Source organism: Engraulis encrasicolus, chromosome 7 (assembly GCF_034702125.1).
Source record: "Engraulis encrasicolus isolate BLACKSEA-1 chromosome 7, IST_EnEncr_1.0, whole genome shotgun sequence".
In the NCBI taxonomy this organism is placed as follows: domain Eukaryota; kingdom Metazoa; phylum Chordata; class Actinopteri; order Clupeiformes; family Engraulidae; genus Engraulis; species Engraulis encrasicolus.
This window is the reverse complement of record NC_085863.1, coordinates 24,692,233-24,763,791: the sequence shown is the minus strand read 5'-3', so window position 1 is coordinate 24,763,791 and position 71,559 is coordinate 24,692,233. Positions and strand designations below refer to the sequence as shown.

The 71,559-nt window shown below is 41.5% G+C and overlaps 5 protein-coding genes and 2 long non-coding RNA genes across 8 annotated transcripts in view; 1 reads left to right on the top strand and 6 right to left on the bottom strand.

The window, feature by feature from the left end:
- LOC134452647 (uncharacterized) overlaps window positions 1–1,165 on the bottom strand; it is a 2,253-nt gene extending 1,088 nt beyond the window's left edge. The window contains exons 1-2 of the mRNA XM_063203136.1: window positions 1,050–1,165; window positions 1–254 (exon numbers count right to left, since the gene is read on the bottom strand). The exon at window positions 1–254 is cut by the window's left edge and continues 1,088 nt beyond it. Of these exons, the coding sequence (XP_063059206.1) occupies window positions 1–254; window positions 1,050–1,165 (370 nt within the window). The remainder of the gene's footprint in view (window positions 255–1,049) is intronic.
- A 2,432-nt stretch (window positions 1,166–3,597) lies between these two features.
- Window positions 3,598–12,637, bottom strand: LOC134452648 (arrestin-C-like). The gene is made up of 16 exons (XM_063203137.1): window positions 12,605–12,637; window positions 11,392–11,483; window positions 11,228–11,272; window positions 10,613–10,806; window positions 9,935–9,994; window positions 9,240–9,316; window positions 7,976–8,093; window positions 7,351–7,435; window positions 7,166–7,238; window positions 6,579–6,716; window positions 6,157–6,240; window positions 5,818–5,841; window positions 5,619–5,674; window positions 4,920–4,935; window positions 4,755–4,784; window positions 3,598–4,272 (listed from the first exon to the last, which is right to left on the bottom strand). The coding sequence occupies exons 1-13, from the start codon at window positions 12,610–12,612 to the stop codon at window positions 5,623–5,625; spliced, it is 1,050 nt and encodes a 349-aa protein (XP_063059207.1). The 5' UTR covers window positions 12,613–12,637; the 3' UTR covers window positions 3,598–4,272; window positions 4,755–4,784; window positions 4,920–4,935; window positions 5,619–5,622.
- A 15,436-nt stretch (window positions 12,638–28,073) lies between these two features.
- LOC134452649 (arrestin-C-like) lies at window positions 28,074–49,342 on the bottom strand. Its single transcript, XM_063203139.1, has 16 exons — window positions 49,280–49,342; window positions 48,934–48,955; window positions 48,164–48,194; window positions 46,158–46,218; window positions 45,680–45,724; window positions 43,759–43,952; window positions 42,253–42,312; window positions 41,555–41,631; window positions 40,893–41,028; window positions 36,994–37,078; window positions 36,663–36,735; window positions 35,363–35,500; window positions 30,429–30,512; window positions 29,638–29,661; window positions 28,554–28,603; window positions 28,074–28,232 (listed from the first exon to the last, which is right to left on the bottom strand). Exons 2-15 carry the CDS (start codon window positions 48,948–48,950, stop codon window positions 28,555–28,557), a joined length of 1,074 nt encoding a protein of 357 aa, XP_063059209.1. The 5' UTR covers window positions 48,951–48,955; window positions 49,280–49,342; the 3' UTR covers window positions 28,074–28,232; window position 28,554.
- Window positions 49,343–57,414: 8,072 nt separating this feature from the next.
- On the bottom strand, window positions 57,415–68,955 carry rbm41 (RNA binding motif protein 41). The gene is made up of 7 exons (XM_063203119.1): window positions 68,882–68,955; window positions 67,510–67,626; window positions 61,150–61,363; window positions 60,686–60,890; window positions 59,381–59,898; window positions 58,658–58,805; window positions 57,415–57,760 (listed from the first exon to the last, which is right to left on the bottom strand). The coding sequence occupies exons 1-7, from the start codon at window positions 68,887–68,889 to the stop codon at window positions 57,564–57,566; spliced, it is 1,407 nt and encodes a 468-aa protein (XP_063059189.1). The 5' UTR covers window positions 68,890–68,955; the 3' UTR covers window positions 57,415–57,563.
- LOC134452635 (uncharacterized) lies at window positions 62,552–63,526 on the top strand. The gene is made up of 2 exons (XR_010035492.1): window positions 62,552–62,855; window positions 63,321–63,526. It is a non-coding gene; the product is annotated as an uncharacterized LOC134452635 (long non-coding RNA).
- On the bottom strand, window positions 64,342–67,157 carry LOC134452634 (uncharacterized). 2 transcript variants are annotated; one of them, XR_010035491.1, is made up of 5 exons: window positions 66,608–67,157; window positions 65,957–66,009; window positions 65,271–65,451; window positions 64,799–64,894; window positions 64,342–64,463 (listed from the first exon to the last, which is right to left on the bottom strand). It is a non-coding gene; the product is annotated as an uncharacterized LOC134452634 (long non-coding RNA). The 2 variants fall into 2 exon arrangements; XR_010035490.1 differs by lacking the exon at window positions 66,608–67,157 and having other exon boundaries at window positions 65,957–66,518.
- Window positions 68,956–71,301: 2,346 nt separating the features above from the next.
- The window catches only part of LOC134452058 (girdin-like), a 5,620-nt gene continuing 5,362 nt past the window's right edge, over window positions 71,302–71,559 (bottom strand). Inside the window, exon 12 of the mRNA XM_063202429.1 lies at window positions 71,302–71,479. Within this exon, the coding sequence (XP_063058499.1) occupies window positions 71,377–71,479 (103 nt within the window). The 3' untranslated portion in view covers window positions 71,302–71,376. The remainder of the gene's footprint in view (window positions 71,480–71,559) is intronic.

The window sequence follows — 71,559 nt, the reverse complement described above, 5'->3', positions numbered from 1 at the left end:
CTTTGAGCTTTACATTATCAATTTGCAACAATTCAGTTGTACGAACATGATGAACTTCAAGGTGGCATGGACCTGCCTCTGCCTCGTCTTCCTCAGTGACAGGGAGTGCTGTCCTAAGTTGTTTGGCTGGCTGACCAATGGACTGAAAAGCCTTCCCCTCGTTCCAGGCAAATCGTGTTGGTCCTGCTTCCTTTCCATTTGGGAAATGCCACCCGCAGATCCTTGTATTGGTAGTAGGAGTGAATTTGTCACGTCTGAAAACACACACACACACACACACACACACAACCTGTAACTAGTAGCTCGGTGGCAGATGGACACTCCCAACTGAGATCGCTCCCGGACGTGCAGTCCCAGGTGTTTCTATCACTCCCGGACGTGTAGTCCCACCCGATTATATTTCACGTATTATCATACACTGCCACATACAAGCAATTTAGGGTTAGGGTTAGAAACAAAAAACTAACATCTAAAGATAACTAGCTCCGTTATATGGCGGTGGGATCGATAGTCTGGCTAGTGGGAGCGAGCCGACCGGGGAGCGCCCTGCGTTGGGAGCGACAATCAGGGAATCCTAGTAGCTCTATCGCATCACAGGCTCCTCCACCATATCAACTTCGACCGGTAGTGTTACTTTCTCATTTTCATGGCCTATACCATGTTACCATAAAAAGTAAGTTTGTTAAACAATATATAAAATCGGTTTTGCTCAATTAAGTGTCCGAGCTGACCGCTTTCCCAGCTCTACCTGTACACGTGACGCCAGCTGATCTGCCAGCTGTTTCCTGTGGCAGGGAACTAGCCTACTACAATGGATAGCAGGCTCCCTCCATCATAAATTAATACACTTCGACTGGTAATGCGTTACTTCCACATTTTCATGGTAGACATAGACACTAAACGCATTTACAATCAAAAGATGAATTTGTTTGGACGAAAAATAGATCGGGGATGCCCAGCGTCGCAGCTTTCCCACAGCTAACTCGCTAGTCAGCTGATGTAGAACTGCTTACCATTGATGAGCTGTATTTACTATGAATTAAACTTACCGTATCAACTCCAGCCACTTTTTGCTCACTTTGTCGTCGACAGGAAAGCGGTAAAAAGGAAATCCTTTGTCAACGTCATTTCTGTTTTTACACAGCGGGACACAGCACTGCACCATTCCATCAGCTTGCTCGAGTTTGATTGTAGTGCTAGCCTAGCCGCAGAGATCTATGGATGCTAGCGATGGATCCGGACGTGACGTTTTTGGCCTTGATGACGCTAAAGAAGGTTGGTGACGCCCCAAAGTACAGTAACGGCCTGTACCCACACAGAGTAATTCTGCTCCGCTCTCATTGACTTTGAATGGGGGCGATATCGCGCTTGACAGCGCGGAGGTGAAGCGATATCGCAGCGGGACGCGGTTTGATATAGACAAGATCTCTATATCATGCAAATGTGATGGTCCAATGACCAATCAGATGGGCGTATGGGTAGCAAGGGCGGAAGTTACAATTTTTTTTTTTAAAACATGGCGGCGATTTCTGTGATTTCCAACATCACGTTTTTGCTTAATATAAAGACCATAAATGCTTATAAATGTCAAGACTACCACGGATTGATGTAAAAATGCACCACGAACGTATGTAACACAAGTAGGTTACCCCACATTGCCATTTGATCACTCGATGTTTTGAGCTAACCGGGTAAGCTAATGTTAGCATTTTACCAGAACCAGGCAGCTACAAGCTTATACTATTACTTCTATAGCGTTATTAAGGATATAACGGGGCTTAAATGTTATCTAGGACCAAAACACAATCGCATTTAAGCCATGTACACACTGTGTTGTGATATTGGGTGAGTAATGTGTGCAAACGACCGTTCGCCGTTTGTTATCTCGCTCGGTCTACCCGGTGTCAGCTGCGAGACAGGCCGCGCCGCGAGGCTCGAAAGTCGGCTGAGCAGCGCAGTTAGCCCCATGGGAGTATGTGTGACCACACCCCCAGCGCGATATTGCGCGCCGCGGATCCCGCCTGGCAGTTTCCCCAGTCGGTACTGGGCGTGAGGACCTCCTAGAATGTACAGTACCAAGTTCTTCCTGTATGTACAGTATGTTGCTTGGGCCTGGTATGAATAGGCAACCTTGCAACTGCCATTAATTATTTCAGCCAATTTTGTTCACTGCATTAAAACAGTTGAAAAGATTCCATTGACAGTCTGTGTGAGATGGCTTGGTGTTGTACATTTGTGTGTCATCTAGGCCCAAACTGTTATATTAGGTGGCGAAGTGGATAGCTGGAGATTGTGAATAGCAGAGGCAGAGGTGCATCTTGTCACCAGGCTAGGCAGGCAGCCGCATCGGGCCCCCAAGCCCCTAAATGGTGGTGAATAACAGCTCACAATTTGCTACAGTAGTGGCACATTTCATTCAAATGTGCACTCCTTTGATATATTCGCTTGGGGCCCCAGCTGAACCTAGAGTCGCCTCCGAGCAGAGGTTTCAAGGTAGAGCCCTTGGGGAAACCATCTGTGAATAGATAATTTAGGGCAGGGCTATTGGAGGCCACAGGGCCAGATCCGGCCCTTGCATGGCAAGGCTCTGTTCCTCCATGAGGTCTGAACTACATGAAAACATAGGCGCACTTTCAAACATTACGTTCAGCCCTTTTGCTGTGAGGAATTTGATAAACTGGCCCTCAGTGACTTTTAATTGAATACCCATTAGGGGATCTGAAGTCGGCACTGCACATAATGTAAAAGCCCACACCCCTCAGCACGGACAATTTCACATCCTTTTCTGGACAGTAAAGAAAGGCATTTTAACTAAATACAGCCCCTTGATCAAGATAAGTCTTGTAGGCTATGTGTACCAAAACATGAATGGTTTGAATCATTGCGAGTTTAATTAAGCACTGGAAAAATCAAGGTCCCAATCCTAAAATTGTGTTCTGTGCTATGGTCTATGGTAATATAGTACAGCTGTATGTTGTCTATGTGATTATACTGAAATACTGTATATGTAGCTGATAGATAGATCATCTCCACTTGTGTCCAAGCTTGACATGTCATGTCTACCCCTAAAACTCTAATTCAGCAGTTCTTGCGCACCCCCTAAGCAAATATTTTGGTGTGCTGATGGCCACGCAAGTATGATTCACTGTGCATTCACTGCACATTATGCACAGTTGTTTTGGGGAATCTTATTTTCTTATTTCTTATTTTCTTCTTTACTTAAACTACACATCAGACGGACCTTTCCAGCATACAATTCATTATACAATTTAAAAACTACTTATTGTTCATTAATGCTGGATAAAAACTCACATATCCACCACTGCTCTTTTTAGCTCGCACACCCCCTTATGGCAGGCCACGCACCCCCAGGGGTGCACGCACCACAGTTTGGGAAACCCTGTTCTAATTCACTTGTGAAACATAGTGTCCATTTATGATAAATGTTGCATAATGCATTACAAATTACAAGCCATCAGCATCAAAATACGAATTCTGTAGCAAGAAAGAGTACAAACATATTACCTACAGATTGCTGAATATTATGAATGATAGAGGAAAGCAAATCAGCTGGGTTTTGTGAGATTTTTATTTGGCTCAGTCACATATCAATCAAAAACAACATCAAACATGACAAACAGTACTCTGTAATGAAGATTCCTTTAAAATAAACACATCTTTTCTAGATCAAGAGGAATGGTGAGAGCTAGACACGTAAAACACACCCTAAGAACATTACATCCGAAATCACATCCACTTCCTTATCACTTTACATGGAGCGCACATATTTTTTCAAGTTCTGCGTTTACCGGTGACAGATCAAGTTAAGAAGAACTAATATGCTGATACTGTCACATTCTTAGGCAGTCTCAGATATGTCGACTCTGGATGTTTTGCTACTGTACATTGTGTGCTTTCATTTTTGGACTTGGCGGCATGTGGGCCAAGTTCTTTGGAGAAGGCGCCCCCTGCTGTCTCTCTGAGCATGGTGCATGTAGCATATGAGGCACACAGGCACGGACAGGACAGCAGGGATGTTGGAGTTGACGGTCCTATCTGTTGCTGTGATCATTGGGTTTTTTCCTTTTCACTCTGATGTTTCCATGCTTTCAGTGATTCCCTCTTGGACCAATATGCTCGTCTCCTACTCATTGCCATTGGTCTCATCCTTTGCGGTCACGTTTTCCTCTTGTCCTCTTTGATGGTGTTTTCAACGTGGTCCATTCACTGCTGGGGAGGTCTATGTGGGGTGTGTTTCCTATTGAGCTTGTTCTGAAGAGTGAGCGGACAACAGGAAAGACACAACCACAGACATATTGTTACTTGTTGTTACATGTGAGCATGTTTTGCACTGGGGAACAGGAGGCCGAAGCAAATGTTCTGTGAGGTAAATAAAAATACATAGGCCTAGGTTGCGTTCCAATATGCGACCTTGCGTCCTCCACTTGTGCTTGTGGCCTCGTACCAGGAAGTGATACGTCGTGATGACATCACTGACAACAGCATTATATTTCAATATCTCGCAAAAGCTGAATTGTAAAGTCATTTTCTCATTTGCAAACTGGATGGTGGATGAAGAATAGTCCCTCAAAAATTGTTTTGGCTAGGCTGACAGTGGGGAATCTTAATTGTTTTCTCCATGGAGGCGGGGCATTAGCAAAACGTGAGGCCACAAGCACAAGTGGAGGATGCAAGGTCGCATATTGGAATGCACTCCAAGTTAAACAGAAGAAAAACTCCATGAGGAAACTGACCTTTGTGCCGTGTATTCTACACCTTTTGAGCTGAGGGATAAAAAAAAGAAACTTTAAGTAACTGATCTACTTAACCTGTTGACAACAACAGAGTTACAAATGTAGGAATACATTTAAAAAATGTAGGACGTGGTTAATGTTGAGCTGAATGAAGTGGATACTTACACATAATATGTTCATGCTGCACATAGCACAGAAGTGAAGGAAGGGATGGTGATAGTGGTGGTGGCCAGGGACAAACAGAGTTAAAAAAAAAACAATTAGTAATAGTTTGCAAGTCTAGGGACACTATGTGGCCAATCACTAATCTGACTTTCACCAGATGAATGTAGCTAGTATGTGGAACGCCATCTGGAGCTTGGCGGAACCGGTGATAATTGATAAGAAGTGTTCAGGTTTTTTTTCAGACTCAATATAATATAACATAAGGTTCTATCATGCCTCTTCAAGAGACTAGCGAATGAATGGAGTTCAGTGGGAAAGTCAGGACCATTTAGGAGTCCGGACTTGATCCCACTTTGTTGCATTGTTGACACATGCTACGCTCCATCTTAGTTACCGTATTGAAAACCTTGGCTGGAACTAACCATATGGCATTAAAGGCATTAAATGGCTGTATCCTACAAAATACAGCTTTTGGTGGGCCTGCCCTGGGAATCAGCAAAAAGCATCAAACGCACGTGCCAAGGTTAGGTGAAAAGTAGGAAAAGGAAAACGTTTCTAGCTCAAGGCGCTCAATGAAGTTAAAAAAATGTCTTTAAAGTCAAAGAAGGACTTTAAAATATCCAAAATATATATCACAATAAGCAAAACATTGACAAACATTTCAGGAGTTATTTCAGGCTTTGGAGGCCGAATCCTTACCTCTTTATGCAGGCTTGGGGTTCATCAGGATAAGGGGAACCTCCACTGTTGCCTCACTATAGGGTTAAAAAAACAACAGCGACAAAAGGAAACTTAGTCAACAGTGTACCACGTTACATGACATCCATCTTAACACACAAAGACTTTAGCAGCAACTGATGCCACCATAACAGAAGCCTCAGAGATTTTGATCACTTACGTGGATGTCAGACTTCCCAGCATGCTGAAGAGAGAACATAAAATAGTGCATAGTTAGGGCCTATATAATATGTATTATATGCTATAACAATTACTTTTTGTACATTTAATACTATGATTCTTTAACCTTTAAGAGTGTACCGTCACACCGGTGTGACAGGAATGTTCGGGCAGTGAAAGTTCTATAGAATTCTGGGCGCCATTCAATACAATATGTAATTGTAGAATCTTGCATTGTTATAGAACGCATTCTTTTTATAGAATGCTCAAAAACCCACACTCTTAAAGGTGTGGTACCAAGGTATTGTGTTAGTATTGGACTTGGTACAGAATAGCTTACCCTCCACCACCTGATGTCAAGGTGACCTTGACTTTGTAGGTGACCAAGATTCCCAAGACCTCCTTCTCCATTCCAGGCCTCAAACTGAAGGGGTCAGAGAGGAAAGCGACAGATATGGAGGGAGGATATGTATGAAGAACCATATTGTAGCCTACAAATACCAGCTACCACAGAGGCACTAAGCATACAATGGAGTGGAGTCTGAGCCGAGCCAAGCCTACATGTACAGTAGACAATACTATTCTGGACGAATATTGTGATGGCTGGCCAAGATGAAGAACGATACGAATAACAGCTGTCTGTTTACATGTGTATTATTTGTGTGTCTACTGTACTGTTTTCTTTTTGGTATTACATCACATGTTCATGTCAATATAGGACAATATAGACAATATAGGATTGTCTTATCTTATCTTACTCACATTGTGGTTGAGGCCAGATTGGTGTCCTCATCCTTGAGTCTGCCGTCCAGAGCCAGGCCCTTCTGCTCCTTGTTCTCAGACATCAGTGGAGTGACCGTGAAAGTCTTGTCCAGTGTTGCACCGTTATCCAGCGATTCACTGTTGACATGTCATTTTTTTCAATAGTCAATAGCTGTAGCCACTTTATCATCCACGGTTACAAGGGTGGCGACATGACATCACTATTTGGGTAGCAGTTGCTAGTGCTAAACCATTCCGAAGGGCTGTGGGCAACCCTAACCGGACCAAGCAGAGCGGAAATGCTGTGGCGGCATAAAAACCGCTGTAAATGGGATGGTGATAAGGTGGACAAACTGAAGCATCCAAGTAGCACATTGGTCGACAGCTACTGTGTATGAAGCGAAAACTAACATTGTTTACCACATAGCCAACTATGTGTACAGGAAGCAAAAGAGAGTACCTCATGCCCTTTGTAGAGAGCATTTCAGACGAGGCCATTGGCAATCATTTGGCAACTTAAACTGTATGTTTATAACTCTTGGACTGTTGAAACAGAGGAAGGGACTGCGAGAAGGAAAAGAACTTACTCAAACTCCTTGTTTACGACGCTCTTTGTGTATTTGTCAGCAGAGTACAGCACCACATCTGTGGTCTGGTCAACTGAAGAAGAGACGAAACAAGCATTGTATTGTATCACACCATGCAAGCACTTGACGTTATAGTAATAATATGGTAATAAGAGGTGATAACATTTTATTGGTCAGTCACTTACTCTTAATCTGGACTTTCTTCATGACTTTGCCGCTGTTGTTTGTGGCCTTGACTTTGATGGGGATGCCCTCCCCGTGGTAATAGATCTGAAGCCCAAGAAAAAACAAACCCAATGAAGAACAAAGAGATGATTAGATATTAAATTAGCAAAACCGTTAAATTAAAGCAGTTTAGTTGCATGTGCATACAACTGAAGCGCCTGGACCAAGGACTTTTAAATCAACTGAAGTGTCTGGACCAAGTGTCTACATTAGTGGTCAGGGCTCTAAATGAATTTGTTCAATCACCAGCCAAAATGGCTAGTAAATTATAATCTTACTAGCCAAACACACACTCAATAATGGGTCAAAGTGGCTGGCTAGTAAGTTGGTTTTATACCAGCCAAACTGAAATTACACCAGCATTTGGCCAGTTGACAGGTGTTCATTTAAAGTTTAGAGCCCTGTTAATGTTGGTACGGACCTCCTTGTCAAGACTGGCTATGAGGTTGAAAAAGCGTTTTCTGGCCTCAACCAGTAGCAACCAAGGGAGGTGGGTCAACCATGCCGTTTGAGAGTTTAATTGTTATGCTCTAGGTCTCGAAGAGATTTGAAAGTCGATGATAATCAAGCGATGTTGGTACAGACCTCCTTGTCTAGACTGGCTGTGATGTTGATGGAGTTCTTGCTGGCCTCTTGTGAGGGGCCTGATCCAGCCTTGTCAGGGGCAAACTGAATCTTACGAATGATTAGCCGGCATGTGTCCCTATGGAGGCAAGACGACATTTTGTTTTCACAGCACATTTCATACAACATAATAATGGTCCTTATTAACCATTTATTCTATTGATTCGCCTTTCCCAATCCTCTGCTTTACTGCAATATAGTAAATGTACAGTAACTTCACTTGACAACAAAGTCCTTCCATACAAAATGTTTAAGAACAGCCTAAATGGTAAGGAAGCAATGATACATTATGAGAAATACATGTTTTAAAAGTAAAATGAATGGGACTCTAAAAAGGCACATATGATCCCCTGATTGTTCCTATAAATGATATAATGTATCGGTAAGAGAGGGGGTTAGATCATTTAGTGGCATGTGGCATGTGCCAGTGACATGCGGAAGTGCCGCAGTGGCATGTCCATTGATTTTATATTAACCACAGACCTATACTAACTATTATTAATAAGTGTGATCATATTTATAAATAGTAAGTATTATTTTTAATTATTTATGTATTCTAGGTCTGTAATTACAACAGTTGACGGGCATGTCAAGCGCTGTAACGGTTGACATGTCACGGTTGGTTACTATGGTTACAGTGGCTACTACGATGTCAAACTGTGCCTAACCCTAAACTTTTTCTAAACCTAACCTGTCAGTGACAGTGACAGTGACAAATGTGTGTAAACCAACCGAACGGTGCTTAAACCAAAACTCATTCCTAAACCTAACCTGTCAGTGGAAAAATGTGTTTATAACAGCATGCCAGATGCCACTTCCGCATGTCGATGTCGAACTGTGCCTAAACCAAAACTGATTCCTAAACCTAACCTGTCAGTGAAAAATGTGTGTACACCAACCTATAAACATGCCGAACTGTGCCTAAACCAAAACTTATTCCTAAACCTAACCTGTCAGTGGAAAAATGTGTTTTATAATAGCATGCCAATGATACCACTTTCGCATGTCACTGGCACATGCCACTAAAGGATCTAACTCCTACTGATCGGTAATGCACATTTAGTACAGTGGTTACTGTTCAGTGCAGTGTCATTACACCATTATCAACACCTCCCAGGACACAGAGACAAACAGAGCAAAGCTGGGGACCAGCCCGCCAACAAGGAAAACTAAATAAAAACAATAAAGAAAAAATATATAAATATATAAAAAGCTTTGCACATACTTCTTCTCAATCTTCTCATCAGGGTTGTCAGCCGCATCTGCAACATATCCCTTGACCTCATAGTCCACACCGCAAGCCTTTGGTAAAGAAAGAGGAAATGTGCATTACTGTTTTAGTTTACACTTTATTTTATGGTATCCATTACATCAACCTCACAGTGTGACAACATGTAACATGATGTATGTGTATCCCAATGGTGGTTAGAATTAGTGTTTGACATGTGTGTGCATGCATGTACGTAAGTACACTAACAAGTCCTTGCACTAACGATTCCAGAGTCTAACATTTACACATAACAAACACACTCAAATGGAAATGCATGGACTTTGGATTTTTGTTAGAGGACTTGCTGTCTCAGCCACCATCGCCCCTTACAGCCATACATTGCACTGACTATAGGCTTGAGGCTGGGCCAACATTTTCAAATACCGAGATCAAATACTGTGTGCTGTACGGCATGCTGTACATTTCAATTCAGTCAAACTCTTAAGTTTGTTTTCATTCATCACTGCCTTGAGGATTTATGGGGGTGGCGTATACAGACTGAATTTATCCTTGTTGATCATATATTGATTTTCATCACAGATCAATTTTACATTACTGAAAAAAATGACTGAGGACATGACCTCTGTGTCCTCAATGGTAGTGACGGCCATGGCTTGAGGACACTGACAGGAGTACAGGACAGGACTCACCTTGCTTTTGTCCTCGTCACCTGGCTGGAGTGTGACAGAGCATGGCAGGTTTGTTGGGATCTAAAAACAGGGAGGATTAGGAGGTGAGGATTAAAAGGTTGCAGGGGCGCTCTTGGTCATTCTAAAGCAGGCGTCAGTCAACAACGTGGTGCCGTGCCCGCAGGCGCCAGGTACGTAGCCCTCCAGGAGCTTCTGATGTGCCCACCAAGGATGTTAGTAAACAGAGACGACTACACGATTTTAGTCACAGTTAATGTTTTTCTTCATTTAAATATGAGATTATTTCTTCATCACCTTTAAGCATATTATCATTCAATAATAGTGTGATTTGGGACGGATGTCAAGATATCAAGAGGATTTTGAACAAACAAGTAGCCCTTGGGTAGACCTCAGAAGCCCTTGGTAGCCCTCAGAAGCCCTTGGTGGCCCTCAGACCCATAAAGGTTGGCGACCCCTGTTCTAAAGTGATGCACTGCCGCCGACAGAGCAATGGGAGAGAAAAAGCGGAGAAGCGCACATTTACTGGATTGTAAATGTGTGTTCCTGCTTTGTTAATGTATCTGTACTATATAACCCCTGGCGTGTAGTTTCATATTGTATCTTTCTTTCTTCTTTTTTTTACTTGTACTTGTTTGTTCTCTAATTAAAAAGAGTAGGCTAATAATGAAATGCACGTACCTGGAAAGTGAAGGGGATGCCCTGTTCCCCAGCCTTGGTCATCAGGGCTTCGTGCATGGCTGTCTTGGCGGGCTTGTGGTCTGCTGGGGGGTACAGCTGTACCTGCTGGAACCAGATGTCTTTCCTGAAGGACAGGCCAATGACATCCAGGTCCTCGCGACCGTAGCGGAAAGCGGCGCACAGCTGAATCCAGGCTGCAGAGACACGCGACAAGGGGAAGAGCGACAAGGGGAAGAGCGACAAGGAGCAGAGAGTACAGCAGTGAGGAGTTGCAAGAGGTAGCTTACAGTAGCCTTATGGACGCATGGTAGAGATAGTTGAGACCAGGGGCCTCATGTATTAAAACTTGCGCAGGTTTGCTACTGAATCTGTGTGCAAATGTGCAAAAATACATGCACCAAAAATGTAGCTGTATCTAGGGTATATGACTATAAATCTTGCGTAAGAATTTATGTACGTGTTTTTGTTTGTTTGTGAGCAAGCTTTCTGCATGAGGACCCAGATGGTTATTTTGCTTATTATATATGCCCATGAATGTATGAAGAATACCAGAATAGATATGCTAGAAATAAGATGAGGACCATTTATGTAACAACACAATGCCGATTAATTTACCTTTCTTGCCATTCAGGCCAGCAGGGTCAACTTTCAACACACCCTCTGGAAAAAAAGAAGATTAAGAGTGGTCAAGTTTTGTTGAACACGATTATTATGACTATTGACTTGTATAACACAATTATTATGAAGACGACATTGGAACGAAAAACACAGATACTGACCAACGGTATCAACACTGTCCACATGGTCAACATAGTCTCTCTTCCCCAGCAAAAGGGTCAACTGGCCATTTCCGCTGGTTTTCTTGAAAACCCTAAAACACAATAGACAAGAAGGAAAAAATGGTCAGATTGTAAATAGTCAATTGGTGCTAAATGGAAAACACATCAACCCAAAAGCAACATCTCCAATACAGCAGAGTTATAGTGTTAAGCCTATGCTTTTTAACAGTCAATAATGATTGTGTAGACATACAGTAGCTTTATTCATTCAGAAGGAAATTAGCATAGCAATGCTGCTATGCTCTGCTTGGGTCTTTTCAGAAATGAGTGAAGAGACCCACCGGCAGGTCCATCTGCTCAAAGAGGCTACATAGCAAAGAGCAGGGCATAATTAACATCAGCCAACCGGCCAAAGGCTGGCGAACTTTCAGTTTGGCCGGTAGAAAAGTTACTAGCCACTTTGACCCATTAGGGAGTGTGTGTTTGGCTGGTAAGATTAACATCTATTATCCATTTTGGCTGGTGTCGAAAAACGTTTATTTAGAGCCCTGGCAAAGAGTAAAACTGGAAATCACTGATCTTGTCTCCCGATGGCCACTGATAATGCTTGTCAGTATGCACTCAGTGTGCCACATATGGCATGGGGTCTGACATGGGGACCTAATCCAATCTGTCTGAATGGATAGAGCCAAAGGCTTACTCCACCACCACGCGAGCCTCTTAACAGTCTCTGACAGGTGACTTAAGGAGCCACCTACAGGACCATCAAGGCCCTGGCGGCACAGCTTGTGTTGTTGGGGCTAGTGGACGTGCATGCATCCATCCAATCACAGATTACACAAGAATTGACGTAATCCCCTATATGGGGAAACCTGGGTGACATAACCCACCCCCCTCGCTGCTCCTCCTCAAACAAACAAACACACACACACACACACACGTACACACACGTACACCTGCCCCAAGATGGCCCACCAATGTTGTTTAGTTAAAGATGGATGTCAGTTGGAGATGATAACACATTGGTACGTATATGCTTTAACAAGTATAATCATATGATCCCAACTTAATATCTATAATAGGTAAAAGGTAAAAAGGTAAAGGTAAAAAACCTTTGTTTATGATTGTTAAACGTACAGTACAAATCAAAACCAACTATTAAACTGAATGTAAATGCACTTAAATAGACTGAATGTAAAAGTACTTTACTTACTTGGCCATGGCTGTAGATTAGGTAGATTGGCTGTGAAATAACAACAAAAAAAGATTTAGATTTTTTTTTTAAGTAAAAGCTAAACCACGGTAAAAGTCATGTTACATACAAAACATAGTTCATGTGTGAGATAGAGAGAGGGCATGTATGGCCATGTCAGAGTTCATTTGTTGTGTCCATGGCTTTCTTTCTGTCAGTAGATAAATTTAGCACACCTAAGTTTGTGTGTGTGTGTGTGTGTGTGTGTGTGTGTGTGTGTGTGTGTGTGTGTGTGTGTGTGTGTGTGCGTGTGCGTGCGTGCGTGCATGTGTGTGTGTGTGTTTTGTGTATGTGTAAATAGATCTGTGGGTGCCTGTAGTGCGTGTGTGCTGGAGCAGAGGGAAGACTACTTGGTAAATCTCATCTGATGAGATTAAAGTATCATTCTGGGCCAAAGCCTTCACAGGGACTTAGTCTTTACGATGGCAAGGCTCATTCAGCGACTCGCACGTCAGAGCCTCCAGAAGCCACACCGCAGGGATTCCAATTCCGTCCGAGCTATTTACAATCACCTGTCTATTTTTTACCTGACACTGTGACACTCTTAATTTGTAAAGTAAGGATGCTAAATTTGACAAAGGTCTAATAACAGTGTATGTGGGATTTTAAACCAGGTGGATTCTAAATTGGTGTATAGAGTGATGCAACCTAGTGTGGACCTATTTTTAAATGGATCAGATGACTGAATGTCCTCAACACACACACACAAAATTACATAATTAGTGGTTAACGCGGCTGGTTTGACAGTATGGCAATAACCAAACAGCTCTCCAAATTAACAGGTGAATTCCCAACCACATCATACATGTGCATATAGTAAAGGCAAATATACAATGTGCATAAATACATACATTGCGTAATATCATAGCATGCACTAAACACCACTGTGCCTTCATTGCCCTCAGAAAGTACGTATAATAATCCACCATTTACACAAAGATCAGACCCATCAAAGGTTACACTAAAGCACGAAAACACAGAAATTGAAATAAGGTTTCCGAAATCATTTTAGTGATCATTAGTTTAACATACTTCTGACACCTTTGAATTTACTCTGATGCACTCCATGGTCTAAGACCTGAACTTTTTAGCTTGAATGATAGACGATTCCATCTATCCATCCATTCCAATCTGTTCATCTGTTGAAGCTAAAAACTGCTTAGTGTCACTGATTTAGGTCCAGTAGAAACCTCTCTTCAGACTCTGAAAGAGCTCCACTTAAAAAAGACTCGTCTGTAAATTGCAAAATGGTAAGGGCACTGTCATTTGGAAGTTTCAGTTCATTCATTCCACTAAGTGCTGCTTTAATCCAGAGCCCATACAAAGCAAGTAGGCTTCCCAAAACACCATATCAGTGCTCACTCAAAAGAGACAATCCACAAGCTCCATCATGGACATCCATTCTATCACTGAACATACACGAATTATTACATGTTGTTGTTATTATTACTGTTACTATTGCTACGGTCACTGTTGTTATTGTCTATTATTGTAATGTCTACATTCTATATTGATCTATCATCTGTCTACATGTTCAATGTTGAATGTTTAATGTTCATTTGTACTGTATTTATTATTGATTACTTATTGTTACCAGTCCATCACTATTACCTGTCCTGTCTTGCACTTAATGTCAGTCTGTAAAATGTCAGTCTTGTGTATATCTATGTTCTGGCATGGTATAGAGAGAAAACACAATTTCATTCTCCTTGTATGACTTGTGCATATGAAGGAAGTGACAATAAAAGCTGCCTTGACTTGACTTGCAACCTCAGTACTAACACAGCATCATCAACCGGTCCTGCAATCAGCTCTCAATGACTCAAATCAACTTAAATGGTTCAGAATAACTTTTGCATTTGTGAGCCAAAACATCCATAGATCAGCTCAATATAGCTACAGTATAAGCCAGTAGATAAGGATCTTTGGTCTACACTGTCAAACATTGCAAGTCAGCTAAACGTAAAAAGGTAAGTTGCCTTGCTGCCTTAAGTTTGTAAGTTAACTCAACTTGAGGTTTAACTCAGTTCTAGGCTTTCTCAAGTTGAGTTAACTTACAAATTTAAGGTTGCAAGGCAACTTACTTTTTATGTTTAACTGGCTGTAATGTTTTACAGTGTAAGCATTATAATTTGCATGACAAGAAAGCACAACAAAGATACAGTATAATGGGATGTACTCACCTGTTGAGCGATTGCTTTAGCAGTATGTCTCACGGGAGGGTTTGCAGCGCAGAATGTACTAGGCAATCCCGCTGCTCTGGTTTTATACCCAGACTAGTGGACTAGCTCCACCTGTGGTCTTTGCCTCCCATAGACACTCTAATCTGGCCCCTAATCCACTTGAGTTGGTTAGCAGTTTACTATTTACGGCTACACTGTGTATAAAAATAAACAAAAAATTGCCTCAAATAGAAAGATTATATCACCTGGAGCCTGAATATAGGCAAGCCCTGACCACAATGTGTTCCAAAACCGGTACTCTGCCCTGCATGGTTTGGGAACATGGTTCGACAGGCCCTTCGAGGACACTGGCTATAGTTTGACAACAATTAAGTCCATGACTGCGTATATTATTTCAACCGGACCAGAATTTTGGACTCCATGTGTAATGTAGCTCATCTTAAATGCTCAAAGCAACAACTATTCAGTGATTTAATGTTTCAGCTTTTATCGTCAGACAATATTGAAATAAAACTACGAAAGGGTCCAGGCAATGTTCCTCATATAGTATTTACTGTATGTGTTATTATTTAAATGATAACATTAGGTGCATTTACTGTAAATAAGCATTCATTATCAGTATTGAATATTTATTAGGCAGATTGAATTGACACCCTATGGTTGACTAAGTAACAAATTGAAAGAAGTGGCTGGCAAACACAGTGTTTTGTTTCCACAGAGATGAAGTGTGGTCTCCTTGTGGTGTTGAGTTGACAAGCACTGTCACCTTATTTGACTCACCAGCAGATGGACTCTTGTTTTAAGTCTACTTAGTAACCACAGTACTTGTGTTTCATTTGACCTCTGCCCTTTTTGACCTTCTAACCCATAATCACATACTGTATGTGGTGGTGTTTTTTTCTTCTTTCTTCGCATCGTGTTTCACGCAATGACCTGGTCTCCATTCACGTACAGAATGAAATGGCACACCAACACAACATGGTCGTTATCAGCTGTATTTTGCTGGAGCATTTACGGTATCAAAGGGACACTGTGCAGGAAATGGACAAAAAAGGTACTGCAACTATGCTGCTTATTGAAACTGGGCTGCCTATAGCCAAATTTGATCTTTTCATGAAAGTTTACTAAGTAATAAACTAATATTTTCTAGTATGGCCCAAGTACAGTCGTTTTTGCAGCTAAAAATGGCTATTTCTGGAAATTCAAAATGGCGGACCATGGAGAAGATCCCCCTTTTCATGTATGAAAAGTGCAATTTTTCCAGTCATAATGAATACTGAGAATTTGATAGTGTGGTAAGTATTCATGAAAAAGGTAACATTAGTGAATGGGTGGCATGGATTCTGGAAATAAACAACTAAAAATCTCACACAGTGTCCCTTTAAGTCATTTGTAAGCAGAGTGGCATATGCTGCAATGGTGTATGGCCCAGGTAGGTGTTTATGTAATGCAGCCCAACCAATGGCAGAGCAGGGCCGTAAACCATACCACAGAGTGGACATAGAACTCTAGACATGTAGGACTGATGCTTGACCATAACATCCTATCAAACATTCAGCATAATATACTGTATAACAGATAACATATAGTATATACGATGGCGCATTAGGAATAGGTTTCAATATACTACTTTTAGAGATGGGGGGGAGATGGGGGGGTGTGGATTGGCACTGCCTTCACGATCCGCTTTGATCATGATTCGGGAGGTTGCGATTCGATTTGATTCGATGCGATCCGATTCAATTCTACAATGCATTGCAAATGTTTCATCAGTCATGATAAGGCAATACAAGTAGTCAGATACTGAGCAACAATTTATTGACTGTTTTCTGTATCAGTCTGGATCATTGTGTATCAGTCTTGCAATGCTTTGAAGTACTTTTATTTAATTTAACATTTATTTGCTCCCGAAAATATCCACGGAAGTAATTGAAACTTGAAAAAATTGCCGGATCGATTCTGGAACTTGCCGCATTGAATTGGATCGTCCATGCCCCGCATTGGATTGCATCGCCGAATCGATCATTGTTGACACCACTAGGTATTACTCTTTTTTTTTTTTAGATAATTTTTTATTGACATCATTTATAATATTCAACACTTACACATATTTGCTTGTATATTGTATATTTACGTTTACAAAATCTTCCTGTACAGGTGGAGTATATTGATGTCTGTGGGGAATTATTCTGAGAAATAAGTCACACATGGGTCATTCCACGCCAAATCAACAAGTGCCCGCGCACTTAGGTCTCAAAAAAATCTGAAAATATTACCAAGTGTACCCATGGTACTTAAGAGAAACACTGTAAATTTATTTGAATGTAAGATGTATACTCTCCGTGTTACAGCCAATTTTACTGGGGGAGGGGGGTGCCCATTTTGTTCACACTCTTTTTTTTGTCAAAGTTCACAAGCACCTAGCTCAATAACTAAACCATGTAGGAAGCTCAAATTTGGCATGCTGGTACATAGATAGGAATAGTTTGTTGCTAAACTGTCAGTTTTGGTCTGTATGATGCTGCATCGTCATAGCATTCCCTCAAAGATGATACAAATTGTACTGGAGTTTTTGGCTGTGGTCTGTTTAGGCCTTCAGAAGACATATTTGTGCCCAACATAGCCTCTTGTTTTTCCCCCCTTGTAGAGACAAGTAGGAACACTCTCATAAAAAGCTATAAATAGAAAGGAAACCCCATCAGTGTTTGAAAAGAAGACCTCACAAGTCTGACAAATCATCTTGGGTGTCATTTTCAGAGCACCAGAACCCCTTGTGGGATTGTCCACAGATTTTTATTTTATTTTTTTCTTCATTCTCCATGAATTCTTCTTTTTAAAAATGCCAATGAGACTTGTCTTATGTGATGTTTTCTTGTTTAATTTCCAACCTGAACATGGGCACCATGCACATTGAGAGCAATATGTTTTCTATGCGTTTCTTCCGCTGCCATCTGCTGGTCAAAAAAAGTAACAACATGACTCTTTGTGCCTGACCTACTGTCACTTTTGGTGTGTGAACCTGCTACCACATTGAACGCTCCTGAAATCATTGAAATTGAAAGGGATATCTGCACCCCTGCACAAGGACTCTCGGGTGATCATGTCTGGGTAAAATTTGCATTTGATTATTTAGTCTTTACATTAAATGTTCATGTGCTCTCTTTTTGCATTTTGCCCATGTTCAGGGTGGAAATTAAAAACGAAAACATCACATAAGACAAGCGTCATTGGCATTTTTAAAAAGAAGACTTCATGGAGAATGAAGAAAAAAATAAAATAAAAATCTGTGGACAATCCCACAAGGTGTTCTGGTGCTCTGAAAATGACACCCAAAATGATTTGTCAGACTTGTGAGGTCTTCTGGTCAAACACTGATGGGATTTCCTTTCTATTTATAGATTTTTATGGGAGTGTTTCTACTTGTATCTACAAGGGAAAAAAATCATGAGGCTATATTGGGCACAAATATGTCTTCTGATGGCCTAAACAGAGCACAGCCAAAAACTCCAGTACAATTTGTATCGTCTTTGAGGGAATGCTATGACGATGCAGGATCATACAGACCAAAACTGACAGTTTAGCAACAAACTATTCCTATCTATGTACCAGCATGCCAAATGTGAGCTTCCTACATGGTTTAGTTATTGAGCTAGGGGCTTGTGAACTTTGACAAAAAAATGAGTGTGAACAAAATGGGCACCCCCCTCCCCCAGTAAAATTAGCTGTAACACAGAGAGTATACATCTTACATTCAAACAAATTTACAGTGTTTCCCTTAAGTACCATTGGTACACTTGGTAATATTTTCAGAATTTTTTGAGACCTAAGTGCGCGGGCACTTGTTGATTTGGCGTGGAATGACCCAAATCTATGTGAAAGAAAGTCAAATATTTGTGATTTCTCAAGGATGATTGAGACATTGTGAAGTTGAAAATTGGCAGGAAATGGGGGTGCTGTGCGCAGTGCACTAAGCCCCCCACATTTGGGCTTGCATGCCCACAGGGACCCCGGTTTGTGTCCGGCCGGGGTCATTTCCCGATCCCACCTCGTCTCTCTGTCCCATTCGCTTCCTGTCACCATCTCAGACTGTCGTATCAAATAAAGGCATAAAAGCCCCTGAAAAAAGAAAATTGGCAAGAAAACAGTTAGAAATCTGCCATTACTCATTCAAATTGAGAGCTATTGAGGATGTTTGTGTTTGGTTTACATGGTATGATGCATGGGCCTAGGTAGGGGTGTCTGTGACTGTTCATCAGTAGGAAGTGGTGTACAGTTTGTGTGTGTGTGTGTGTGTGTGTGTGTGTGTGTGTGTGTGTGTGTGTGTGTGTGTGTGTGTGTGTGTGTGTGTGTGTGTGTGTGTGTGTGTGTGTGTGTGTGTGTGTGTACCCAGTATCTGTGTGTGGGTCTCAGGATGATAGCTGTTTTTTACCAAAGATACGTTTCCTCCAAGGGCTCCAAAGTCAATCTGAGTGTCTACGTATCTGCGGGTGTTGCACAAATTAAGTCCTTAAAATGAGCTCTCAAGGTCACCACCTACTGACCTTGAGTGTCTGCCTATGGTTGTCTAACCAGGCGAATACACTGGCGGCGACAAGATTAACCCATTTTAGCCTGATGACTACCCTTTGGTGCCTTGGAGACACATACTCTGCATTCAGGCTCTTGAGATTTTAGCCTGTTTAATAAAAATGTGGGTATGTTACAGCTGAATGAACACATTCTAATGCAAGATGGGGGTCTTAGGGTTTAAATACAACTTATTTGATGTTTTTATGTGCACCAGAGGCTAAGATATGTTTTTATAGGCTGAGGGCAACTTTCCCAACAAGGGCTTAGGCATTCAGCAGGCGTTTTTTGCGGGTGCTTTAGGCATCAATTGTATTAAGTGAGAGAGCATCTCTGGACTGTGCAGCAAGGGCGATACGAGTGATATAAGCGACAGAGTATGCCCATTAAAAGCAGAAGGCAAGCATTCCAACATTCCCATTGGCTTTGGCGGCTGTTGCTGAACAGCATCATAGCTAATTTGCATTATATTCACTCAAGTCCAACTACAAACTGTCGCTCAAGTCGCTTTTGTCTCTTCTCTCGCCAGCGACTCAATACAAAATCAATTACTTCCGTCGCTGGTCTCGCGGAATGTGTATCTTTGTGTACGGATAGTGTTGTTTCAGTGATGCCTGCTGGACATCTGTAAACCAAACATTTTTTCCTTCAATGGCTTTCAATTTGAGTTAGATGACAGATTTCTGACTTTTTTTTCCCTCACAAATGTGCGACTTCACAATGTCATAAATTCTTTCTCATGGACTCATGTGACTTATTTCTGAGAATAATACCTCCCCCCATCTCTGAAAATAATATATTCAAATATGCCCCTAAAACGCCTTCGCACATATCAGTGCCATATTGGTGATAAATGTATGATATAGATTTCATTTTACTTACTAAGTTTCACAGACAATACCTTAATCCATTAAAAATGAATTGTTGAAAATGTCAAAAAAAAAATCCTATTGCATTCCAGTACTTTGTTGCTGTCCTGATATTGCCCAAATGCCGTGATTTCAAAATCAAATACATAACAGTGATGAAGAAAATGAAGAAATGGCCAGACAAACTGTGTGTGTGAACTCTACAGCCATAGAAAGCAATGATTAAAGTGGCTTAGTGCCTTGGACAGAGCTGAGGTCTCTTGTCTGTCTGATTCTACTATAGGTGCCTTGTATGGCACTCAGCCAGAGTGCCCTGTCTCACCGTGGGCACAGGTGCTATGGAAAGAAGCCCTATATCTTGGAAGCAGGGCTGGATTACTGCACGAGCCTACCGGGCCCGGGCCCAGGGGCCAAAGACTCAAGGGGGGCCTTGAAGCACAAGCCTGTATATTTTCTTTTTCATATTGTGTTGAACCACACTTTTAACAACTGTATTTTCAAAATGTAATGGGGGATAAACCCCCAAAACATCAAACATATGGGTTAAAATCCTGAATCTTTTTTGTAAACTTGCAACACCCATGGAGGGGGGGGCTTTCTTGTTGTCTGGCCCAGGGGCCCATGTAGTCATACTGCTTGGAGGACTGGCATTTGGTCTAAATTTAGTTGGGTACAGTCTGGTCAGAGGAGTTCCCAATCAAAATGTTCATTGTCTGCTCACTATAATCAGCTTTTTCCTAAGCACATTTAGTAAGTGTACCAGTTATAGTCTATTAGGGTTACTTGGTAACTAACTTGAGGCGGTTCCACTGTAAACATTAACCCAGATACCGTAACGTTTCAATTAAATCATGTTCAAATAATTTTCAAATCTGGGAAAATATTATCCTTGTTTTTGTAGCTTTTGAGGGTGTGTATGTGTTTTTTTACTGTCACTGTGGAAGCCAATACAGTATGTACTGTATCTGTTATAACATGTTGGCTCATCATGAGGTGTGGGCACCCCTGTGGGTCTGTGGATCTGACACAATGCCAGAGGTGCCGTGAAAGAAGCTTGTTCAAATGCAATACACATAAAGTCAGGCCCACATTTAACAAAAAATAAATTGTCCGTACATAGGCCATTATTTTGAATTAAATTACTTTAAATGTTTTTTGACAATGTGTATTTCAAACAATGGCGGTAACAGTAATACAGTAACAATAGTTTGGGGTGCAATTATGATGTGATCCGTGCAAAATGTTCTGACCCAGTAAGGGTCTCAGGCCCAAATAAAAGTTTGAGAACACCTGATCTAAAATATAACACCTCTTTTGCACAATCCAAAAGATACCCTAAGAGCACATGTCTCTCATCAAAATTGCCCAATTGCATTTAATTACATAACATTGCAGTTAGTTTAACCCGTTAAAACCTGCTACTGCTGTTCGAACCTGTTGAACCAATCCACAAGTGTCAATCTTGGCACAGACTTCGATCCCTTTGCCCTGGTACAGTACGTGTGCCAGGATGTTTGGGTGCTAAATTTGCATCATTCCGCCAAGAGGGTCTTAAGTCCTTTAACTGGCTTGGATGTACTGTACAGTATAGTGAGTCATGGTAGTGATTCTAGGAAATGTGGCATCATTTCTAGGAAATACAATGAAGAACATGTCACCATTGCCATGGTGTCTCAGGATTAATCATTACATTACATTACATTACATCATATTACATTACACTACATAACATTTGGCAGACTCTTTTTTTAACCAAAGCGACTTAAAATCGAGGATATAACATAATAGCCAAGATCAGATGCAAAGTGCACAGGAAATATACAGAACAAGAAGTGCAGATGCTAAATTGGGTTATTTTTTTATTTTATTTTTTCAAAGTAAATTAGCACAGGGTTAAGTAGAGTACACAACCAACAATATAATACTGTGGAGTAAGCTAGTGACATTTATTTGGTGTGTTTTTTTGTCAGCAGCTATTTCATCTAAGGGTGTTTTCACACCTGGTCCCTTTTAGCCATTTAACCCATGTAAGGTGTTCATGTATTGGTTACATAGAAGGTCAATTTGACCTAGGCATATAGAAAAATAATGAAAAAGGGGGGGGGAAAATCATAGCTCATATTCACCCTCATGTTCCCCTCTCCCTGTCTGTGAATTTCTGTTTATGTTTGATTTTGAGAGTGGGAGATGCACAGAGAGAAAGATAAGGAGACAGTGAAGAAAGTGAGTAAACTCAATCCAAGCTCTCGGATTGAACCACTAGTGCTCTTATTGCGCAAGGTTGAAACATTGATGCTCAACTGAAGGACCGTACAATATCTGCACTCCTTTTTCCACCTACTTCACACTCTGCCCTGTCTCCTCAACATGTGATCACTGTTGTATCAGAGAGTTTAGAAAATATTGATATATAAGCCCCCCAAAGTGATACGGGTCAAAATGACCTGGGAACACCTCCTGTGTAATAGAATGTGCAGGGGGGGACTAGCAAGGGGGTGTTACTATTTTTTTTCCCAGATTCATTTTCCTCACTGAAAATGAGCCAAAGCTAGTGAGGTGGCCCTCAATTTCCCCTTGGGGATTAATAAAGTCTCTCTCTCTCTGAATCTCAGTGTGAAAGAATAATAACTGTTTTTTCTCAAGCTAAAAACTCATGGGTCAAAATGACCCAAAAACCTTACAAGGGTTAAGTGAACTCAGTCCTTTGACTCAGCATTTTCTGTGCATATGTGAGTGCTCTAAAGTGTACCCAGACCAGGGGCGTCGCCAGACCTATTTTACATGGGCACGTGCCTGGGTATTGATTTGCTGTGCACCGGTATAAGTTTAACAAAAAACAACCTTGTTACCTTGGAATTCAGCTCAATTAGCATGCAGAGTAATCTACAGAATGCACACAAAATAGTGCACATGCACTACTTGCAATAATATAATTAATTTACAAGCTTTTTAAAATAAATAACTGCAATTTTTTTTGCTTGCGAGCTTTGCACGCTGTGCCCTACTGTGCCCCTGTATATAATAGTATTAGGTCAGCTGACGCCCCTGACCCAGACCCCTCGGAATTGAACCATACTGAGACCTTTATTAATGTGGTCTCAGTACGGTTCGCTTATGAGTCCTGAGAAGTTACACTTGTGACTAAGTGTAATCACTTAAGGAGAGCTCAAGACAGAGGACCGGGTGTGATCTTAAAGTGTATTGTTTCCTCCACGGAGACAGGGAGTCAGCTAAGCGCGAGGCCACAAGCACAGGTGGAGGACAGGAGTCCGAGTTAGGATAATGGAATGCACCCAACGTTGTGTAGGAAAATGGACAGGCAATGGACCAGTTGTCTACTTTTTTGTGGTGGGTATACTGTATATTTTAGCATTTTTTGAAGTGGGTATACTATGTATATTTGTGCTATTCTACATAATGGATCAATCGATTTTAGGTGGGTATACTGAAATCCCTGAAATTTGGAGATGGGTATACTGCGTATACCTGCATTCTACGTACCACTGCAATGGACATAGTTCAGTCTCAGTCAGGGAAGAAACACAGACAGACGGTGTTGCTTTAGAGAAGGCTAAGTAGTCGACATTCCCTCTTAAACCCCGCTAATGCATTGTTTACTGATCACTTAGCCTACTAGAGATTTATGCCCTGCGAGATACGGCCTCCACTGCCCTCCTCGAGATATGGGCAAATGTCTGAGCCCCTTAAACCAGATCCTTAATGCTGCCTGCCTTCCACTCAGGGGTATACAGGTTCATTATCTCTGGCACGTGACACGTGGCATCTATGAACCACCATCTTGGAATTCCACCCAGGGTATGTGCAGAAATAAACGCCAATCCCAATGTACAGAAATGAATGATTTGCATCCCGGTGTACTGGGGGTGTTCATTTGAGCGGCCACTTCAAATTTGATAAAGTCCTCCAAGGGGCATACTTCGAACACACTCCAGGATTTCCCCCTGCATTTTAGGCCTATATTGAAGGCAGCTACCTTTACAACAGACTTCACCTTCACTGCTGTAATGCATTTCTGTAATGAATTACTTTAATTGTAACGCTTTACTGCAATCAACATTTGAGTAAACAAAATCACACCCTGTGTTACAGCAGTGCACTTCTACTCTGGTAAAGACATTAGCTTGAGTGTATTCCTGGACATCTATTAAGGAAAGGTAAAGGGGATTCCCAGTTCCAGGGGAACAATAAGAAGGGATTTAGAGATTACCATGCTGAGCTGAGAGGTTACTTCAGTTATGCTTAAAAAGTGACCTGACAACATGCTGTTACATGCTCTCCGCTTGCTCTTTCTCTCTCTCTCTCTCATTATGTCAGAATGAGGGGTTGCTCTTCAAGTCAGACAAAAACATTTTTAACCTTTGAGGAGTAAGGACTTTTTCCCAGTTGTTCTAGAATTTTACTGGAACACTCTACAGCTCCCATAGAAGTCTGTGTTAAAAATCTTGCAAAATCCTCATGACATCATAATGACAACTCAAAATGTTGGCAAAATTCTAATCACATATTTGTGATGGTACTCCTCAAAGGGTTAAACATATCTAGTTTAATTCCCAAACCAAGACACAGTACATATAAACCTGGTACCCAAGCATGTTTTTATTGTCAGTAGTGGTGTCAAAGGTCAAATCACAGGTGCAGTGAAGCCTACAGGTGTCAGAGGTGAGGGGTCAATTTTGCGCAATTCCTGTTTAACCACATCACTAAAATTTCTTTGCAAATTAATATCTCAGACTGCTTGCGCTCATGTCCACCACGTTACACATGTATGTTTTAGAATGAGTACAAGAAATACAATTGTATGTGAAATCACTGAAAAGGTAGGGAGGGGCAGAAACGGGTCCTCATTACATTGTACAGTAGTGTGTGTGTGTGTGTGTGTGTGTGTGTGTGTGTGTGTGTGTGTGTGTGTGTGTGTGTGTGTGTGTGTGTGTGTGTGTGTGTGTCGGAGGGGGGGGGGGGGGTGGGATGGCTGGGGTGGCAGCCATGCTCAGTGAGTGAGGTAGGATGCTGTGTGTGCCTATATACACACAGTACATCTCCAGGTGGGGTGGGGGCTGCCCACTAGTGGCTGCATACTGCTAATGACATGGGGATGCAATACGAGGATGTTTATTTGTCATACACAACTTTGTGTTGCATGTAATGAAATTAATTGTCACGGCAAAAAAAATGTGCAGAAGGATTATAGAAGAAAGTGAATAAAGAAGCACTCATCAGATTTATTTTTTCATTTTTAATCGCCTCAAATCACAGACGTTTCGGGCTTACACCCTTTTTCAGTGTGAAATGTGCAGAAGGATTATAAACAAATTTGCAAAGGATAAACAAATTTGCTTTTAGATGGTGTCAAGGATGTGTGGTGCACATTCAATATGCACGTCAGTATGTCGCCCCACTGGGAAACTCTAACTCCCATTGTCATTGTGACGCAGCCCTACACAGCACACACGTGAACACTGCACACAACGAAATTGCATTCATGCCTCACCCATGCAAGGGGGCAGCCCCCAATGGCGCCCCCAAGGGAGCAGCGCAGTGGGACGATACCATGCTCAGGATACCTCAGTCATGGAAGAGGATGGGGGTGAGCATTGGTTAATTACTCCCCCCATCAACCTGGCGGGTCGGGAGTCGAACCGGCAACTTTGGGCTACAAGTCTGACGCCTTAACCGCTTACCCATGACTGCCTCTACATGTACTGTGACTACTGAAGCAGATCATGATTCTCTCTATGGGAGTTCAACATAATGGTGTACTCACTTTTGCACCAGCATAATTTCACAAAAATGGAGAAATGAGTCATTCAAATTATATTATTAACATTACTTTTCTGTTGTAAGATTGACTGATGTTGTATTCAACTTGCTCTATGCACATTCTGAAAATAACTTGTGTACTTATTGAAATATTTGTTTCAAAATGTTACTTTTCAAAAGGGGTGCACTCATTATTGTACAGCACTGTATGTACAGTATGTTGACTATTGGCTATAAAATCACATGTTGAGATTGCAATTTACAATACATTGTACCTTTAGTTTGGCTTAGAGATTGTAAAACACAATTGGTAATACAGGATACTGTTTACAAAAGTCTATTTACAAAACAGACATGTTTTTCAGATAATGTAATGTCAGAAAAAGAAATGTAGAGATACCCCATCACCTAGATAAGTCAATTACTCATCGCATGGAGAGATAATGATATGGATTCCTAACCATCTTAACACAGAGATTAAGCCATGTATTATGGAAGAGAAACATGACTCCTGTTCATTCACAAAGTTGATTTTATTGGTAAGTGTTCATTGGAGCTCACAGAGCATTCTTAGGCAGCAAACTACATTGTTTCATTTATTTATTTAAAAAACAAAGGTGATTAATTATCAAATAACTTAAGTACCAATTAAGTGTCACATCTAAATAGTACATTTATTTTTTTAAGCTACATTTTTATTTGTTTTACCACAGACTCTGCTATAACTTCATGTTTGAACCAAATGACTTGAAGCATCACTGCAACCATTTGGCAAGTGCTTTTTTTTCCTTTTTGACGATTGCTGGAGCATTAGAATGGACAATCAACTTTGTTAACCCTTTGAGGAGTTCAATCTACAACAAAATGCTGTATGTGATTAGAACTTCATCAACATGTCTTCTCACATAAGATGTCACAAAATGACCTACTCTGTCACATTTCTTTTCAACGTTCTATGGGAGCAGTAGAATAGCTGAGTAAAATTCTACAAGGGCTACAAGGGGAAAAAATGTTACTCCTCAAAGGGTTAAGGAACCTTAATTTAACCTGTAGCCAAGACATGAGTTCAGCAATAAGTAAATACATTGTTTAGGGAGCATGTAGACACACCCACTCACCCACAACAGGAAGTGAAATGTGTCTAGTGACATATACTGTACAGGGCATGATGAAAGGACACATACAAAAGCATAGCACACATGTAAAAGACTCATGTCAGGAATGTTCACTTAAAAATTAGTGCAAATAAAACAATTTCAAGACTCTGAATTCGGATGCATAGTAGTGGAGGGAGATGATTACATTGTTGGTGGGATTACAAGTGTTGATGTTGTTGTAGTTCTTCCAGAGGAACACAGGAGGGTGTGCACGATTAACTTGGGGTCTGATTAACTTGGAATGGCATGACACATGGTGCGTCTTAAGTTCAATGTTACACTTTGGAAATTAGGACACTGCACTATGGTTTTAAGAGACGAGCATGCCGCCACATTATATTAAACATGCATGCACTTTTGGCGTTATGTTATGGCGCTATAGAACCATACAGGCGGAGTGGTCTACACTAGTAGTGCACTAATACAGTATATTCTGTGATGTGTCAGACAGTAAATACATCAAGTAAACCGACATAAACCTCTGTGAGACTCATCATTGCGCGTGATTGTTTTCTCAAACACTACAGCTGTGGTTGTGCAACTTGTTTCAAATTAGGCCAATTCGTGAGTGCGTTGAGCACACCGAGAAGTTGTAGGTGACCATGCTCAGTTGATCGGACCCCAAGTTAATCACGCACAAGGGCATTACAGACGGAGTGTTTTTCAAATGCTATACCAACAGAAGGTCACCAAACATGATCCCCTTTCAAACCCTAAATCATGGCATCTTTCACAACCATAGACTGTATACACATTGTCTATGTTTACAACCAAATGACCTTATAGCTAAACAACTACACCATGGTGGAGAAATTCAGATCCTTTTTTTTTTGGTCTTTTATGACTTTATTGATAGGATTGTGTGAGAGGTGGACAGGAAGCGAATGGGAAGAGAGACGGGGAAGGGTCGCCAAATGACCCGAGCTGGGAATCGAACTCCGGTCGGCCGCATGGTAGACAAGTGCCCTACCGGTTGGCCACGGCAGGGCCGGAGAAATTAAGTTCAACCAGCGTAATGTATTTTGAACCAGCATATCTGCAAAACAAGCACAAAATACAACAATCAGCTGATACAGTGGTGAGGAAAACACAACCTTGTAGAAATGACCTAGTTGTCAGTCAGTCTCAGTCAATATTGCAGTCAAGATTGCACAACATTGATTGGGTATTGAGCAATATTCTGTAACCTGATGCATAGTAGTAAATGTCTGTGTCACTCCAACATGGTATGTTTGCTTTCTTTATGCTTTAAAAATAGTCTTAGGGTTGTATGCTCTTACCTCTCCACTACTTCGCGAATAACAAAAGTATTTCAGAAAACTACTTTTATAAGTAAAATTATCATCACAGCTGTTACCTTATGGTTGGGGGTGCATTAGTACCAAGGGCAGTTCTCCTGTGATTTCACTAAAGGACAGAAAATAACAGATTGCATGTTATCACATTCTTGAGAATTACATTTTACAAATCATTGCATCAATCTAAGCTAGTAATCTAAGTACCATTGCATGCTTAACATGATACCAATACCAAGTACTATGTACCAATACCATCCTCAATAACCCTGGATGATAAATACAGAATCGTCTGACATGCAGAGCTACACATGGACCGTGTTCAAGACGCTCAAGACGCTTGCAACAAGTTTCATTCAACAAAAAGGTGAGGTGCGCTGAACACCCTGTTATGTGTGTATGTATGTTGATGTGAGCTTATGACAACTGAGAGGGAGATTCCTTTTTCTTTTCAGGCTTAGAGACTACCCTATAAAGGCAAACAGTAACAGTACACCAGTATTGAAATTGAGAAAATGCCTTCAAATATTTCGTATTAGGTTGCAAATTGTACACAGCAATATCTCTAAAATGGACACATGTGGACAATAAAGCTTTGTCACAAGACAAATGAGGTGCAATGAAGATCATTTTCAGTCTAATTGCAAGACAAAATATTACATTGCACTTAGCTGATGCTTTCATCCAAAGCAACTTACAGATATTATAGATATGTAGTCCCCCTAACACCATGGCTGCCCCCCAAAATATGTAGTTACTGCATTTTGCCTTTGTAGAGCAGTATAGTTCACAACTGGATAATTGGTTGAACACACCTACCAAGTGGTAGCAAACCTACTGTTGCAGAATGGTTTGCTACGTTAACAAGAAATTCTTACAATAAGGAAACTGCAGCAAAACTAACAAAATGTTGCAGCAGTTCCACCATGTTCCAATCCACACTTGATTAGTGTAATTACAACACACAGAGGATGACAAAACAAATTCACCAGTGCTTAACACTTAATCAATTATGGAAACATTGCTTCCATACAACGTTGACAAGTACTTTAGGTTTACATGCTGTAAACCTAACCTAACCTAACCTAACATTGACACTTGACACAACATTTTAAGAATGCATCATTGAGAGAGAAAGAAGCATACCTGGCTGTCAGTCCTCCAAGAAAGCTGAAAGCAACAGACCGTAATCAATGATTATTATGCTGTTGTTGTCATTGTTGTCAGTGCTGTTGTTACCATAGTTGGCCTAGTGTGGAGTTACATAGCCTAACAACCAACCAACAAGTCACCACCTCTACCTCGACAGTGACGTGTATGTAAGTGTATGTATTTATGTATTCATTTATGTATAAATGATCGCCCGCCAACCAGCCAAATGCTGGTGAAAACTCAGTTTTGACTGTCAGAAAAGACAACTCACTAGCCACTTTGACTGGTAGTGAGTGTATGTTTTGACTAGCAAGATTAACAATATAGTATTAGCCATACTGGCTGATAATGAAAACAGTTAATTAATGGGCTTGTATGTATGAATGTGGGTACATACATATGTACTATGAGCACAATTACATGAGAGAGATACTCAGGTTTTAAACGGAATGGGTGGAAAAACTCTGGTTTGGGGACAAACTCTAAACTCTTTCTTTATTTGTAGTGTGGCTGTCTTTAAAGAATATTTTGGTTGGAGAATGCTGTTTCACACATGAAAACAGAATGTTCCGGAACTTGTTCTAAACGAATACTGATGGTATTTCGTTTGAAACCGGTATATTCTGTGCATATAACTGCACTCTTTGTGCACTGCCTGCATGTGTATACACTATTGAAGTGGACACATTCATTTCCTTCGCTATCAATAAAGCATATGTACTCTTTACTCTTTACTATTACTACCCCTGGTAAGGCAAGGACAGATAGTATTGCATAAGTCTTACCCCCCTCCTCCAGAAATCAGCGTGACCTTGATCTTATAAGACACCAGGATCCCCACGAGGTCCCTCTCCATGCCTGGCCTAATACTAGGCAAGAAAAAGACATACACATACACAGGATCAGAGAGAGAGAGTTGAAGTAGAGGGCGTGTTCAAGGGCTCTCCAGTCATAGATGACCACTTACCTCCTCCCTGATACTCAGTTTGAACCTGTGACCTTTTAACCCCTAGATCAACCACTGCAAGCTAATGTGATTACAAGATTAAAAGCTGGCACAAAACAAACAAAGGTTGGTGGTGTTTTTTCTTTGATGCAGGGCAGCTCATTAATATATAAAAATATAGCAATTATAACAACAACAAAAAACGTCAACAGTCTTACCGCAGTGGGGAAAAAAGTCTAAGTGGATCAATCATGTTTTTTTCAGATCTCAGGGATCTGTGTGGCTTTCCTGAGGGATGCAGTTTGCATAATATCTTTAAACTCATGGCCTGGGTTAGAGGGGTCACTAGTGATTTTCTTTGCACAATTTAGTCAGTGCTCAGAATAAAGACCAGAGGTGAGTGGAAGGTCACTCACCACCAATGACTTTGATGATCATGTTCCAAAGTTTATACAGGAAATATTTATAGCCTATAACACTTACAAAATGATTAATATATGGACTATATAATTCTTATCTGCACATACTATAAAAGTGACCAATTCCTCATTTCCTCATACACAAGGAAGGCAAACATACAAAAATCTTACTGTACTTCGGTCATACAAGTAAATATAAGTTCATTATGTACAAACCCCAACTCCAGTGAAGTTGGGACGTTTGGTAAACAGTGAATAAAATCAAAATGCTATCATTTTCAAAACATTCAATCTATTCATTAGATGGAGAATAGTGAAAAGACAACATATTAAGTGTTAAAACCGAGAAAAAATATTGTTTTGGGGGACATATGTACTCATTTCTAACTTGATAAATCCAACACGTCTCAAAAGAGTTGGGACGGGGACAATAAATGGCCGCAAATGTCAAGGAAGACTAAAAACAAAACAAGACAACACTTAACAGTTAAATACATTAACCGATGAGATGATTTTATAAAAAAAACAGTGTTAATTCCTATCTTGGACATGATTTCACCAGCTTAAATGGTGGGTGTATTCCTTGTCATGTTTTGCAATGTTTTCCTTTCTGTAGTGCTTACAGTGTGACAGGTCTTGACCAAAAGCCCACCATTTTATCACCTGCTGGTCCTTATGATGGAGCCAAACTGTTAAAACATAGTAGAGAATGCAATTTGACCTTAGTATGTGGCAGTAATCGAAGATCTCCCTTCAGAATATAATGCATGAGTGGCTTTTCATGCTGTTTAAAACCCATTTATACCATTCAGCACTGTATTTAACTCTACAGATGAGTGAGAACATCTTAACCAATGCACTACTGCACCCACATGCCATCATGGAGGCTGACTTTTGAAGTTAGCACTAACACAAGTTGGATGGTCCATTTTCACTGTAGCACAGGATGTGCAATGCTCTATTATTGTCAAAAAGAATGGACTTCTACAACTTCTGCTGACTTCTGTAAGCAAAGGACAGTTTCCCATGTCTTCTGGGTCTATTTCAAGTGAGCTCAGGTGCTTAGGAGAATGTTACACCCCTGTATCATTTGCACGCATTAAGCATTGTTAATATGTTAAATTTTCAATAGCTCTAATTCCTGGAGTGCTAGAGTGAGACTACAGCCAATATATATTTCATGATGTCATGAACCTATACAATGATTTTAGTAACAAAAATATGTCTTATATACACTCAATCGTGGTAAATCAAAGGGAATTCAAAAATGTATGTAATAACTATGGTAATTATTCCCTTTGCATCTTTAATTCTGAGTGACTCAGCCTCTCTGTGATGATCTTATACCTGGACACCTATATTGTCCGTCAGTACAATTCATTTTGAAATGTTCTTCTTTGTTGTTTTATCTTATTTGGATGTTTACTAAATTTCACTGATCCCCGTCCCAACTTATTTGAGACGTGTTGGATTTATGAAGTTAGAAATGAGTACATTTGTCCCCCAAAACAATATTTTTTCTCGGCTTTAACACTTAATATGTTGTCTTTTCACTATTCTCCATCTAATGAATAGATTGAATGTTTTGAAAATGATAGCATTTTGATTTTATTCACTGTTTACCAAACGTCCCAACTTCACCGGAGTTGGGGTTTGTAGTAAATATTCCTGAAAAGATGCAATTTGACAGTAGACAGCACAGTTTCAATGAGCAGCATAGTTGCAATCGTCATGCCCGGCATTCTTTCCTCCAACCTGCAGGTGGAGCTATGCCTGACTGCACATGGAATATCTCTGGGGCTGCTGATTGGGCTGCCTATAAAAGGCTTCTCTCTCTCTCTCTCTCTCTCTCTCTCTCTCTCTCTCTCTCTCTCTCTCTCTCTCTCTCTCTCTCTCTCTCTCTCTCTCTCTCTCTCTCTCTCTCTCTCTCTCTCTCTCTCTCTCTCTCTCTCTCTCATCCTCATCCTCATCCCACAGGCACATTCGTGGCGACCGTATGGTCAGGCCTACGACAGCCGGGACTTGCACCACACTTGCACCCTTTTGGACACCACTCATTTACTGACACACTCTTTGGTTAATTCACATTACTGATAACTGATACACTTAGTAAATAAAGACTCTTTTGGTTAAAATGTACAAATCGGTGTGGTCTCCCTTACAGTAATGTTACAGCCACTAATGAGCCAGTGATTGTGACAGCAATACCTACTCTGGCCACCATCCTACACAGTGCTTCTGTATTTGGACCAAAAAGTCAACCAACAGCAAAAAGACTCGGGTCTGGTTTTGCTTATATTGTGAGTGCATTACAAAAAGAACCGGCTGCTCTTTCTGGTCCAGTTAGGATTTTATGGTGTCAGTCCTCTTTTTAATCACACATGGTCCTGTAGAGCTCTCCAAAAGTGATTACTGTTTTTTTTCATATCCCACTGCTATGGTACTTCAATTAAATAAATAAAATAAAAAATTTCATTACAAAAGTGAAAAGCCAAAAGATAATGGCTCAACCAAGTATTGAAAGCATGACCACAAAGTGAGTAATTTAAAATGAATTCCTGTGATGGAGTGGCATGATTAGGATTGTCAGTGTGCTCTGACTGCCATGACACTGAGTCTGGCAAGAGCATATGGTTCCCCCATACAGATGTGAAGACAGGTGGAGTGGTGTCCTTTCCTGTGTTTCAGTTTCACCGTGAGTACAGTAAATTCAGTAACTCATTGCTTCTCAAATGTTTCCTGCTGAGACCTCTTTAGGACCAAAGAATAATTTCATGACCCAAACCCACAACGTTGTCTCTCTTGACATTGCGAAATTTAAATGTGCAAATCCCCATTATAGGGAAATACATAGTAATCATTCAAGTCAATACTGCTATTAACAATTTATGGAATGGTTTTATGCTGAATATTACAGCAAACTTATATTCAAGATTTTAGACAAATGGTCACTTCTCTCCCCACAGAGTTGAGGCTGCTGCAGTTATTGAACTTTTCCATGACATTCTGATTATGTACTATAACGTTGGGACTGACAAGTTTTTTTTTTTAAGTTCAAAAAGTTTGTTCATTGGGTTTGTTCGTTTATCTTCATACCCTTTAAGCCTTTTTGTCATATCATGAGTACACATTAAGTTACGTTTTTGTTTTTACATTACATTACGTTACACTTTTATCCAAAGTGACTTACAGTTATTTAGGTACAGGGTATTGGTTACAGGACCTGGAGCAATGTGGGGTTGGATGCCTTGCTCAAGGGCATGTCAGCAATGGATGAAAGTGCAGGTAAGGGCAAGATTTGAACCAGCAACCCTCTGATCTAAAGACCAGCGCTCTAACCATTGAGTTTTGGCTGCCCATATACCTACAGGTATGCTCTATATCTCCTATCCCAATGGGACTATATTCCATACATTTGTTATCATTACATTAGGCGCATACGACTTTAATGCTGTCGATGATCTGTACAGTTTGTAGACAAAGCATGTGAGGAGAGAATGTGTGCAAAAGACAATGAGCTCGCACCAGTTTGATCTACTAGCACACCACGTGTGAGGTGTGGGGGGACAGGTGGGGAGGAGGACCTGAAGTGGGGAGGTGAGACAACGCTCCAACACACACGTGAGTGAACTGTTGGCCAACCAGTTCATGGACACGTGACCTCGGAGGTGGTATGTATGTAGACCCTTGCAGACGAGCATCAACAGGGATAAGCAACTGTGGGAGTTGCAAGGTCCAACTGCAGTCGCAGTCATCCCGCGACAGTTTGACACCATGCGACATGTCACCTCATCGGCGCAACATGACTGAATTTTCAAAAAGTTAGACAGGAAATCTAACCCTCATGCAACATTTTCATCCAGAATGCAGTGCTGTCTACATGCGTATGTAGTCGTTAACGTATCTCGAATAAGGCTATTTTTCCATGCAACCCCTATAGTGTGTTTGCATAGCCCTAGTGGTAACCCTGGTTAGGAATCAATGGGTCCTTCCCATTATCTAATCTCTCGTCTTCATTTTGTACGTGTGGCCTTGAGATTTAAGGCAAGACGCCATAGACAATAGAAGTTGTATTTAATATCTCACAAAAGCACAATTCAAAAGGTCATTTTCTCATTTGCATTCGGTATGTTGAATGGGGAAAAGTCCCCCAAAAGTTGTTGTGCCTAGACTGACAGCGGGGAAACTGTTTTCTCCACTGAGGCAGGTAATCAGCGAAGCACAAGGCCACAAGCACAAGTGGAGGACGAGAGATTAGATGACATAATGGAATGGACCCAAAGTGCTATATTGCCTGTCTAATGCAGTCGGGATACGGCTGTGGTGTACACTGCCCCCTGCTGGTGTTACTCACAGTGTTGAGGAGGCCAGGTTGGTGTCCTCGTCCTTCAGCTTGCCGTCCAGAGCCAGGCCCTTCTTGTCCATGTGGGTGGCCAGCAGAGGGGTGACGCACAGGGACTTCTCAAACGTGGCACCAGCTTCCACTGTTTCCCTGTGAGGTTGGAAGATATATTACACGTTGATAAAAACTAATGTGCACTAAAAACAGTGGAAATTTAAAGAAAAATGTCTGCACACTTAGGGACTTAAGTAAAAATCCTGTTTGTTATTTTACTAGCCAAGCGTTCAGTGTCAAAGACCTCACTCAGGGAACCTAAACATTATACTTGGCCATTTTCATGATTAGCATTAGCATTATTTAACCTTACATGAATTTTACGTTTGGGGTGTAACAAATCAAAATGAATGTCTTTTCAACTCTCACACCCGCCTCCAGTGTTTTCCAGTGGTATTTCAGTACATCAGATACAGACTGAGATTCAACTAAGGATGGTTGTCCATCTAAAATGCAGGATATGCAAACCTGCAAACCAGCTTAGACATGTCCATTCTCCCTCGCTTTCATTATTAGCAGTAGCATCATTTATTCTTTCATGGTTTTACATGTCGAGTGTAAATGAGTTTCTAAGGCATTGGCTGCAGCAGCACAAGAACAAAGAGGGAAGTTGACATTAAAAATAATTAAAATAATACAAAAATAAAAATAAAATAAAAATTAATTTCCGCAAAATCTGCAGTGAACAACTGACACAACATGGAAGTGCAAAGTGCTTGTACTGAGGGTTATTTGTACTAGCCAGGCTACGCCCTCCTAGTGACGCACCACTGAAAGTCGATGATAATAATGAGGCTATATTTGTACTGCATGTATGTCAAACTTATGTGGGGACAAGGGCATCACCTAGTGGAAGAAAGTTAGAATGACTGTAGTGGTCCAGTACGAGTGCAGTATGGGTATAGTATAGTATAGTATAGTATAGTATAGTATAGTATAGTATAGTATTGACAGAGGCTACTACACAGGATCATATGAATGGGTTTGGACGGTGCTCATAATTATGTTCTTTAATTGGATCACAATTACTGTTTTTTGTGAGACAGTTTCAACAATGCACAGAGCAATACAAAGCCTAAACATCTGCTGCTGAATCATGCACTGATGTCCACAGCCTTACAACTTCAATTTAGTTGCTTACCGGTACACTGTTTGGAAATATGTCATTATACTACATGTGTACAATAGTAACAATAGAAAGCACTACAATTATTTTTCAGGGATTGTACAACACACTTTTCAGTTTAAATAAACTTACGGAAATTCTTGGTTCAGGACGTTTTTTGTGTATTTATCTGCAGAATACAGCACCACATCTGTAGTTTGGTCAACTGAAAAAAAACACAATTTAATAAACATTCTTATACACAAAGTGCTTACTAATTTCTTGTATATACTGTACATACACATAAAAAATCTATTTTATAGATATTTTACTGGTGTGTCTTTGTTGTGAAAGTGCCTTGTGAAAAACATACTTTTACTATAGGTGCATAATATAAATAAAAGGAACTGTGACCCAACTCCAACAATATCTGATTACCTTTTGTTCTGAATCTTTGACTGAAACATTGCAAAGTGTCACTCACCTGCAATTTTGACCTTGTTTATGACTTTGGACGTTTCATTCCTGACTTTAACTTTGATGGGGATTGCTTCGCCGTGATAGTGGACCTGATGTGGTAAAAAAGAGACAGTGGAAAACAGTAGGCAAGCGCTCAGGGGAAATGATACCGTATGTGGATAAGAAATGCCCTTCACAAAATAGACGCTTTTTATGCTTTTTTTACCACTGCAAGCATGTCTAACTTGACTGTTGTACTAAGCACATACAGACATCCAAACAATTTTAAGTCCATGATCAGGATTTCCCGGAGTTCAGGAGGTTTATGGCAGTGGGGTTGTGTATAATTCCACAGAAAAACCTGTTAAGTAGATACAGTAGGTATACATTACATCAGTAAAAACATACAAGTGAGGGTCTGAAAACAAACGATGGACAAGGCAGGGCAAGGGCAAAGCAAGCCAAGGCAGAGGTCACTTCCTTGAAGTTAACTGATACAAAAGGCAAACAGATCCAGCTGTTCGATAGAGAAAGAACAAGCTGAGGAGGCCCTGGAAGAAAGTGCCACCAGAAGAAAGAGTGGGCATCGACTTCCTGGGAAGATTGTGGAGAGCCGAACTCGATCATTCTATAATGATCCCTTCAGATTTGTGAAAGGGCTCTTTATAAAGGAGAAGATTGAGTCGCTGATGGTGGCCAAGCGGGAGTTTGAAGACCACCTGAAAACAGCTCCCATAGACAGCCAAAATGGTAGAGGGTCTGCAATCTGGACATCGTTTAATGCCCCCCTTTCATGCATACTCGGATGATTTGACCACCTTGACCCTGACCATGGCATGCAAAAAAACAACTACTGGGAAAACTTTAGGTCAACATCGACTGGACACGGGTGAGGTTTAAACCCAGTAAATCCATGAGCATATCCATCATCAAGAGAGAATGTGTGGACCTGAGGTTTCACATCAAGGTGACACCTATTCTGCTGGTATCGGAACTGCCTCTGAAGAGCCTGGGGAGCTGGTATGATGCCAGACTCAGAGACTCTGACCAGCAGAGGGAAGAAACCATCACAGGCCTAGCCAGCATACACCAGACCTGGCTTCCTGGGAAGTTTTTCCAGTTTTTTTATTGGGGGGGAAATAGAATCTGACCTTGTGAATAAATGTATGGTGAATATAGTATGTGCAATGTTGTGTGTGATGTCTTTGTGTCTTCTTCTGTATTTATGTATGTATGCTACTTGACACCTTAATTTCCCTCGGGATCAATAAATGATACTCTACTCTACTACTCTCTACTCTAAAACTGCAGTGCATACAGTTTGGACTGCTCCATCGCGTGATGTGGCCCCTGATGGTATATGAGGTCCCCATGACCAAAGTTAAGAAGCTTGAGAGGACAGTCAGTTCATATAGTATGAAAAAGTGGCTTGGTGTCCCACCCTGCCTCAACCACATCAGCTTATATAGACATGGTGCACTGGATTTGCCCGTCTCTAGCCTCACAGGGGAGTTCAAATGCACTGAAGTGACGCTAAACATGACCCTGACCGACTCCCAAGATGACGGGATTCAATTGGGACGCTACTGGTGACCAACTCCCAAGATGACAGGATTCAATTGGGAAAACTACTGGTGACAAAGTCCCAAGATGACAGGATTCAAGTGGGACACTACTGGTGACAAAGTCCCAAGATGACAGGATTCAAGTGGGACACTACTGCCAGACTGGCAACTAGGAGGAGATAGATCCCATCTGAGGCCATAGAACAAGCGGAATCAGCTTTCAGTAGGGCTGTAACGATACACACAATGCGGTTTGTATCATGATTTTCATGACCTACGGCTCGATACACCCACAAGTTTTAAAATGCATCTTTTTGCTGATCTTTTATAGGTAGAATTGGTTTCAAGAGGTTAGTAATAATGTAAAAAAGTTAAAAGTTATTAATGATATTGATAATGATGATTGAATCATGTGGTTGTTTTCTGAACTGAAGGGTAACAGAATTTTGAAAGGCCGTATTACGATACTGCTATCTTGGATCATGATAAAGTATTGTTAATCTGCGTACCGCAATTTCTGGGTTAGATACAATATCATTACAGCCCTAGCTCTCAGGCATGGAGACATTGTAGACCAGGTACAGCATGGAAGAGGGGTTGTGCTTGGGACCCACGTAGCACAAAGCAACATCAACCCAGAAGAGAAAGCTGGTCGTTGCTGGGTTGTGTCAAAAAAGAGGAGGCAGTCCAAACTAGTGCCAGTGGACTTGCTGGGAAAGCCTGGAACATTAAAAGCTGGAGGGATCTCTGAGATCTCTGAGAAATATCATCAGAGCTACCCATGACTGTCTTCCCACACCCACAAACCTCAACCAGGTGAAGTTGTCAAACACTCAGCCAGAGAGCAGAATCTCCTCATTGGCTGTACAACCAGCATAGCTCAGGGCCACTACACGACCTGGAAGTCACGACCAGGTGTTATAACAGCTGGCCTTCTGTCTGGATGGACAGAGAACCAGCCGCACCAGCCTCCCTCAGTACCTGAACAGTAACCACCACAAAAGCAGGACAACACCCAAAAGTGGAAACAACCCTCTGAGACAGTACCCGGGATTGGAGAATGCAGGTTGACTTGCACCAGTGGCTCATCTTTCCACCTGACATTGTTACAACTACGGGCAATCTCAGGCCATACCTGGTCTTATGACAAATCTCACACAAGTCTGTTTTCATTGTGGAGCTAACTGTACCCAGGGAAGATCATGGGGCAGTCATGGGTAAGCGGTTAGGGCGATAGACTTGTAGCCCAAAGGTTGCCGGTTGGACTGCCAGGTTAGTGGGGAGAGTAATTAACCAGTGCTCCCCCATTCTCCTCCATAACTGAGGTACCCTGAGCATGGTACCGTCCCGTGTTACTGCTCCCTTTCTAGCATCATTGGGGGCTACCCCCTTGCACAGGTGAGGCATAAATGCAATTCTGTTGTGTGCTGTGGAGTGCTGGGTCACAATTACAATGGGAGTTGGAGTTTCCCAGTTGGGCTTTCACTTCACTTCAAGGCGCAGTTAGTGAAGCATATGCGGAAATGACTGAAGTACTCCGCGTACAATGCGGATGGCGTGCCCAGGTGCTTCCTGTCGCTGTTGGCTCTAGAGGATTTATTGCTACATCTACAACCAACCTTCTTAAGGTAGTGGGAGTAAGAGGACAAGCCTTCCAATAAGCTGTCAAGTCACGGCCCTGCTGTGGCCAACCGGTAGGGCACTCATCTACCATGCGGCTGACCCGGGTTCGATTCCCGACCCGGGTCCTTTGCCGGCCCTTCCCCGTCTCTCTCTCCCCACTCGCTTCCTGTCACCACCTTCACTGTCCTATCATAATAAAGTAGAAAAATATCTTTTTTTTTTTAAAACTCTCAGGAGATGAAGAAAGAGAAAGGACTTCAACTGGGCTGCAAGATGATCAACGAGGGGCAAAAGCAGATGGGGGGAGGAGGGGGGGTGGATAACATCTGGGACATCAGATGTTGCTGTTGAGCCCTTTGGAGGTGTCATGGGTCAGGTGTCAACGAAACACCAATGAAGGAGGATGCTTAGTGATTAGTTAAAGGATTGTACTATTATCTAGTCCTATAAGCTCAACATATACATGTGAATCATCTGTGCATGCACGATTCACTTCTGCCCTCGATTTTCAAACGGCAAACTGTTGCCCCCATTATATGGCCAGGGTCTCGAAAAGGGCTGGCGGAAAAAAATGGCACACCTTTGGGTACTAACAAGTCAAGTGTACAGTGAGAAATACAACTAGAACTACATGGTGAAGCTGACCGGAAATCTCCTTTAAGCATCTCTATTCTTTTAGAGGAAAAATGTGCAGCCTTTCATTAAAAGCTAAGGTTGTGAATGGCCTTGAACATACCTCTTTGTCCAGGGATATTTCTAGATGGACAGGCTTGTCGGACGTGATGAAGCACTTCATGAAGGACTGTTTGGGCCCAGGGCTAGTCTGGTCGGGGGCATACTGGATCTTTCGGATCATCAGCCGGCAGCAGTCCCTGTAGTAGACATTCAGGAAGTCAGCTTTTAAAAACTGGAATGCACCAGAAAATGCACAAGAGCTTGACGCTATGCCTTGTGAAAATGTTTTGGAACATAGACATTTTTTAGGTCTGTTTTTCCAGGCGCTTAACGTCATTTCTTTTGGTTCATTTACAGTTCCTGTATACACACAAGCGCTACGTTTACATGATACATTTAATTTACATTTAAATTAACCGACTTTAATTCTGAATAAAGCACAATTCCGTTTTGAAAACTTCACGGAAACACCTCTTAATTCGGAATTAAAGGAAAGATCAAAGTAATCTCGACGCAACTATTCAATTCTGAATTATTAATTCAGAATTAAAAACATTACGTAAACGTAGTGAATGAGGGTTGAATTTGTGGTATATGTCATGATGGACAATTAGTTAGATGAAAGCTTTGAAAAAATAAAATAAGCAAGTATAAACAAACACAATAAACAAATAAATAAACAACAAATAAATAAACAAATAAATAAACAAGCAAGGTGCTTACTTTTTGTCAATAACTTCATCTGGGTTGTCGGCCTCCATAGCCATGTACGCTTTAATCTCAAAATCCACACCACAGGCCTGGGAACATGAGAAAGAGAAAGGAAATATCCACGTGATAATTTTTTATGTAATTGTCATTGTCGTATTCATGACCAGATACTAGTATATTTACAATGCAAAACTGTATAAATGCAAACATACAGAACAAAAGAACAAAAATTAACATTCATATTCATTTCATATCACGGTAACACTTTACTTAATGGGCAAGTGCATAACACATTCATAGCAGCTAGCACAGCAGCAAATAATGGCATGTATTTTGTTCAAATGCCTTTTTTATAATGTAAACTTAGCAGATAATTTCTCAACTTTGCATTCTGAACTTCCTTAACCTTTGGACCACTGGACATTCCCAGTATCCAACGGTCAGTAATCATCCTCTAAGGCTACTGTGCATCATACAAGAAATACATTTCAATAATTATTTGCTTCCACATATTCTATCATTCTGAACTTTCCCATTGACACAGGTGTGATGAAATAGGTTTGGAAGACAAACAGCATTTGCAATGCCTCATGAAAGAGTCAAGAATGCTTCACATGTAGTTTATGACAGCTGCTATGAATGTATTATTCACTCACCAATATCACATAACTAACACTGACATGAATGTCAAAATTTAGATTCGCACTCACCTTGGTCTTTTCCTCCTCTCCTGGGTGGAGTGAGACAGAACATGGCAGGTTCGTTGGGATCTAGAAGGAAACACGTTCTGCTGTTATGCTGATGAGTCTAAAAACATGCTGTCTTACCCAGATGGATGAATCATTTCTAGATCTTTGTTACTTACATCCTAACTCAATGAGCCAAAACACAACATCTGGCTTTGTGTGCTTGTTTGATGTGTTCAGCATTATAAGCAGTTGTAATTTGCCCTATCCCGCAATGGCGAGGAATCTTTTTTTTTAAATCCTGGATCCGGATCGTGATCCAGATCACCACCAAAATGTAATCACCTGTTCCTTTTGTCATTTCCAACAACTCCACAAAGTTTCATCAAAATCCGTTAATAACTTTTTGAGTTATCCTGCTAACAAACAAACAGACAGACAGACAAACAAACAAACCAATGCGACCGAAAACATAACCTCCTTGGCGGAGATAATAAGCCTAACACTGGCCCTGACCCTTACCCTAACCTAACCTTAACTTGTGCAGCACAAGCTGATCTTAAAGAACAGTGACCTCTTTTGTCGTCTCATCATCATGCTTTTCACCTGCATAGACAATTTATTTAGGGCCTATTACACTATCACTCCTGAAAATGAATGTGAAAAAGATCATAGATTCTAAGGTTTCACCCAACTGGATGAGAAGCAGTGTTTTTGGGCAGTCCAGTAGTTAGACCTAGTTTGCAGAACAACCCATTTGCTCTGGTACTCCTTGGTTTCTTCAGGAGAATCCTGACAGTCAGTGTAAACAACCTTATGCTTCAGCGGGTGCAGCTGCATAAAGAGGACAGCAGTAAGTTCCAAACAGGCTAACTTTAACACCTGTAGTGCATGGATGGATTTTGTAACCAGCATGTTGGCTTGGACATATAGCACTCTCCTCTTTCTGCTCATGTCAGCATCAGCCGCCAACGAGTTAGGATGTTTTGTGACATTAGCTACACCCAGCTCTTCTTCAGATAGATAGAAAGGAGGGAACTTAATTTTCCAATCATCCTTGGTCCTACAGATCATTACCACACTCTTTTAGCATTATATTTAATATCAAACTCCACCCCAGAGTCAGAACAGATATTGAGGAGCTATGGGAATGAACATAGAATGGTAAGGTCATCGCCATATAAGAAATTATCATATCACCAACCATACAAACTGTTTGACATGCCCTCCAACTGCCTTGACAGGTCATCTATATCAGCATTGAATAAGGCTGGAGATAAAAATCCAAAGTTCTCTTTCAAGTTGATAGTCAATGAGGCTGGCGAGGAGGGGACAGATAAAGTGCAATAACACCAAAGTGCTTAGAATCAACATAGGCCTACATCAATGGTGGCTGACCCTGGTTCGATTCCAGCCTAGGTCCTTTGCTGACCCTTCCCCGTCTCTCTCTCTCCCCACTCTTTTCGTGTCATTACTTCACTGTCCTATCAAAATAAAGGGACCCCCCCCATAAATTAAAAATGAACATACATCGATGGTGAATGGGCAGCCCTGCTCTCCAGCCTTCTTCATCAGGGCCTCATGCATGGGTGACAGCTCGGGGTCGTGGCCAGCCGGGGGGAAGAGCTCTATGTGGTGCACCCAGATGTCCTTCCTGAAGGTCAAGCCAATCACATCAAGGTCTTCGTTGCCGTAGCGGAAAGCGGTCATCAACTGTATCCAGACTGTGGCAACAGAGGCAAAAAGGCGAGGAGAGTGAAACGAAAGGCCTGAAGCTTTGCAATTCAAACTCCACTCAATCCGAATTCTCATTTCAGCCTCAAAGCAATACAGCACCATTTCTGAAAATAAGCGAATTTTACACCTCTCCTTGAGTTAAATAATTGAGTTTTCCCTTTCTCCTGTGCTTCCAGTTGTTTCTTAAGTCTGGTGATATTACTTCTAGTTCCAAGCCAGAAATTATCATTGAATCCTATAGTACCAACTAGCTGTGTGTATGTGTAGTTAGGGTAGATCCAAAGCTAGCCTGTTGCATTTTCAAATTGATCATTTTGGTCAAAAACAACTTCTACTGGTAGGGGCAGCACTATAGGTTTGCCTTGAGAAAGGGAATGTCTTGAGAGTACTGTATGTCTTGTTTAAACCATAAAACAAGCTCAGCAATCCATACATCATCTGCAGTATCACTAACATTCAACAGATATGGAGAGGGTTGTAAGGACATTTTCACTCTTGACCACTTACAGCCAATTTAAGCAAACTCATGATTTTCAAATCATACCCACACTCCTTGGAAGTGAACCACGTGGTCTCAATACGGTTTCCTAGAGTCCTGACAAGTCACCCTTGTGACTAAGTGTAATCACTTAAGGAGCGCTATAGAGGACCGGGTGTAATAAAAAAGAGTACCCTCTAAAAGCCTAATGGGACAAGAAAGAGCACCTGGTACTTTTTGCAATACAGTCGTTTTTTAATAAACTTTTGTCTGGCACCTGCAACAAGTGTTTTTGGATGTGCGCACTGCGCACGCTACCTTATTCCGCAGTATGCTTGCAGACCTACCTTCTTGAACTTTTTGCAATACACTCACAATGTGAAGACAAACAGACAGCTGAGTTATTTTTCTGTTGGTTCACGTTTCAGTCCACTTAGTGAGTTTGGGGACTTATATGAAAATACCCCAAGTTTCCAAATCATTTTCTAGCCAGTCTGAGCAGGATGAGGGAAGAATTCGAATGGATAGACTTCAATTCATTACAATGTAAATAATGTAGCTCAAGACATTCACATTATCATATCATTGTGCTATTCCATCCTGAGAGACACACCTGAACCACACCCAGGCCACAAACTACACACAGTAAATTCTGCAGTGCTCATTTAACACTTAGAGAGTTGATTTGACATCATTTGGACTCAAATGAACTCTCTAAGTGTTGAATTAACACCACAACATTTACTGTGCAGTAATAGAACAGCTGCCATCGGCCAGTAGATAAACATCCATAAAAAAACAGGACAAACAGACTGAAAAAACTTTTACCCAACAGCCATGATTACTACACTAAACTGTGCTGCCAAAGTATAGTTTCAAACCAACAGTATAAATGTGGATGTGTGTGGTTGGGATACATGGATGTGTGTGTGCGTGTGTGTGTGCGCGTGTGTGTGCGTGTGTGTGTGTGTGTGTGTGTGTGTGTGTGTGTGTGTGTGTGTGTGTGTGTGTGTGTGTGTGTGTGTGTGTGCGTGTGTGCTTGCGTGCGTGCGTGCGTGTGCGAGAGAGAGAGAGAGAGAGAGAGAGAGGGTTTTTGAGCCCTTTTTCCAATATATTTTATCTTAGTTATGTATTGCTTCACGGAACAAGGACTGCATAAGTTTGTTGCACTTGTTGCAATGACAAATAAAAAGATATTCTATTCTAATATTCTATTCTACAGATGTGTTTTCTTACCTTTCCTTCCCTGAAGTTCTGATTGGTCGATGACCAACACACCCTCTATTGGAAACAAAAAACAAGAGTGATATGAAAAGGTCATCCATCCTTCCCAAACACACATTCACAGCTTGACCCCAAAGTCATTTGTAGCCCTTTCATGCAGATGAGATCGCCAGAGTTCCTATTCACTATTTGCTGAAAAAGCTCAACTACATCATAACAACATCGCTATGACATTGCAAAGAGCCTTAAGTAACAGATGAAGACATGGTCATTACCACTTTGGTAACAATAAGGTTTTAACATAGGCGCTGCATGAAAGGGTTAATGATGAAGGGATCCTAGCTAAAGCACTCAACGCAATATCAAGTCATAACCCGATATTGCAGGAAAATCGTAATAGGCATTCTATATAAATTTAGCTTTGTTACCAAAGCTAATACATGTCTGATAGAATGCAGAATTGTTATTGTAAGGGATGACGCACACTTACCAATGGGATCAACACGCTCTATGTGATCTACAAAGTCCCTCTTGCCCAAGAAGAGTACAAGCTGGGGAACACGGAGAGCAAAAAGTTTAAATATAAAGTACGATTTGACGATTTGTGATTGTGGGTCATTTCATGTCACTTCACAAGATTCCCTTGAATCTCCCCAGGTGACCCTCTTCGATTTGTCTCATATCACCTAGACGGCTACCATTTGATGCCAAGTGAAAGAACACCAAGTTTCAGCATCCTATCTCTAGGGGTTTTGGAGATGAGGCCAATCCAATGTTTGGGTAACATGACCACTTTTCGAGTTAAGGAATTGTATATATTATTTACAAGCAAATTCACACCCCGAGCTTTAGTTTGAAGACAGATACAGGCCTTTAAATGGCCATGTCGACTCAGTATGACTCTGGCTATACAGGTAATAGGGACTGTACAAAATAGCACAGCTTGACTATTTTTGAATATATGAAGCCTTTAAAACTGGATTGTAAAAAGCATGATTAAGACTTTTGACATTTTGGGGCAACAGAACTTGAAATGTCTGTTTCCTACTTAAGTTACAACTTATTGTCCATCATATTTGGGAACTGTACAGAACATTGTGCAAAACATTTAGGGGCACTCAGACCTTATGAAAGGCATTGTCAGCCCGAGGGGAATGGCCTGAATCAGTCCTTAAACTAAAGCTAGAGGGGCCCAAACCTGTTTATAAATGTTGAGTTCCTTCAGTTGGCATCAAAAAGTTGCTGTGACGAATCAGGAAAATCGAAGAGGGTCACCTGGGGAGTGTGTGTGAACTGACAAGGAAGGACCCTTGTATCAATTCGGCATATTGATGGCAATCAAATTACAGTTAATCTCAACCCGCATAACTAACTTTGTTCTAAAGTAATAATATATAAACAACTATTCACGCACATACACATACTATAGCAAAGGAGAGGAGAGTTGCCCCGTCATGACACAAACCCGGTAGCCTGACTCTCACCAGACCGTTGTGTATTTACGCGCAGCTTCGTGAGCTCACACAAGGGTCTGGAGGACCGTAAGATTCACACTGATCCCAAACCAAAATGAAGTAGAACCAATCAAGATCACTGGATGTTCAGAGATGTGATGTAGTCAAAATGTAAAGGTTAAAAGTAAGTGAAACACGACAGTTCGCTCGCATGGACTCACTCATTGACGTTGATTCTTTCATTTTAACTGTATGTTTGAATCTGTGAGTAGTTAATGTAGCAGATCATTAACATGTCTCACAAGTGTTTCCCCAATCATGTGCAAGGATTTTTAAAGGAAGTAAAACCACACCTTCCGAGACCTACAACTATAGCGTAGCTCCAGAAGGTGAACGTGGAGCAAGGCGGAAACCATGCATCTGGCGAGAGTCAGGTTACAAACCCGGACCTCCGGGATATCAATCTGGGCCTCTATCACTACATCAAAAAGCCAGGTATGACAATTAAAGTACATCACAAAACCCAAGTGATGGTGACACTTCTGCCTTCGCCTACAGCAGTGGTTCTCAACCTATTTTGAACAAATTACTTAATCGCCCCACTTACCTCATCATAATCCTGCCAATGCCCCCCACCCAACATATACTGTATATAATAATAGTAACACTGCCATTGAGAAACGCTACACCACATGAAGCATAACCTTCTGTTTCACACACTGAGGGTGTCCCTCAGGCAACTGCCGCCTCTGCTCCTTCCAGTCTAATCCGGGTGCCCGACATTCATTACGCTATCTACGTAGTAATACTGGTGTCCCTCACACAAGGGTTACCTATCCTGGGGGTAACATGCATGGAATTCCAGCTCACGCACACTGGGGACGCCTCCAATGGCCTCACAGAAAGCCACCCCCCTTTTTATTTGTAATGAAAATTACACAAGCAAAACACAAGCAAAACACAAGCACGAGCAAGATTCTAGTGATAGTCAGACCATCACAAACACCCACATAAACACACACACACGGAAGTTGCGAATTACCTGTCCATTCCTGCTGGACTTCTTGAAAACCCTAAAAGCAATTAAATATTAAACTGGATGAAAATGCAATTCATCGCATGTAAAATTGTTCCTCTTCCACTTGGGGTTTTAGCTTGGGCACAATCCCTTGTGCTGACCAAAAAAATGCATTTTTTGGTGGGAAAAAGGTCTGTATATTCCTTTGGATTTTTTTTTGCTGTTATTCATTCGTTGGCATGATGACGTTTCGACCTTAAAGTCCTCCTAAAAATCCAAAGGAGTGTGCAAACCATTTTTTCCCACAAAAAGTCCCACTACCAACCTGTGGGTCAACAGAAGGGGAAAAGTATGGCGTATTGCTTTTAAGAGCAGTAGAGCCATGAGTCGCCTACATGTCCATGGGTAGAACAGTGACAACAGAACCATTTGTGTGACTACTATCTGTGTAAAATATAGACATCATGTAGCTATAGTGCCTCTGTCAGTGACTGGAACAGGGCTCTAATGAACACCAGCCAACCGGCCAAATTCTGGTGTTATTTCAGTTGGGCTGGTAGAAAAGACCAATTTACTAGCCACTTTATTGACCGATTATTAGTAGATCAGTATATGTAACATGTACTAGACATTTTGGCTGGTGATGAAAAAAGTTAAATTAGAGCCCTGGTCAGGAAAGTTGTATCAACCCCTGCGAATCAAACTACTACTAATGGCCACCCATTCAGACAGCTAACTGTTGCACAAAATAAATCATATCAACTAATTAAATGTTAACATGTAATAACACCTACCTTGCCATGGTCATCATGGACCCTGAATCAATGGGCAATAAGAAAGGGAAGTTTTAAAACAAGATGGTTAGGCAAGCTGTCATTTGTTGAACACTCTGTCTTACTAGGCCTACAATGAGTAGGGCTATGTCTGAAGCTTGATTTGATGCGAGAATGTCATCTGTGTGTGCAGTTGTTTAGACAAAACACGCGCGTAAAACGTCTGACTGGAGCAGGATTTAAAATAAGCACTTGCCGCCAAAGGCGCTAAGGTCAGGTGTGTTGGCGGACGCAGCACTGCAGGCGTCAATGGTCGTTGATAAAACATGCTTACAGGCTAAACACAATAAAGCTCTCAAAGACTTACCGGTGTCTTCGTGTTTAAATTTCGAATTTCTCCCCACTGTCACTCAACATTCGACCATGAAACGTCCACCTTGTCAGCGGTACTGCGTGATCGTGGGCGTGTCGGTGTCTGTCTGTGCAAGGCAAGCATACCAAGAAAGAAAACAGCAGCGTCATCAAGGTTCTGAGTTCGATGATAGTTTAAACTGCACTGACAAAGCTACTAAAGGTAGTCTACTTGTATTAAGAATAATTTGCATAATCGATTTATATTAAGGGAATCCGCCATTATGAATTACATGTTAATGTAGGCCTAATTATGTCAATATCTGATCAGTGAAAAGTTCATGATCAGGTTCCAATTTCTTTTCAAAATCAAAATCAAATAGGGCCTACTTACGTAGATTAGGCCTACGTTTGTTTGCACAGGCAGGGCAGCATGCCTTGGTGTCTCCTAATGTCGCTGGTAATATTGATGAGGACCGACGCCACCGCCATTCACCTAGCCATCGGCGCATAGGTAAGAAAGTTAATTTTACACCCTGACCCGGAGTAACGCAGGGGCGGAGTTGAAGTCGAGTCTTTATCCCAGGTAAATGAGATTACACCACCAGTTCAACCTACCGTCGACTAAATCTTTTTTCTGAGATAAGTCATTGTTGTGTCGCACAGCCAGTGTAGTTTAGCCTACCTTCGCATCGTAGGAAAATAGCGGTGGTGGTTAACTTGTCGCACAGATTTGAAATGGCTTTGGTTGAGATTTTTTTTCTCCTAATCATGCCCACATGGCTACTCTATGGTCCGTGGAAAAGATTTAAGTGGGACCGACATTGGTATGCAGGACAGGACTGTCCGGATAGACTATAATTATCATCGGATTGATTAGGGGGTGGCAGAAAGAAGGGAAAAAACCTTGGAGTTAGATAATCAACATTTTCTCAAATGAGAATTGAAATGGAATAAAACTGAAATAAAGACTATTTTGAAAGCAATGTAAAAACTGAATACGGGGTGGGCCATTGGGAGCCCTTCAGAAATAGCATGTCATGGATATAGCTCTATTCTATCCGTATTCATTTACAAAAAAATAAACCCATTGCGCAGCCTCTGTGCGTCATGGGATGGAATAATCTGTTCCAAATTTTAACTCAACCTACACAAACACTGTAGTTTCAACTAATTGGGTATATGCTCATATTCAATCTCCGCGTGAGCATCAGAACCTCACAATTTTGGATTTAGGGATTTTGTTGTTGGAGATAGGCTATGCAATTGCGCATAGGCTATCCGCGTTATGCAGTTGGAGGTCTCCAACTGTGAAAATTGCATGGATCGCTGACGTTTTGGCTCGTACAATTTTACAATAATAACATTAATATCGGCTAGATCTGCCTGACAGTGTACAAGGATTTTATAGAGAATTTCTAACTTTTTTTTAAAGAGGAATAGACCTACAGCACAGTGGGATATATAGTTGTACTTCAGCACATAAATATGGATTATTCATTAGAAGGGCTAATAGACCGGTTTTCACAAACCGTTATTCCTTTAAACCTGTAGCCTATAGATCATATGCATATTTCAGTTTACACATTGGCCAATGGAGAAAAACGTGAGCGACATACTTCAACATAGCCCACGTTATCAACTCCTTTTTGGGGGAAAAATAGGCATATGACTAGTCTTGCTCACTCCAGTCATTATTAGTCTACTCGTTAACGTTAAACTGTTGATCTAGACACAAAACAGCACATTTAAGTTTCAAGCAATATTATCACAACCTCGACCATTAGGCCTACCTTTCACCATTGATCTGCGAGAGTTCACATTAGTAGACTATTCGTTTTATGTCAGAAGTTAGTCAACCAGAGTCAACGATGTGGTTGTGGCTGACAACACCAGTAACTATTTCAACTAATCGATTAAACAAAGCAAAATCCCTCTAACAGTAGCCTACAGATACTCAAAAATGCAGAATATGACCTACCTTATGTCAGAGAAACGCCTCTCTCCGCTTCGTGTAATCCGCGACACACAATTATCTGACCTGAGCGTGAACCTAATGAGGGCTGGCCAAAGAATTTATAGCCCTGGCGGATAGCCACCCAACGGATTGCACCTCATAGAGCGCACACATACTCAATGTGCAGACCTACAGCAAACATAATTTAAATGACGATGCCTATATAAAAAAGCAAAACGGTGTAGGAAGGGTTGAGGAAGGGTTTTGAGTGTGTGTGTGTGTGTGTGTATGTGTGTGGGGGGGGGGGGGTTATGTCTTGTACTTTGAGGATCTTCTCAAGGGGTTATCCTCTAATAAACAATTTTAATTTGAATGAAACCCGCAAAACTACATAAACAAAACTGCGGCCAAAGTGTCCCTACTGAGTTTAAGACCTAGCAACAGGCTCCGCGCCCAGGACCCCATGCGGATGAGGGAGAAGGAACGTGGATTAGGCGGGGCGCTGTCCATGGTGCTGAAGCTCATTAGGGCTGCTGAAAAGTACACAAGTTACTGCTGCTACTTATGTAGGCTATATTAACTATTTAATGTATTTTGCATTATGAATTCTTCAACCCCTTCATTAGTCATTTGAGGTCTACCTCACTATAGTATGAATACAAAATATGACAGACGTTTGACATAGGCCTAAGGTGGGCCTACCCGTTTTAACTGACAAATTAAAAGGCCATAATATAGAGACGTCTTTGGGAACTCTAGCTGTCGTGTCTACTACAGTGTTGGGTTGCTGCGGATTGTGTGGTTTTAACACACCCCCAGTTTAAAGCTCAGCCATGTGGAAAATGCAGCCTTACTCTAGACCCAACTTTACCTCAGAAAACACCATAATCCATTACTTTGACTACAGCAAAGCAGTAGACTACAACATGCACACCTCTCTGCCTTACCACAGGAAACACAATAATCCTGAAGTCATCCAAAGGAGATTTGGGGTTGCCAGTACCTGCCATTATTATCGGCACAGACCATTATACTACATTGGGAATTATTGTATTATTTAAAAAACTGTCAGGATCATCAGGGTTTATTTTACATAAAACATTCATGATGTGAAAGGAGAGACTGTTGATGCTTTGCCATTTATCAGCGACAATGACACACATGTGGACCCCAGCAATCCATCTAAGTACTTTTAAATGCTATACTCTACGTGTTTTATGGTATTTTTCGTGCATTTGCTTCATTAGCATGTGCTTGAGTGGATCATAAGCGAGTTTCCGTGCGCGTGGAGAGATGAGCCCTCTATATCACCGACAATCCAATCTAGGAGGTTGACGGAGTTCCTCAACCAAGTGCATTGAGAGGGGATTTGGAGATTATCCGGTACACACGAAAGGAACAGGTAAATCCACATGCATCGCGAATGGGTAAACGGCCAGGTAAACCTATAAGCTAACAACTTCTGTGCAAAACCAAGTCCGTAAATGTTACATGTGGACAACACACACGCCTTCAGCGAGCAGGTGCTGGATCAATAGCAGTCAACCATCTGCTTGGTTAGGCCTCTGTAGCAGCAGAGGTGTCAATCCTCGGTTGAGAAAGTAAGAAACCCCGTCACAAATTTGAGCACAGCAACTCTGTTCCACCTGAGTCTGAATCAGGTGGTTGCAATGTGCACTCGTGTAGGGTGGTGTCAGGGTCTATGTTCTGTCTGAAAGTAAGATTGAACATTTCTGACAACAACACACTATACAGTGTGGAAACATATGTACATGTGATGTATTGTATTTGGTATTTACGTTTGTACAAGCAAAGAAAGACAAACTGGCTTTAAAAGGTCAATGGTGTATCAAAAGTGAAAAAGTTAAAAAGTGAAAAGCGAAAGTGGGTTTGTGACTGACTACACTGGCAACACTCAAAAAACAAAAAAGGTTTTAAATGGTTTCTTGAACTTAAGAATGATTTATAAGGAGAGTGGGAAAACATCACAGTAACAAACAGTTACTTGATATTAGGTTGGATATTGTTGTCAATGCAAATATGACAGCAATATACTGGCAGGGTGCGATTTGTAGGGGGGGATGGGGGGATTGTCCCCACTTCTGGTTTTGATATCGCCACTTTTTACACAGGATTTTAATCACAGTTTAATGTAACTCCATTGATCTAGTTTCCTGACAAATTGCACCCTGTATACCGGTATCTAAAATGGGACACATTTGGACCATAAGGCTTTGTCACAAGCAGGTGTAATGAAGACCATTTTTAGTCCAAACTCAAGTCTGACAAAATGTAGTTACTGCACTTTGCCTTTGTAAGGTAGTATTGTGGTATTGCAGTTCAATGCCTCAAATTACTACGGGCTAGGCCATGTTATATTGACATCACTAGCTCACAGCACTGTCTTAGCGGTCATGTACAACATTACACTGTAAATTGATTCACCAAGTGTTTAAGTAACACTGTAAAAAAGGTTCTTTTGAAGTAATATTCTGAAGGATGTACACGCATCTGTAGTCTGAAGTCTCTCTGCTGCTGCTTGTTTGTTGTGTGCATTGTTGTCCTCCTGGGTCTGCTTACTGCCTCACCCTTACTGACAATCAGGCACAATCAGACAAAATCCTTTTCAAAACCACAATGGTGCTTGTTAGCAATCACATTTAGACACAAGCAATAGGAAATGGCACATAATGTGATTTTCTCCTCACATCATCTTTTCTAAGTGCCTGCCCCGCCTAGCAACTCCCTAGCCATCCATGATGGACAAAGATGAAAGCCAATTACGTAACCAGTTAAAACATACAGGGGTTAGACAAAATAATGGAAACACCTGTCATTTTCGAGTGGGAAGTTTCATGGCTCACGTGGACCAGCCTGTTGGCCAATCTTCATTAATTGCACATTGCACCATTAAGGTGAAGTGTGAGGATTCAATTAGCAGGGTAAAAGTTTTACACAGTTTTACTCAAAATGTTGCAATGCACACAACAATATGGGTGACATATACCACTCTAAAATGACAGGTGTTTCCATTATTTTGTCTAACCCCTGTATCTTTGGGCATTGGATACCAAGCAGAACCAGCCTATTGCATTCTATTATTTTCTATTCTAATCTGCCTTTTTGTATAGCCTACTGTATGGCTATTTCTATGTTCTTCTTATCCTTGTTCTTCGCTTTGGTCTTAGCTGTTTGCAGACTCATCATCTTCAGTCATATAAAATACATTCCGTTGAATGGTTTATCTATGACTGCAGGGTAGGGTGGGGTCACTCTTTTCAAAGGGAAGGGGTGTGGTCTACTGTCAATGGTTGAGAGCAATCACTTTTTGCCCCCCCAAAAAGGCCAGAGCTGATGAACTCTTTTGGATTAAAAGTGAACCATATTCAAAAAGAAGCTAATTTCTTGCAACGTAGCACCTTAATACACGCCGTACCTCCTGTGGCACGCTGTAATAGTCATTGAAAAGTTAACTACCATATTACTACAATACTATTACAGAACACAGGCCCTTTACGACTTGGTCATTGCCATTCTGGTAACAGCAAATTTATAACACCGTGTCTTAACGGGTTAACTTACACTTGCTATATGTTTTGAGTTAAAAGGTCCAGAGCCCTCTGCATTGCACTATGCTATTCTCTCATTTGCATAACATTAAACTTTGTTTAATAAATTTCGCTTCGCTTGCTTTCGCTTGCCTTCGCTTGCCTTCGCCTCTCTCATAGGAATGAATGGCGAAATTCGCTTTGCTTGGCCAAATTCGCGTCTATGTGTCCCTACCGTTATGCAAAGCTACAGGCGAGAGTGCTCTGGTTTCTTCACGCAACCATCTGAGGACCATGAAAATCAGAATCATTTCTTAATAAATAAGCCAATCAGGATCACCCCAAGGGATTTTCCATAGATGGCCAGCTGTGGCCTAGTGGTTAGAGAGTTGGTCTTTCAATCTAGGGGTTGCAAGTTTGAATCCCCCCTGACCTCTCCATACATCTCCATCCATGGCTGAAGTGCCCTTGACTCGAGCAAGGCACCTAATCCCACATTGCTCCAGGAACTGTAACCAATACCCTGAAAAACAATAACTGTAAGTCGCTTTGAATAAATGAAAGCGTCAGCTAAGTGCAATGTAATGTAATGTAATATCATAGGCAGCATTGTGGCTCTTCATGTGTCATTCTCAGCTGTTTTACGGGTTGAGTTCAATGTGAGTGGCTTAAGTGGCACGTCAGTAAAGATGAGGACAGTTTCAAATCATATGCAAGGATTTTTTATATGGAGCATCATTTGAAAACATGCCGGTTCCCAGATGTTCCCAGAAATATGTAATGTACCAATTGGTCCCATTTGGTTCAATATTACATGCTAAGACGTAATATCACCAGAATAAGATATCATCTGAAAGAACAGGAGAAAATTCAGGGATTTAACTCAAGGGGAGGTATTAATGAGCATAATTCAAAAATGGTGGATTCTTCCTTTAAAAAACACATTACCATATCCTTGTCTGGAGTCTGCTTATCATTTTCTATTTTCCATGTCCTTGTATTCTTTTGTTACGGTCATGTGTCACTGTCATTAGTATTGTGTTGTTGGTGCCAATTTGTACTACTTTTACCTCCAACCAAATCCTTCGGGGCTAGTCATGTTGCCTTACCTTTACCTTACTTAGCACAATAAAAAGGATGGCCACAGTCCTCTAAACATGACCTTTAAAATACTAGCAATAAACAGACATTTTGCTTTTATTGCTAAGAAGAAGCTAATAGAAACAGTAAATGTTCTTTTGAGGAATGGTGATGAACATGTAACAAGATCTGAGCCACAACATTTAAACCCACAGTGGTAATCTGAATGCATTTGCAAACATCAAGGATTCAAAATCAACCATTACAGTTTGATAGAGCCATTATGCCAAGCCTTGAAATGAACCATTTGTTTCAATTTAGTGTTTTTTTCTTTGCCATGCATTTTGAGCTGCATCATGAAACAGACAAGACAGACCGCACTTCAAGGATGCCATAGCTCCACAAGAGGGTTGTGCTTGGATGATACAGAAATCAATGAATCATGGATGCAATGAACCATGTCTATGATTTTGAAAACAGTACAGTAATATTAGGTAATATTTATAGGTATAGGTATTATTTATATTTAGGTAATATTAATATTAGGTAATATTTTTAAGATCTTAGTGTTATCTTTAGAGATGCACCGGATCCTGATTTTTAGGACCACTGCTTAAGATCCTGCCGGATCCGGAAATGGATACCGGATCCTACGAAAGGGTTGAGACACATTGCCTACTCGCACACGTTGGCCCTTTTTATTACGTTGGCTCAAACTATTTTGAATGAAAAGCCTCGGCTACCGGATCCTGGATCCTGGAACCGGATCCGGATCCTGTGAAAAACCCTATTATCCTGCCGGATCCGGATCCAGAACCGGATCCGGTGCATCTCTAGTTATCTTAGTCTTGCCTGTAATTCAGGTCCAGGTCAGGTCCTTTAACACCTCGTCAGGAGCATTTTTCGATGCAAATGGTTGAAGACAGTGAGCATACATGTTCACTGCAGCCATTTAAGAAAGTAGAAATGTAAACTGCCAAGAGTTTACCAAGGCTGCATCTGACAAAAATGAAGACTACTGGAACGCTATACTCTGGAGTGATGAGTCCAAGATTAATCTTTTTAGAGCTGATGGCATCAAAACTGTATGGTGTTGAATATGCAGAATACAAAGAAAATACATGTTGCCTACAGTGAAACGTGGTTGGGACAGAGCCCTTAGGAGGGGTTGTCTGAGTAGAACATTTCAAATAATTACATTTTACACCTTTGATAAATGTTTTAAGACTTATTTTAAGACCTACATTTAGGGATATGGAATTTCAGACATTTTGACATTTCAGACCTGGGGGGCGATGCTGTTTTGGCTCTGTTCCTAACTGCACTGAATTAATTAATTTAACTGGCTGGAGTCACTGTGTGGAAGACTGGTGCTAGGGAGGATGAGCTGGGTAAGGGGCCTGGCTGGAGCAAACGTGTGGCAGCTGGGCTGTCTCCTTTGGCCACACAGTAAACAGACAACATACTCCGGTAAACATACTCAGCTGTTATTCAAGACGGCTGTCCATCTGTCCTGGTTAAAGCCAGATACAACACGAGCATAAGGGCGGAAATCCTTATTATAATACATTATAATTTATTTACATTAAACACTTTTACATACAATATTATATACAATTTATACATAAAAATAATAATAAACTGAAACACAGAAGTTTGTTCACTATGTAAACGGCTGCTTGAATCATCCATTCTTCAGCTGTATTTACTGCCAGTCATACAGGAGCATTTGGCTGGATAATTTCTTTCTTGTCAAAGTTGTTTATCGTGACCTGCTTACTGTGCCCTTCAGCTTGTTGCATGCTTGTGTTCTCTTGATCCCTCTTCTCTCTGCCAAACTCAATCACCAGCGGTTTGTCCAGTAGGCGATAGCCATGCAAGAGTTCCAAAGCTGCTTTTGCACTTTCTGTATCTAAATAAAAGAAATGTTAAATGTGTAAGATTTTCCTTTCACAGAGAAATGGAGAGACAGTGAAAAGACGATTTGAAATGAAAAGTTCAGGGCTATGTACTATGTCCCAAAGTAAATAATTTAAGATGGCAGACGAATATACGTAGAGGTTCACCCACCCTAATGGAAGCCAAAGGAACACTTGAAAATGGAGGTGGTGGTGGTGGTAAATATTCATGAAAGAGGTCAGGAGTATTGTGGCCAGGCCAGGGTTTTGAACCGGAATATTTTTGTTCATTCAATAGTATTTTAACATTTCTGTTTTGTGGTTTCACCCAAAAAATAATATTTGCAAATTGGTCAGAAACAACATAAAACAAAATTGCTCCTGAACCGGTTAATTATGTTTGGGGGGGAGGAGGGATAATTTTCTAGCCTGGTCCTGACCATCCCATAATACTACCATTTAATTTCGTATTCATGGTCTGGAGGTTGTTTGATCTCACTTCATTGCAGGAAGCAGGAAGGACATTTTTGGAAAAAATCAGGATTTAACTTATAAGTTGTTGAACAAACATGTCTGACATTTATCTATGGCGATGTAGTACACGTTCAACAGACATGTCTGACAGAACATCCTACCGTAGGATAAAATTACAATGTAGGACCGTTTGTCAGAACACCGGCGTAAATCCTACCAGTCAACATCGCTCCACAGAAAACAAGTACCAGACGTAGTGCGGAGCCAAGTCTCTTGGCGGAAGTACGTAGGATGGTGCGCGAGGCTAATAATTTTCTACTTTGACCCATCTTAATTGCTACTTAAATTATGAGGCTATGCACCCTCCCACCAAAGGTGCTGAATATATTCTTCATTTCTTCATGTGTGTTCAATGGGGCTGTGGTGCAGAGACCCACCTGCCAGCGTGATGAAGGCCTGACCCTTGAGCCTGCCGGTGAGGAGGCGGTAGAGGATGGGCGGCCTCTCGGACTGCTGGAACCGGGAGAACAGGGACACCAGCTGAGCCACGGTGGCACGCGGGCTCAGGTTCTTCACACACAGCACCTGTTGGTACCAGCAAAGAATGACATACAGCTTCGTTTTGCGCTCCCAATTTTATTGATCAGTGTCCTAGGGTCTCTTGAAAGGCGCTTTAAATCAAAATTACTATTATTATTACTACTATTACTATCATCATCATTAGTGGAACCACACCCAAAGCTACCTGTGGCCAAGTGTTCAGTGTTGTTGTGGATGTGATAAAGAGGTTTCTTTAGAGACAGTGATTCAACACATGCATTATAAGTAAAAGAAAGTGTATGGGCAACAGTTAGGTGGCCCATACCCCTTTGGACTTTAGCACTCGCAACTGCTACCAAAATAATGGCACTAATTGCAACAGTGGATTATAAAGTGAATGGGTCAATTAAATGTTTTGGTCTCAGACATCAGGTGGTGCCACCACAGCTAATTCCCATACATTCATTAGCAATTGCTAATTAATGTACTGCAATGAATATGCTTCTCATATAATTGACAAAAATCTCCCAAAAATGCATTTAATCCATACACTCGTGGGGTTAGCTGTGGTTGCACCATCCTGATGTATGCTACTAAACGCCATTGACCCGAATACTGACATTAGACGGCTGTCCGGACTGGTAATTCTGGAAGCGAGGGATGCTTCTGATCTTCTCCTCCGTCTCCTTGTTCTGCAGTATGTCCTCCTCTGGAACGAGCTCCACTTGTCCCGTAACAGTCATGGGCCCCATGGGCCGTGACCCAGCGCTGAGTTGCTGAGGGCGCAAAGCACCAATCAACTGGCTCACATCCATCTTCTTGTTTACAACCGAAACCGGAGTCATTTTTTGGCTGTTGTTGTCCTCAGTCCTGAGTGGAGGATGACTGGCTGCATTGTCCTGACTTGATGATGTTGATTGGCCTAAACATCTGTCAGTCACTACCACAGAGGAGCTGGATTGCGTCCTGGTGTGGGTGTCAGTGGAGGAGTGTTCTTGGTCAATGACGGGTGTGGACTCTGTGGGACTGTCTGCTTTAGCTGGTTCGTCTCTATCTGCCTCTTTCAGGAAGTCCTTGTATAGCATGTGCATGCTGTCAGGTGCTGCAGACCCAGACTGCTCAGAGCCAGGCTCCTCTTCTACGAGACAAAACATTCATGTTCAAGACAGCACAAATTAGTTGTAAATTCCATAGTTGTTCCTCACGCTGCACAAAAAGGACAGAACAAAAAAACTAAACAAAACAAAACAATAAAAACACCATGGGGGCAGCGTGGCTCAATGAGCCAAGCGGCGACCTGGGTTTGCTTCCGACCCCAGCTTCTTTGACGATCCTTCCTCTCAGACTCTCTCCCACTCATTTTCTGTCACACTCTATGACTGTTCTGTTCTAAATAAAGGTACAATAGCCCAACACATATCTTATATTATATATAAAAAAGTCAATGGTAGCGTAAGCGTAATACAACTGCGTGTTGCAATTGGCAACTGTAATTCTCCTTTTAAGTATTTTCAAAGTTCATGCTTGGACAATCTTCATCTTATAGTATTGCAAGTACTGTATCTAACACTTTTATCTAAAGCTGCAGTTGTTTATGTTCCGGGTTCTACAGCCTCAAGGGCACTTAAGCACTGGGTGAAGGTGTGGCGATCACTCACATTCTTCCTACTGAACACGCCAGTCAAGGATGGGGTTGTGGGGACCACAAACACCAGTATTTGTTTTTAATGTTCTTTTTACGTTAACAAATCATGCCCCAATTGGAGTATAGAGAATATTCAAAGGGGCTGAAAAAAAATGCAACATCATCCAGAACTTACAAGTTAAGAGTAGTGTGAGCAATACAACTGCACTTTGAAGTAGGCGGGAATCCTCCTTAAACCCACCTTGATGGTAGAGGAAAAAAATGCCAACCCTATACCCACCTTGATGGTAGAGGGCAGAGAGGAACCCCTGGCGGTCAGTGCCTTGGAACAGGGCCTTCTCGATCTCCATCTCCCGCCTGGAGAGCGGCCGGCTGGCGGACAGGCGCTGGGGCTGGGCCAGCAGGCGGTTGCGGGCCTCTATCTTGTCCTGGATGACCTGGAGTCGCTGACTCCTCACCTCCGGGTCCATACACACTCCCCGAGCCTGGAGGAGATATGCAGTAGTATATGGAGTCATGTTTGCACACAGACACACACACACACACACAAACACGTTCATACACCACACCAATCGGCGGATACACCCAGCACAGAAGCACAAGCGATACAATGTACATGTGGAAATCATTAGACTTCATACATTGCTTTTTTTGCATTTTGTTTGCTGGGACTCAAAACATAATCGATTAAACATAAGCAGTTTGTGTACATAGTTGAAGTGTCATTGCCAACAACAGTGTTACCGTCTCAGGTGCTGCAGAGGCAGTCTCGGTTTTGTCCTTGCTTTTCCACAACTGAATCTCCCTGTCAGTGAGTCCCTGTTCTCTCATGCCGGCCAGCTCCATCTCTTTGCTCTGCAGTGCCTGGAACTGTGACAGGCTCTTCACCCCCGCTGCCTGCTCGCCAAAGGGTTTGTAGTAGGCGGCGGGAGCAAAGCATTGTCTCTTGGCAAAACAGCTGAGAAATGACAAGACATAAAAAAGCCTTAAAACTTGAACTAACTAACTAACCTGTAATGGCTGATACAGTGGCATTACAGCAGTGTTATGATGTTGACTGCTTGTGTACTTACTTCTCAGGTTTAAAATGGGTAGTAGTCTCAGCTTACCCATGTGTTCAGAGTGTTGTGTTTGTTTACAAATATATTGTAGTATATTTTGCTACAACGAACATACACATTTGGACGTGTGTAGAAATCTAACATTTGCTGAGTCAAATGTGTTACTAAGCTTACGTGTCCTTGATCAATAGCTGGGGAGTAAGTTATGCCAGGAACCTGGCTAGTAGTAAACCAGGTTAAATTAACCTTGGTTAATCATCTAATACAAGAGCCCAGAGATCTTATTTTCTTTACTAAATGACAACTGTGGGTCATCTATTTTTTTACCACTTCATGCAGGTTAACTTTATGGAAAGTCAAGAATAAAAATAAATATATTTGTAAAAATATGAGTCATAAATAACAAAAATGATTTAAAAAAATCACCAAAGAAAAGCATTAGAGAAAATATACCATGCATTTGGAAAATGGAAATGGAAAATAATAATGAATAATTAATTGGAAAATAATAATGAATAATTAATTTTTAATTAAGTCATTTTTGGCTTTCCATATAACTTAGCCAGGTTTTGACTTTAAAGATCGCCTCTCGACGTTATTTCATTAATACTACCGTGTTCCCAATTGTTATTGAATGTGTTACGCGTTGGTCCTGTTTTAAAAAACGTTCTGGTTGCTTTGTTTCAAGACGTTTTTGCAAGCTGGCAAGGTGGCTTGTGGAGAAACGAGAGAGTGTTCCGTGTTTCTCGTGGAAATGCGTCTCTGATTGGCTCACTCCTCCTGCTCTCGAAGAAACGCGTCTCTGATTGGCTCAGTCCTCCAGTTCTGGGAGAGAATGTAATGGGAAACAGAGTCGCCACTTCTCCGGGTGGTACTGCACTATAGGGGCGCCAACGGAGGCGTGCAGGCTCCATTCAGGGCTGTGCTCTTTCGACAGCGACCCCTAGGCGAGCTGCAGGCACGGAGCAACCAGAGTGAGCCGGCTTTATGTATGAGGCTTTGTGCTGTGTGTGTACCTGAGAGTAGCAATCAGCTGGTGGCTAAGCTAAGCTATGTTTCGGACCCACTGACGTGTATAACTGGACTGCGGAGTTCGATAGAACTCCATTCAACGGTTTTGAAGCAACCGCGGCTGATTTTCTTCCGCCCCAAAAATGCGGAAATATAATAATCACCTTGACAACGTTGAGCTACATTGCTGATAGGTCGACATCGCCGGCCAATCCACAAACAGACACTTAAAGACATGTCCCGCCCCTCCCACCCGAATATGACATGGCGTCCCCAGCAGAAATATTGAACCCACTTTTCAGCTGTGGAACTGGTCGACACAGAAACCCTTGATTGTCATAAAAACAGCAACACAAGTTCAAATGGAACTGGTGATCGGTAAGTATGGCAAATATACCATGCTATTAATAAAATGATACTTTGGGTTAACGAAACCTTGAAGAGCTTGTTATGATGACCATAATAATTTTAGCTTAGCATCTAACGTGAGCCAGCCGAGTGGCGAAAGACCTAGCTTACTATAAGTTACTTCACCACGTTGTAATGTAGCCGCAATTAAAGATAAATGGGAAGTTAGGCTACAAACAGAGCTGTACACAGAAAATGCAGATGTGTCTTTGGGGTCGGCGTACCGTTTGGCAAAACATAATCCATGTCAGCAATACTCAGTATCAACATTGCTTTTGTATGAGAGCTCAGAATGCTCCAATTTTCATGTTGTACATCTGCGTAAAATATTGTTTGGTTTGTGTCTGCCACACCAAGTTAATCCTCTACGGACATTTGTAAATAACTTTGAATGTTTGGGCATCAAATGACATGCAAAACCTTTCCGTTTGACAGACAAACCATGGACGCTGAAGAAAGGCTCCTCGACGCCAAGCTGTCATCCGGAAGATTGAAGATGAAGATTGCCGCGTCGAGCAGTCATCATGACCATTTTTTTGCTGATCCCCCCCAGTTTTTGAAAAGATTCAGAATACAAAATCACTCTTAGAAGTAGACGGTATGGTAAACAAACCAAAGTTAACACCTTTCAGTTAGTAAAACTGGCCTACAGTAGGCTATGACTAAACATCTGGGTGTTTTGTATGCTTGACATAAAGATTAAAATGAAATATTCACCCTTATGTTCAGCTTTTTAAACTTGCAAATCATGGAGTGGACATTCTTCCCCAAGCTTTTAAGAAATGCATTACTTCAATCACACAGTGTCTCCCAACTTCTTTTTTGTCTCATGTACCCCCTAAGCATTTTTGTCATACCATGAGTACCCCCTCCCTCATGCTCTAGTCTACTGTATATATTCCTCTATCCCAGTGGTTCCCAACCTTTTTCTTCAGGGACCCATATTTTTACCATTGTAAGCTTTGGTGACCCAATCATGCCAGCGCCCACGCGAGAGGGAGTCCCAGGCGAGAGGGAGTCCTGCGGAAACTCATTAGAAAATTGTATTCCTCAATTTGTCTTCAGTCAAATATAGAATGACTGTTTAATGTGTCGCTTACATTTTGTTGCCTCTATGCATATATCAGTTTAAAAGCTTTACTTTGTCATATATTCAACATGGGCTATATGGTATTAAAACGAAACCCCTTAAAATCAAGAGGGCTTCGCGACCCACTGTGGATCTTTGGCGACCCATAAGTTGGGTCCCGACCCATAGGTTAGGAACCACTGCTCTATCCCAATATGATTATGCTCCATACATTTCTTTTTATTGATACCTGCCAATGCATGTACCACCTGCATTGTGTTCACGTACCCCTAGTGGTACATGTACCCCTGGTTGGGAAACACCGATCTAAACAGTTGTAACAATAGTGTGTTAACCAATATTACAAATTAAACAAAATGTGCGGGCTGCTGTATATAAGCATTTATTAACTGTGTTTCATAATTGCAATGGTTTTTGAAGCTGGTTCTGCATATCGGATCCTCTGTGGTGGTAGGATGCAGGCAGTAGCGTACTGTGCACATCTTCAGCTGTAACGATAAATACAAATCTATTTTTAAAAAATAATTAATGTAACATTAACATAATTGAAGCATATCACTGGTATATATAGAGTAACTATAACATTTCAGTGTCTACAAATGTCTACATTTGTTTAAAAAGGAAAAACCCATGAACATCCTTCTCAAAAAAGTTTTGGGTGCAGGACTAACAAAGTCAAATGACAACTGAAAATTAAGTCTGCTCACCAAGCTCCTGTTTTACTTATTTAATGTGATGAGCTTGAAGTGCAGACTTGATTTTCAGTTTTCAAATGTCTTTATTGTCCCATTACATCTGCAGAAATATGGGGGTGTACACTCACTTGTGTAATACACTATAGATGTAAACAGAGACGTTGTCCAAGTCCTTGGTCATGTGATACCTGCTGCAGTGTACTCCACGTCTTCAGACCGCTCCGCTGTAAATAAAATAATGGCATATGAAGTGTGATGAGAATACGTCACCGTTTGATACACCAAAACCTTAGGTTCATGGGAAGAAAACACAATAGATAAGGAGATGGGCTGCTCATGTTTCAAAGCATGCTGCCTAATCAGTGAAAATCATGGGGTGGTAGTTTCATGGTGTGGGCATGCATATCTGTCAATAGAATTGGTACCCTTGTAATTATTGAAGATAGTGGCTACTGACAAATGCTAAGAGTTTACTACGCTTGATGTATACTTTTATCCAGTCCAATTACTTTTTGTCCCTTCAAATTGGGAGGCACATGTAAAAATAAGTGATAAGCTTTGGATGAAAGCATTGGCTGAGTGTAGTGTAATGTTACATACCGGGTACTATATATCATAGATGGCAGCAGGCTGGTCGGGTCCTCAGTTGTGCACTGGCAACAGTGGCTGGTCCTTGTCCGTGTCTCTATGGGGCCTCTTCTCAGGTCGGAGTGACAATCCTTGATGATGTTGACTATGGTGAGACCTGCTGGCGTGTAGCCTACTGTACATTTTCAGACATCTGTAAAGAAAATGATGACAAACGAAGGGTGATGAGAACAACATATATTTCATTACTCACAAGCAGGTAATTGGAGTGCTTCTGGGTCTTCACCTTTTTTCCTTGGTGCTCATCAGTGTAGAGGCTCTCAAACTTGGTCCAGGAAGACAGATGCTGAGGCACTCAAGGTTGCAATTCTTTAAAAAAAAACTTTTTTATTTGGCTACAATGCCTACGCGTTTCGGCCCTTATGGCCTTCTTCAGGGCGTATCAAGGATACAAGCTTGATACGCCCTGAAGAAGGCCATAAGGGCCGAAACGCGTAGGCATTGTAGCCAAATAAAAAAGTAAAAAAATTGCAACCTTGAGTGCCTCAGCATCTGTCTTCCTGGACTATATTTCATTACTATTTTATTACTAATATATAAACACATGCAGAGTAAGCAGATGATGGTGTTAGCTTTACATTGGAAGGTCTCTGGTCTTAACTCAGGAGCATACTTTAAAGATTTGAAACTTTACTTACCTGACAGTGAGTCCTGGCTCTGTTTTCCAGGTGAAGTGTGGTTTGTTGTTTGCCTACAGAATGAAACCATGTCACATGAGGATGGGGAAATGTTTACTACACAATGCACTCGTCAGTAGGCCTACAATTAAACATTAATGACACAATTTGCATTACACTATGCACTCGTCACTCAGTACAGTCAACATTAATGACGCAATTTGCATACTGAAAACGAACGTACCAATGACCATCATTTCATCACCAACTAGCAACTTGGCAATTTGGCAACACAGAAACAAACAATATTTAACAGTTGACGGAGGAACACAGCTAGACTACGTTGCTTTTCCGATGTGGCCACTGGCCAGCATAGTGCCAGAATGGTAGTGAAATGTTTACTCATCTTGATGTAAGGACTTGGCTACGGTACGGAAGGAGGGAATTACACCTGACGCACGCCAAACAGACACATTTTGCTTTCAAAAGCAATGGCATTCAAATTATAATTAAGTTACTTGACAAGCCGACAGATCATCAAACACTGAAAGATCAGCATGCTGCCTTGGGCTAATAACAAGCTAGCATTGTTGTACGTGTTTGTTTAACAAAGCTCAGTCATTTTGGTCAATCAGCCACGTATAGGCCTATACATGTTTTTATTTTACTTACCAAAACTGCAGAGGTCCTTACAGAGTACGGAGAAGTACATCCAAAAGTACAACAACGCATATTTGTGGAGAAAGTGTACCAAAATTAAATAACCCAATCGCAGTAATGAAGCTGTTGAAAGCAGAGCTGGTTGAAAGTAATGCAGCAGGGAGGGAGGGGGCTTCCCCTGGAGACGCCGCGAGACTCGCCCTTCTCCTTGACAACGGCCTGCCTGTCAATCAAAACAATAATTCTAAAGAATGGCAACTGCCAATCAACCCAAATAGCCATGCTCATTGGTCATTTAAACTATTTTAATAGCTTTCTTAAATAAAGGGTCAGCCCGAAAAAAATATCTGGGTTGTTTGGGAGGGAGGGGAGACTACCGTTTTAACGAAACAGGGCCGACTCGGCAAGAATTGCCTAGGAACTATATGGCTTCAAGTCCACCATAGAGATACATGGAAAAAGGCGCTCTACTTCCTTCTTCCGCCCAAAAATCGTCCCATGTCCCGCCCCCAGCCGTTGCTTCACAACACATCGAACATCCGCAGTCCAGTTATACTATACACGTCAGTGTTTTGGCCACCAGACGTTGCTTGTTTTGAAAACAAGCAGAAAAAAATTACTCGACATGTTTTTAGATAAATGGGTCGATATAAACCTTTGTGGGCAACGCCTTCTTTCGACGTGACGAAACACAGAAAGGCTTTCGTGATTCGCTCGTTTCTCTGCATTATTGATGTAAATTGGGAAACACCGGGAAACACAGCCAGGAGAGTTGACGCACCGCTATGAGAGCCTTGCAAGTGAGTTTAACTTGGGGTGACCGTCCGATCTTCGAAAGGAGTGAGTAAAACTGAGTTTTATCGGAAGTTGGCCTTTAACATGTTGTTGGAATACTCCCCTGATCCTGAGCTTACCGATCGATGTCAACGCCCGTGTCGAGCTGCTGAAGGAGGAGGCTGTGCAGCTGCCTCTGGCCCTCCGTCTCTTGCTCCTCAGGGACAGGGGCATCACTGCAGTCACGGCGGGTTATCCTTCAAACAATGAGTACAACTACATTCATTGGCGTGCACAGACATTTTGGGGGTTAGGTGCTTGAGGTGGGAGGCATATGAAATTTCCTTACTCGCCTACCTCTGTTCTATTCTATTCTATTATACATTGAGAAAAAAAAACCTTTCAAAAGGGCCTTTTTTTTGCCCAGTGAGGTAAAGGGGCAGGCAGGTGCTTTACACCAGTGGTTCTTAACCTGGGTTGCGCGGAATTTGGTTTGTGTTGAGGTTGTAACCAAAATTCTGCTAGTGAACAATATAATAAGGCCAAATTAAACCAAATGAAAACATGTTTTGGTCATTATGGTATTGATTAATGTTTTAAGCAAGAATCATTGTAATTATTCACTTAAATCATTTTTTTGTGCATATTCATGTGTAGAAGTTCGGGTTGGGGTTGCGCGGCTTGTCTTGGGCACAGGTAAGGCGGTGCTTTAAGAAAAAAAGGTTAAGAACCATTACCTTATCCCCGTTCACCACTATGACTACATTGATTGTGGGCTTAATCAAAAATCTGTCTGTCTGTGTGTATGTGTGTGTGTGTGTGTGTGTGTGTGTGTGTGTGTTGTGGGTTTGTTAATACAAACAATGGGCAACAGTGTGCCGTAACATACTATCTGGGTCCCCCGTATCAACTGGCTCACAGATCTGAATAGGAATAGTTCAGATCTGTGAACTGGCTACTCCAGATGATAGAAACACAGCGATTGGTCAAAACGAAAGTCTATCACTCCTGGTCTGAATGAGTGACATTTACTTACGATCAATCACCATTGCGTCTAACATCTGCAGTCGCCAGTTGTTTCGGACCAAGGTAGTCTTTCACACCGTACTGGATGAATAAGTTAGTGCGTCTTGCCATCAGCCTAGGCAGGGAGCCGCTTGGGGGTTAATAACAGCTCACATTTCACTATAGGGATGGCAAGAATTTTGTTTAAAACATTCATTTCTTTGATTTTTTGTTTGAGGCCCCAGCTGAGCCTAGAGTCGCCTCTGTGTATAGTTATATCGTTGAGGTGAGTGAGTAATACTCATTGCAGTAGATAGAACTGTCAATGGTAATACTACATGTGAAAGCCTAGCCACTGAGCTACTGTAGGCTAGAACAGTTCAGTTCAGTGGTAGCTACGGTGGCTTGCTCGGAACTCGGAAACATAGCGTTCAATGTTAAAGCAATTCTGTTAAGCAGTTATGGCGAAATACAAAAACCCCTTGACATATGTAACACAAGGCTCACCGCTTCATGTTTCTGCGCCTCCAGACCAAAACAAACGCACTTCCTGACGCAGAGGATTCTGGGAGGTTCGACTTCTTCTTTGAGGGCTGTAGTATGGTAGGAGAAATAGAGACACCCGGTGGGGGAAATGGGTACTGCAAGTGTCCTGACAGTGCTCGTGCCGAAAAGCGAGTCCCTGCCAGAACACGAGTGCCCTCATTGAAACCAATGGAACCCAATGACCAATTTTTCAGATATCTTTTACCCATTTTTGCAGACAATTTAAGATGAATAGCCCATCAATAAAGCATCTGCATTCCTTCTGGAAGTACCACAAAGAGCTGGTTACAATTTCAGTATTATTTCCATAAAAGAATCGAAGAATTGTCATAACAAATGTTACGGTTTCATTCAAATAGCTCATATTAAGTGGAGGACGAGTAATGTTTCATAAGCACATGTTTAGTTCATTAATTATGTAGTTAATTCTGCAAAAAAATAGTATAATTTTCTCTCAAAAAAAATTCATTGGTTTCAATGAGGGCACTCGTGTTCTGGCAGGGACTCACTTTTCGGCACGACAGTACCTCATGGTCACATCAGCCTCTGCTTTGAGGTGCCATTGTGCGCTGCCCCCTGTTGAGTATGTGGCTCACTCACCTTCTCCTCCATGTGTCCAGGCTGACAGGTGATCACCCCGTCGTTGGTAAAATAGTGCAGGGCTATGTACTGTAAAGTGTGGGACTGCTGATCGGAGTATGAATTCAGGAAGGGCCGGCCCAAGCTAAATTTCATCTGGGGGCCCCCACATACCACCACCTACTCAGCATTAGATGCTTCATACGCTTCATTTAGGCCTACTTGCACAAGTGAGGTGAAGAAGCTAAAGATGTTGCCTACAGTAGGTAGGCTGTCTGTAGATTGTGTGTAGTACCCACCATGCACTGCACTTCTTGGATGACTTACTGCCATTATGGTGATGTGGGGGCCCTAAGCCATGGTCATAAGCAACCGTATGGGCAGTGTAAACAATTGGACCAATATTTTGGTGAGCTAATGCTATGCTCACCTGTCACTTTCAGTGAGGGCAAAGTGCATAGTGCTCAAACTCTTACACGACACTGTGTACTAAAGACCCCAGTGCACTGTGAGCACTATACACTAACCGTCAGTCAGTGCACTGACAAAAGTGCTCGATATGAGACACAGGGCAAGTCTCGAAGAGATTTGAAAGTCGATGATACTAAGGCTAAGTGTGCAGGTCAGTGTGTGGATATGTCAGTGTAGGGGTAGTTGCGATTATTTAGTATTTAGCACAAGATTACCAAGTCTTTCTACATGTAAATGGTCTTTGTCGATTCACACATAGAAAGGATATTAAGTAATGTGGTGAGTCTGGTATAAAAAATGACAAAACAGATTTGCCCCAAAAGTTCTTTATTTCAAAAAAATAAAGCAGCCCAGATGGTTTTGGCTGGGGAGCTTTTTTTAAATTGCAGTTGGGTGGGGTTGGGGGGTTTGGGGGGAGGCGGGGTGTAGTTGTCAACCGTTCTGTTGTGTTCAAAATCAAAATAGAAATATTCAAAAATACCAAGTCAACACTTTTAAATATTAATTTTATACATTGAAAAGTGAATCAAGTTGAAATTTTGTCTTTATCCTGCTATTCTATCGGGTTGATTTGGACCCGAACACCACAAATGTCACTACTGATGATCATTTTTAATATTAGGGAAAAAAAAGATTAAACATTTTTTTGGATTGTTGTACTCCTATATCAACTGTAAGACATGGAGAACATAACTACTAATTGTATCACTTAAGGAAGTATAAAGAGCGAATTTGTTGAATTTTGTGATAGTTTTGGTGGTCAAAAATTAGTTGCTTATTAAACACCTGTCAAGCCAAAAAGATGAATAAATAAAAGAGTATTTCCATGGATATTAATACAAACTAAGCTACCTATGACATTAAAAAATGATGGGAAGTAATCTTTTTAGGTATTTTATGGCTGTATTTCTATCATGGGTCAGAAATGACCCGCAAACAGCAGCTTTTGAACACAACACAAGGGTTGGGGGGGAGGAGGGGGTCCCCCTGCTATTGCAGTTAGGGGTCGCAAGGACCATTTTTAAATGGGGGGGAGGGGGTTACATAGGGGCCACAAGGACCGTTTTGAAGGGGGGTGGGGTAATTTTTATAGTATTTTTTTCTGCAGATAGCAAGGGAGGTGCAGAGGGGCATGGGGGGTACATAAGGGCCACAAAAGGGCCGTTTGGAATGGGGTGGGGTGGGGGAGGTGGGGATGGGCAGAGGATAGTTTTTAAATGGCCCACAAGGACCATTTTAAATGGACGGGAGGGGGGGTGGGTGGGTGTTAGATGACAGAGGTGGGAGGTGGTGGGAGGGGTGGGCAGGTAGTAAGAGAGAGAGAGAGAGAGAGAGAGAGAGAGAGAGAGAGAGAGAGAGAGAGAGAGATGCTGGTGGTTGGGGTGGGGTGGGATGGAGGTGCTGCATTATGATTTCAGCTTCCACAGGGTGAAAAGTCCGATTCCAACCACCCCTGTGACCAATAGAGCCGTCTGGAAAGGTCTGCTGCTCTTGTCCACCTGAAGCACACTTGATTGGCAGGAAGTGAAGTAGATGCACATAACACGAGATCAGACAGAAAGAGGAAAAAAGCATCAATTAGCAGCAAT

Excerpts from the sequence above, each read along its gene's own strand:
- LOC134452648 (XM_063203137.1), bottom strand. Across the intron at positions 10,807-11,227 it reads TGGCCTGAATGGCAAGAAAG|CCTGGATTCAGCTGTGCGCC; the intron begins GTAAATTAATCG and ends GTGTCTCTGCAG. Across the intron at positions 5,675-5,817 it reads CTGGGAAGTCTGACATCCAC|TGAGGCAACAGTGGAGGTTC; the intron begins GTAAGTGATCAA and ends TTAACCCTATAG.
- LOC134452649 (XM_063203139.1), bottom strand. Across the intron at positions 41,632-42,252 it reads GAGAGGAGGAAAAGACCAAG|GCCTGTGGTGTGGATTTTGA; the intron begins GTGAGTGCGAAT and ends TCATGTTCCCAG. Across the intron at positions 29,662-30,428 it reads CTGATTTCTGGAGGAGGGGG|CTTTCTTGGAGGACTGACAG; the intron begins GTAAGACTTATG and ends TGTTGCTTTCAG.
- rbm41 (XM_063203119.1), bottom strand. Across the intron at positions 61,364-67,509 it reads ACGGGCGTTGACATCGATCG|CTGTTTTGCCAAGAGACAAT; the intron begins GTAAGCTCAGGA and ends GTCATTTCTCAG. Across the intron at positions 58,806-59,380 it reads AGTCCGGACAGCCGTCTAAT|GTGCTGTGTGTGAAGAACCT; the intron begins GTCAGTATTCGG and ends TGGTACCAACAG.